This window comes from Nymphalis io, chromosome 11, assembly GCF_905147045.1.
Source record: "Nymphalis io chromosome 11, ilAglIoxx1.1, whole genome shotgun sequence".
Taxonomy (NCBI): Eukaryota; Metazoa; Arthropoda; class Insecta; order Lepidoptera; family Nymphalidae; genus Nymphalis; species Nymphalis io.
The window spans coordinates 5,988,114-6,060,202 of record NC_065898.1 but is presented as its reverse complement, the minus strand read 5'-3'; the positions used below and the strand labels follow the sequence as shown (position 1 = coordinate 6,060,202).

Below are 72,089 nucleotides of genomic sequence, written 5' to 3'. Positions count from 1 at the left end.
AATAGGCCATTTGATACCCATTGGATTTCGTACCTGATATCTATTGAGAATTTTTGAAACGCATCCGTGCGAGACTCGGAGCTGACGCGAGATGACGCAAGGCCGTACACCCGCCGCCGCCATCTCCACGATCTTCAGCCTGATGTGGTTTGGTAATGGACGACCGTTGATGAATAGCCCGCCAAGTTGATTTACACGACCTTGCCCTAGAACGAAAGAGGTAGAGCAAATATATGTGATAAATTTTGTTGTAAATTTTTTTTTCATATTTTCAACTGATAAATCAAAGTAATCGATGAGACTGAGGGTAGGTTTTGTGAAACTAAAATATATTAAAGATATATGTGTTAATGTATTAAGCATCATTTTGTTTTAAATAGAAGTGATAAATTAAACAATAGTTTCAAAAAAGTGTGACAGGAATGTTTATGTTTATTGTCAAGTTTTTTTTATACGAAATTGAAATTTTCTATGTACAAATATATATTGCTTGCATCGTTTACCACCTATCTTATAATATATATAAACGTCTGTATGTTATTAAAAAGGTCCACGACTTTGTTACTGAGATGGTCTGATGATGTCTGAGGCTAGAAATTTGACAATAATAAAAATAATACATATTGCTATATATATATAATTGCTACAATAATAAAAATAAGGATCTTGAACGAAAGTTGTTTTTACAAATTGATTATTTAAAAAAATCGTTTAATAGGTAATACAGTTTTATTGCAAGTTATGAAATTATTATCAAAAAATATTAAAGTGAATTTGTCAGCTAACAATCAATAATCAGACAATAGACCGATACAACGTATTAAAAATGATGTAATTTTTATTTATTATATTATATTAATTATAATTTTATTTAATTAATTAAGTGTATAATTACATTTTAAGATATCTCTTATTTTATACAAATTCTATATACAATTATACACTTATAACTAAAGTTAATAGTATCAAAGTAATTACTTATATACCCTTACCTACCCACACATCCATACCATTTTGGTGGCGTTCCATAATGGTATGATTTAAAGCAGTACTTTGACTTTTGTCAATAAAGACGGAAACATGAACTATAAAATCCACTTATTTGAATAACATTACCACACACCTCTACGAAAAATCTCAACTTCAATCATTTAAATTTATCACCTTATAAACGTCACAAGCTATGATAAATATGTTTACATTCAATCAAGAGAAGAATCGGCAAAAATTTAAATTCATTAACACTCGCCGTATTTACATAATTAAAACGACATTTTAAATTGATTACGTTGCCGTAAATATTTCAATTTGAATAATGTAGAGACACGTTCGTTTGTAAAGGTCAGTTTTATCCGACTATAGCCAAAATGTCCATCAGACGGCGGTGTCTTTTTATTAGGAAAAAGATCGATAGATCGCTTTATCTTTTTTTCTGCGCGTGAGTGCAGTTGAGGAGGTTGTATAGAACTGAGAGTACCACTGTGTTTGTACAGATAGAGCGGAGCGTGGTGGTGTGCGTGGTACTAGAGGCTCTGGCGTGAGGTCGGATTGTCTATGTGTGAGTGAGTGCACATGGAACACACCCACCTGTGCAAGTGTGAGACGTGTAGAAGAACCAAACAGTTTTAGGATATTGTTATATTATAACATCATAATGTTCTTAATATATAAACACAATGCCCTTTTATTACTTAATATAAAATTTGATCAGTTGAGCTTTTTAAATAGCGTTTGCTCTTTTTATTATTATTATATTATTTCTGTTTTATGTTGTTAGAAAAAGATGAATTAATGATTGTAACTAATTTGTTGCGTACTAAAATATCTTTTAAATTTCGTGAAGAAAATTTCCGATAATTTTTGTAAAATGTCATTAATTATAAGATGATACCATTTGTTTTACGAATACGAAATAAATTGCCTCTGGTATTTATAAAATAATATTAATGACATATTAAAAAATTGAAACTTAAAATTTTTGTCACCCGAGCGGTTTACCAAAACAGACTCTAGCGCAATGGAGGGGATTAGTTCTGCCCATTCATTGTGAAATGCACAGACGGAAATATAGTTGTCTCTTTTCAACTCGCTTAACACTCGCATTATCACATTAATCGCCGAATATAATAAAATTAATTGGAGACAAGAGGTATAAACAGAGGTTAAATAAACGTTTATGTATTTTTTGTTTGTGTTCGATCTTTTTTTAATAAGGAAATCTAATAACTTTGCTGCCAATTTATATTTAACCTTTTTTTTTAAAGTAAATAGATTTATCTTGAACGTATACAAAAATAAAACAAATGTAATATTAATTCAGCTGTACCAATCACTTTGTAAAAAAAATATAAACCTTTTGGTCAAACTCAATCATCATTAATTCAGATTTAAAAAAAAACATGCTCTAAATATTAAATATATTTTATATTTTAAGATGTACATAAACCATATCGAACAAACTTTAAGCTAATTTGTAATTTAATATACTCCGTTAGTGAAGTTTGCGAACTGTACAAACTCCTTACTCAGACGGAGCGAAAATAGGCATTTTCACTTGCAAGTTATATCAACTTTGCACGGCTTGAGCGACGTCAGTTAGGTATTTTATTAAACATTTCACATCCTGAATTAATTTTAAATTTAATAAATGAAAGTAATAGTATTTAAGTAACTATGATAATATTTATTTATATCATATAAGTTAATGGAATATGTACTTTAAATATTGAACATTTTTTAAATCTTTAGATTTTCAATATTCAACTCAATTCATAGTAATAATATTATATATTACAATCAAGTAAGATTTGTCCTATTTTAGTTAATGTACTTAGTGTTGATAAGTTTCATTCAAAATTCTTGAAACTATGAAATATATAGGTAACCATAATTTTACTTTTTAATTTTTTTTTAAAAAAACTTGTCCCTAACAAGTTTTTTTTTTAGAATTCCAAAAAAACCTACTACTAATATGCTTAGGATGGAATTTTCCAATTATGTTAACTTGTAGTTTCAAACTAGTCAACGTGTATTAGTGGTTTTATATTGCATATATTTTTTTAATTTATTATAACTATATAATTTTATATAATATAAATGTATTTAAAGAGATAATCTTTGGACCAGTCGATTTTCTTATGCTTTCCCATCAGGCAATCAACAACTATATGCACCAAATTTTATAGAGATTATTTTAAATATGGAATTCCATTGTTAAGTTCAGTATGTATTTGTTTCATAGACAAGATTAAGCAATTAATTTCAAATCAAAATTAATGAAATACTTTAGGTCGATTTTAATAACGCCCTATTTAAGTTTGTATATTCGAATTTTTTTTTTAAAAGGCAAAGGCTGTGGTAAGAACGCGTTAATCTTAACCGATAATCGTAGGTTCAAACCCGGGCAAGCACCACTGAATTTTCTTATTTTATTTTTATTTTTATTATAATTGGGAAACATACAGTACACACCACATACATTATACAACAATTAACTCACACACCAATCAAGTTTCCACTTAAAACTAATTCATGTATGACAGTAAGTAAGCAATTTAGTAAATTATAACAATAATATAGTAACAATTATGAAGATTCAAACAGTTAACAAACTGCAAAACAATAAAATATATATATAATAAAAAAAAAATAAAAAAAAATGACTAAATTAACAAATGCACAGAAACTCTTTTTTTGAATGTACTGAGCATAATTGGTTCGAGTGGAGGGTAAGTGGAATAAAGCACTATTGCATGTGTTCACTCTTTTACATCTAAAGTAAATTTTGCTTAAAAGATATGGACTATCATTTCATGTGCTTAATTTGTGATTATAATTCATCTCGTGCTCCATGGTGAAGGAAAACATCGTGAGAAAACCTGCATGTGTCTAATTTCACTCAAATTCTGCCACAGCAGCGTGGCGGAATAAGCTCCAAACCTTCTCCTCAAAAAGAGGAGAGGAGGCCTTTAGCCCAGCTGTGGGACAATCACAGGCTGTTACGGTACACGTACATAACCATATTTTAAGAACATAGAATCACTCGTTTGCCCTTATCACATTTATATTTATCTGGGCATAGCGGAGCGTTTGATAACATCGCATGGAAAAGGATTTGGATACTTACGATCAGTCATTTAGGCTTTGATTCACATTGTCTGTTTCAGCCCTTCTTGATAATGCATTTCCTGGTGGGTTGGTTCTATGCACTCATGACGCACTGGTCATGATTAAATTTTCAAAGATAAATGTGTCATCTCCTTCATTCAGAAGGACACCGGTGGGTAGATTATAATAAAACTTAACATATGATTATTCAGAGAATAATTTGTAGGGTACTTTTATACACCCACGTGTTTTTTTTTTTATAGAATAGGAAGGTGGACGGCATATGGGCCACCTGATGGTAAGTGGTCACCAAACGCCCTTAGACATTGGCATTGTAAGAAATGTCAACCATCGCTTATAGCCAATGCGCCACCAACCTTGGGAACTAAGATTTTATGTCCCTTGTGCCTGTAATTACACTGGCTCACTCACCCTTCAAACCGGAACACAACAATATCAAGTATTGCTGTTTTGCGGTAGAATATCTGATGAGTGGGTGGTACCTACCCAGACGAGATTGCACAAAGCCCTACCACCAGTATAATTTTGTTTAAATTAGTTTTGCACGCATAGATCTATAAAATGTATTAATTAAAACAAAATGAATTAATACCATTTGTTTTATTAATTATAAAATCTTTGTCATGTCATTATTGTAAGATGGTAATGTTCGTTTAAAAATTACGCCGGTTGAGTAGACAAAAGCAAATAAAAAGAAATTGTTAATATTTGATACAATGCTGGCCCGAACAAACTTTGGCGTCTCTTACCAAACAAAAATGTATCAGGTTATTTATTTGTTTTTAATAACTCAAAAAAATATAGCTAAATACAGTAATGTATTTGTTTAAGATGACGTAATTCCGAAAGCAATAAAATTCTATTTTTTATTCTTCTTCGTCATGATTTTAATGTAACTGACGTGAGTTTTCCCTTAATATTTGCTTGCCTTAAAACCTTAATAATCTTTAAAGGTATATTGTATAAAACAGTATTTATATCTATAATTTCAAATAAGTAAAGAAACTTGTTTTGTTGTAAGAAAGTGCCCCCGACGCTTTATCGCCTTAGGCAGTCGCTTAATTTGTCTGTTTGGACAGAACTCTGAATTGTGATAACAAAAAAATCTGGTCCAGATTTCAGAATACCACACACACACAAAAATTTACGCAACAATTTCATAATGATAATTTAAAAACAAATTTATAAATTTCTAATTATTAATCAATAGAAAAGTTTCGATTGTAATACTAAACGAAGTAAAAACATTTAAAAGAGATTAATCTTTAACATAATAACTTGAAAGAAAATCTTTAATAGCCTGATTATATCACAATGATATCAATTGTTATCACTAATAATACTTTCACAACCGTTTCTTATATTACTTTCGATTTGTTTTTTTTACACTATTCGTCTATAAATTAAGCTTTTGTAGTACAAGATTAACGTATCATTTATACGAATTTAATTGAACTAATTCTATTTGTATAAGTTGGCAATACAAGGTATATTTTTTTAAATAGATAACCGTCGAAGTACAAAATTGAAATTTGGACGCCCTCTATTGCGAGTGAAGATGGAAAATCGTCTTTAATCGCCTTAATTAATTTATTCCAAACAAAATCGGCCTCACAGAGTGTTTTCGGACCATTCAATTTTGCATTAAATTGGTAATTTCCACGGCACAATAATTTGTAACTGTACGTCAACAGTTTACTGTTTTTTACCTCTAGTTGCTAAGTACTCAACGCCAGCCACTCTATCGTGATGAAAAACTTTTCTCACGGTTTCGAAAAGCAAATAGTCTAGCTTTCTATTTTGATACTGAAAATAATCTTTACAGTGTCAAAGTGACAAAGATTGCCTAGATTTTAATTTGCGATAATTTACACTCGAACGACTTTTGCATTATACTCATCTTTTTTATTTAGATACGGCAGTTATGAGAATTTTTATATCTTGAAAATTGTACTTTAATATTGATTCCAGTACGAATCAAACGAAGGATACCAGTCTATAAAGCATTTTACTATAGAAGCGTAAAGTAATAAGCGTATACCAGATAGCTTGACAAAGCGAAGTTAAGCTTCTATACGTTATTAAAGTTTCCAACAGGCAATATGTGTATACAACAAAGACGACATGAGCCTTTTGCCGTTTTATTTGGGTAAAATATTAGAAGAATTACATACATTGACACTTTGCCTTGATACTTTATATATATAACTGATGTGAAACAAGAATGAAATACCTGAGAACGGAGAAAAAAAGCCATTGAATGAATATTTTTCTTATTAAAAGGACGAAGCCTTGATACAATTTTGAATTAACTTTCATTTTCTTCTGGAATTTCACCTTATATTCGGAAGTAATTGACTTTCTCAACGGTCGTGAGAGCAGCTTCTTGTAACACTGGTAGCATCAAACTTATCAATGGATTCCACGGAATGAAACGCTATTGTAAGAGATCTTTCATTCCAAAACGAACAATTGATGAGTAAAAAATCGTAGTCTTTACACCTTTGCAACAAGAGTTATGATCGCGTGGCAGATTGTTTGATGGTGTTTTTATGCAGTCGAACCTACGTCAGTGGCTATCAATGAAGTCCACTATAGTATTTGTGTTAAGTCATCGTATTTTAATGAACCGTCGATGACATGCTGTACGTGTAATAGACTCACGGTGTATTCTTTTTAGCGCCGATTTTTTTTCATCTCGTGGTCTAATCTCCAAGGTGAGGAGTCAGAAATAAGGAATGACCGACTTTTTTATTATCATTTTTAACGCATTCTTTAATGTCCTTTTTAATTTATGAATTGCCTTTAAGTATCTTTTGAGATATTTTCAAACGTTTCAAATTAATTTAGTTAAAAATTAAACTCGACATGAAAAATAAGATCGAACATGGTCTTATTTTTCATGTCGAGTTTATTAAAATGTAATAAAAAGATTCCACGAAGAGTATGCCGTAATCAAATTTGCTCTATTATTATGCTTGATATTATAGATAGTCGAATAGAAAGAATTTAATATTAATCTTTCATATGAATAATAAATATTTTTATATGTATTAAAATTATTATGATAAGAATTCAGTCACCTTTTTAGATAAAATAAATTATTTGCTTTATTAGGTTAATATAAGATAAACATTACTGGAAAATATTCCGAACAAATTTGATTTATTTATTAATAACATTTATGAATTACCATTATAGGATAAAGCCTTAAAGTTCAGATACAATAATCCCGTATTCTATACAATGAGGGCAAACATATTTCTTCACATGGCTGACTCGTCAGACTAGAGGAATCCAATTTACTTCTTGGGACATTTGTAATATTATATATTGTTTTTTTTTATAATTTTTCTTACATGACTCTATTTTTATTATTGTTTTTATTAGTTGTGAAATATAGAATGTGTTTTGATCGCAAGCTAGACAGTTATCACAAGACAAGATATGGTCCACGATGGAGTAAACTTACTTAATAAATGCTAATTCACATCAGGTTTAAAGGCTTTAGGGTTGTAAATGCCTGAAAATATAGACAGTCAACTTAAGGTACACATTAAACCGCTCCGCCAGAGGTTAAAAAACTATTTAGTGCAGGAGATTGCTCTGTGGCTGTACCATTTATGATAGACCACTTGATATAGTGACATTTATATGAAGCATGAAATTTGTCAAAGAACACTTGAGGAGCACCTTCAATGACTATTCGAAAAGACTCAGAATACAGTACTTTTTTTTCAATAGAATTGAATACCAGACCCGGTCAAACGCATTCAGCTTCGCTCAAGTAATGCGTAAACTGTACAAGAAGATGATCGTTTTTTGGCAACTATTTTTTTAATGAAGGTACGGTAAGGTAAGTTTGGTTTTAAAGGTCGGTTATATGTGGCAGGAAACAAAAGCTGGCATGGGACTGGTATTTGCACAGGGGGTATAAGTTGCGATTTATCATTTTTATAAGTAGGTATAAAATGAGTTATTAAATCTTCATATAATGTTACAGTCAAAAGTAATAAAAGTGGTTCCAAATACTTAGATGGCCTTTACAAATCTCATCAACAGGTGACGTTCATTATCACTGTAAGTGTCCACCGGAAATGCCATGAGCGCTGAAGCGTCAAAATCTCGTTACGACCCCCCGTTCCTGTCTCATTTCCTTCGTGTTTTTATGACCTTTCTAAACACTTCCAAAGTATTTCTCACAGATCTATCATTTAGTGATGACTTGCTTTACTAAATGTTTATCTGAAAATCACCTCCGGTGTTGTTCGTTTTTAAATATAAATGAATTATTAACAAAAGTCTTAAAGATATAACTTTTAACTATTCGGGTTTCGACAAAATGCATTGAATATTAGTTAAAATGAAAACGAACTATGAAATCGCTTGTGGTTATTTGTCTAGGATTATTTCGATAAACAAGTCAAAGGATCCTTGAGAAACTATGTCGTACATATTGATGATATTGATTGTTTGCTTATAAACAACTGTCTACGACATATTTTATTTGTCAACCGTTGATAATGTGCCATATCGAATATCATATCAACACATTTTGGTGTTTTCTATGTTAAAACTTATCAGTCTGTATGCAGCATTGCCTAGACTGATTGACAAATTATCTTGCGGCTATATCTAATTGGATTACTGAAATACGTTTTGAATTAAAAATAAAGAGGATAGGGCAAGCGAAGGCAGCTGGTAAGCCTGATAAGAAATTGTATAGAAGTTGGGTCTGTTATGACATATTCAAAAGCGATCCATTATATCTTGGATCTCACATATTAAGCTACATATTTTATTAAAGTATTTAAATTTTTACGCTTAAAATGTAAAAAAGTCCTATGTATATTTTTTTAAATTACTTCATAAAACTTATTTATACAAACATGAAAATTCGTTTCATGCAATAATTAACTACAGGTTTTGATAAAGGATCACATAAAATGATATTTTTTTTTCTATATTTTAATCGGCACCTTGTTTTGTTGTGTGATGTGTGAGGGAAGTTACACTAATTTATTTTAACATGTTAATGTTTTATGCATGTAATACAAGACCACAAAATGGAAAAGTATAGTAGGAGATAACAAATTTAAGCAAATAAAACAGTTACGTGATGGAGTTAAAAAAATTGTCATAAACGTTTCGTAGGTATAACGTTCTTGAACTCGAACGTTATACATAAGTTGCACTCAAAGCTTTGAAATTTTTCTATAGTCTCGGGCAAAGCAGCTTCACTTACGAACCGGCCTCACAGGAGGCGCCCTTAGGACACACGTATTCTGAGCCCTTGAGTACCATGCCCGGTGACGCTGTCGAGGTCATTTGGGCCAACAGCAGCAAGTCATTTCGAAAAAAAATATTATTCACTTAAAAATCATCATTGTAAAAGTATGAAATATAACATTAATGCTTTTAATGTACGAATATTATTTTATTCAAAAATAAGCTGTAAATTGATACTAAGGTTTAATGAAATTAAATCAAAAAATATATAAAGCTACCATTTAATTTCGGACTACCATTTGCATTTTTTCTGTCCTTGAGCTTTACTTGGTACTGCCAAAACGATATCAGCCGCCGTCTAGGTATTTCTAATTTCCGGTTTCTCAGAAAAAGACACACTTATTACCAAAATAAAAATAATAATAATAATACAATCATTTTTGGTCAAAAGATTGTTGTTCTATTCTTTTCTACAGTAATACGTAACGACGCTGGAGTTTTTCAATTTATTTTGTGTTAGTTGATTTTTTAATTAAAGAACTCTGAATAAATATATTCAATGTACAAATATTATTCATTAAATAAAAATGTCAATCTAATTTGTGTTTTTTAATAGCGATTGCAAAATATTGTAATAATATTAAAAACCACTTTCAAACTCATTTCTTTCAACTTTAGCTTGAATTACATAAATGTATTTAACTTAAATACAAACGTACATAACATTTATTATAATAAGCAAATATATTATTAAATTGTTATGTTTTACCATTAATCCATGATTGGCGATATATTGGCACGGAATGCCAACGTTCATAGGGAAAAGATTATTGACTGTTTGACGGCTGATTTTATATATCCTTTGCAATTGTCAAAACTGTCAATGTCAAAAATGTCATTTACTCTTGTTCTTACCTTATTCGTTTATAGTATTAAATATATTAGTATGACAACTAAATACATATTACGATTGTATGAGGTGGTTATGAGTGGCAATGTAGTAACATTGCAATATATTGCTTTAATTTTCCTTAACACATTCATATTTGAGTGATGTATGAAGACAAAGATTACAAAACAACTATCCCCATTATACTCAACAAAGTTATACAATAAATATATTTATACCTTCATTATTGGTTTTAATTTAATATCGAAGACCAGTTTTTGAATGGGAAAGGTTTGAGGTGAGGTAACAAATTAAGAATATCTGTAATTACATGTAGCGAGAGGCGTATTATGTTTGTATATGCATAAAAAGTGTTCTATCGGTCGGCCGGTCCTTTGTTAAATAAATTAGTTTCGGTGTCTACCAAATTACGCTTCGGACCTATCTATACGTACAACAGTCAAATCTTGGCAGGAAAATATGCTCTACCTATTATTTCTCTTGAATAAATTAACATATCTTATGATTTCTTAACAAAACGGGAGCTGAAACAAAAGTAGATTATACATCATTTAAAAAATGCTTTTAGGAACACTGGTAGCCAAATACTATTTGTTTTCATTGATTTATTCATGGTCACACTAAAGATACAAGGTGCCGACAAAGACGCTCCTTTTGAAACATATCTTGTTCGAATTCGTAATGAGAATCTGTATGTAACGTTACAAAATAACGAGGCACGTACCGCTTTAGTGAAACAGAATACCTAATTGTTTAAGGTTTAGGAATTTAGAAAACAAATACAATGGATTTACCTATTTAGTTACCAAAGTGCTCAATACGAATTTATGTCAAGTTTGAAGTCACATATATTAGCTATTGTTTAAATAAGTTTCTTCATATAAAATTTATCAGTTTCGTGATAAGGCCACATGTGATAAATTGCCTGTTTCATAAGGCGTTCATTAGAAGCGTGTAAAATGCACTCCGTTGCGCGGCGATAACTTTACCGATAACGGTTTTATTGCTTCAAATATTACCTATTTGCGTATCCGTGGCTGGTATTCGCTAGCAAAGATAATAAAATACTCAAGTTTTATTATATAATATAATATAGATCTAATATACTTTATTTACTTAAATATCATATATTTTTATAAAATTATTAAATCGTATGTGTTTTAATACAGAAGATTAATATGCTTAGTATCCCGATCCAATGGTAATAAAGAAATAAAAGTTAATAGAAATGATATACTAGTAATATGGTACTTGTTATTTGGTAATGTGATATACGTTTACAAAACATTAAACATTATCTGTCCATGGAATAGTTTTCTTCCAACTGAATTAACATTTTCACAGTTGAAAACTACAAATGATTATTACAGCCCTATATGGTCTAAATAGGAATGCTTTGTTATGTAGAGCAAATTTCTCTCAAGCGTTAGTAGCTTAGTGAAGAATAATAGAAGAATCATCTCGAGTGAATTAATTCAGTTGGTGGCCTAAATAATATTGCTCACCGCACTAAATATTTAACCTTAACATACACACAATTTTATAGAATTCTTTACAATTGTATTGAAATACTTTACAATTCTTTACAATTGTATTGAAGAAATTATTCTTCAACTAGTTAATTACGGCTTATATAATTCTTATTTACTTATACTTCGACAATTTGAAATTTGTCTTTATGAATTGTTCGGAAATATAAATAAATAGGTAATCATCTGTCTTATTAACTCTTCTGACAAAAATAAAAGTCCGTTCAACTATTCAACCGTTGAAAATCCAACAAACATTTAGCCGCGGATTTATTATATGAGTATGTTTAGGCGAGGTAGTTTAAAGTTAGTAACATATTTTAGGAAATTAAAATTAGAAAAGTAAATTAAAAAAAAAACAATGATTTAGGAATCATTCATAGTCGCCTATCGTTAATATGTTTATAACATTATTTAGAAACAGAATTGTCCAAATTAGATTACTGTAGTAATCACATGACATTTGTTATGAGATGATTCAAATACTACTATTTAAATATAGTTCTTTTTAATTTCACATTAATGGTTAAAACTGGTTTTGAAAGTAATCCCTGGCTGTCCATCAATTTATTTATCACATTAAAACTGCTTGGTTTGAATGACATTCGGCATACGATTTAACTATATGTTATTTAATACAAGCTGAGATGGTCTACTGAAAAGAGTAAGTGGACTTTAACCGAATGATTGAGGGTTCAAATACGGACAAGCTCTCCGAGTTTGTATGAGAGTGTAATTATATTCATGTGGTCTGCAATGAACAAAATCGTCGCAAGTAAATATGCATGTTTCGTATAAAATTCTGTTACAAGTATGCTTACCAACCCGCAGCAGCATGGCGGAACGAGTTCCAATCCTTCTCATAAATAGGAAAGCCCATCAGTAAGACATTTACGAACTTATATATAATATATTGTAACTTATATATAATTTAACCCAAGACATTAAAGAGTTTCGCAAAAGATATACAATTCACAAGCAATTCATATCAAAAGGAGCAATTATTGTATATAATATATTATTATTGATATATTTTGTATTTGGATAAGGTTTTGCTTTTTAAGTTTATCCATTTGTCTTTTCTCCTTAAAAAGCAAATTTCCACGCAATGAATAATTATGATTAAATTAGAGCCGAGCGAAGCTTGGTCGGCCAGGTACTAGATTACTGCGATACATTTGTGTTCACTTAATTTGATAGAGATTCCATATCGTTACTGTTTTTTCTTTATATATTTATATTAATATAATACCAGAAACACATGTGTAGTAGTTATAATGGAAGCAGCGTAGAGAAAAAAATATTCATAAAATATGGGGAAATAATCAGTTTGCATGCTCTGTGGTCAAGTAAATATAATTGTACTTACAACCTTTTACATTGATGATATTTTTTGTTTTAATAAAAACATTTTAAAATAAAAGTAAATATAATTTTACACACGATATTTTATACTAACGATATTTGAACAGAGTATTAAGGTATGTTCATGATTTGATTTTAAAATAATATTGACATTAATGTCAGTGTCATTCGATGAACACATGTATACAATACATAAAATACAAATAATTGTACATACAAAAGTTTGTATTAAGAGTAACGATGTGTCCTACAAATTCGACGTTGATATTACAGCTGGAATTGCACTCCAGGGCAATGTTATTCAGTTCTTTAATTAAACATCGCACCGGAGCCTTTAGATTACAGCGGCTACCGGCTTTGTGAATACCTGAATTGGATGATACACTTGTCGTAATGACTGGATTATTAAATATTTACTTTTCTTTGCAACTTCATCCGTGTCTGACTTTTTTTTCTCTATAGATTCCATATTTTTTCGTAAATCCTACCATTTATATACCTATTTTCACATTCTGGGGCTACGTTATCAAAGTAATTTGAAATCGGTTCGATGAGCAGTCGAAATGCAAATATAGTCAAAGTCAATCAATGTCTTTAGAAGTTATTTACTCATATTATCTTTTTAAATGTTCTAAGAATATAAAATAAATATAGTTCTACCTTTGAATGCCAATGTATGGATAATCATAATACGGATTTTGTTACATGTATATTTCGTTAAATAGAATAAATAAATAAAATCACTTCAGGGGCTCGGGATTATGTAACAAACACACAGAAATACTTTCGCGTTTATAACATTAATCTGATGTGACAAAATAAAAAAAAGTTATTACCTATACTGTGTTAGGTAAAATAATAAATATATATTATTATTTCTCGATTTTATCAACTACATAGATTGGATATATTTTACATAGACATACTTATTTTATTTAAATATTTAATTAAATTTACTTTTCGGTTAGTAACGTAAAAGTAATAAATTAGAAAAAAATTAAAACATGTATTTACATTTTAAAGAACGACAGTTATTTTAGAGTACAATGATTAACATAAAATAACTTCGTATGTACAATAATGTGTGCTGTAAAAGCGGAGCATAAAAACTGATTACATTCTTACAATTTATTAATATTCTCTCTGCTGTTTCCAGAACTAATACGCACACTTCTAAATCATAAAATATATTCACACGAGATTTTTTTAGATATTTAAATATGACTTCATTTTAAGAAAGATTTTCTTCACAAAATGAAAAGAACACAAAGAAAAGGCAAATGCACTAAGCATTTGTTTATTCAAAATGCTTAGCAAAAATATCTTTTAGCTTTTAGAACTTGAAGTTGTCGAGAATTCCGGTTTGTATGAAATACCTTTCCAGCTACTATACAAAAAACTAATAACGAAGAAAATTGTACCTAATTGCTATGAAATAAGAGCTTATTTCGTACAATTTATTTTAGCCGGCGACTAGCTGTCTCGTCTTTGATAACGTCCTTCGAAAATTAATCGTGTTTGTGTGCTATATAAACTTATAACGTTGAAGAATCTCTTTAGCATTTAAAGTTGAATTTGATTTGAGATTCGATTTTACAAAGCCTTGTTTTTAATGACCTGCCTTATAGACCTAGATATTAGTACAATTATTGTTCGTAGATATATATATATAAAAGTAAAAGCAACCTATTAATTTTTTGACATTCAATGTATGATATTTTTGAATCCTATTTTATATTACTTGTTGTTGCTCATATTTGTTTCTATTCAAACTCATAATGATTAAATTAAAATAACACCGTCGGAGTCGTGTCTCTTCGGTTATAAAATGAAAATGGAGTCGAAGACTCAAAAGCAATGTAATCAAGTTCTCCAGTCCATCCATAATAACATATTACAGATAATAACAAAAAGGATTCATATATCAAAGGTGACAAATCAAAATAAACAAGTCACGCATTCTCGTAGCCGCAGCAAGAAAGCTGAAATCAAAGATCGAAGTCTGAGCCTAATGTATATTAAATATGAGCGGAGGCCTCACCATATGGCATTCAAGTGAAAAACAGTGCAAAAACAAGATGGAATTGCCATTATAGCTTATAACTCAATCAGTCGCTCCCGTCGGTGGCAAGGCACGATAGGCATTTTACACTTTTTTCATTCACACAAGCGTTCCTACCTAACAAAAATGTCAACTTCTATTACAGAGCGAGCAAGCGTCAAATGCCATAAAATTATGAGAGGGAAGATGTAACATAATGGGAAAAATTCCGCGCATTTCCACCGATGGAACGATTCTATAGGTAATAATTTATTTTATAACAAAGTTATAAATTACAACCATTACTATCGAAAAGACATTTCGTTTTGTGATTAATGTTTATGTGAATTATGGATTTTTTTTATCATTATTGTTTTTATTTTCAAAGGAACATAGTTTTGCCTTTTCATTATGTACATTATTTAAATGAAGAGGAATGAAGAAAGAACGATCTGAGTAATTAATCACGTGATGTGTGATTTTTACCTTTGATTACGATTTACGAAGAAAGCTGGACAGCCGCTCTCGATTTAATATACGCCTTGATTATTTTTATAATTGAATGATTGATTTGATTGAAAGCAAGCTATATTGCATATATTTAACATTCCAACACTACTAAATGACAAATCTTATTTACTTTTACATTTAAAATATATCAATAAATTAAATATATATTTTTAAAATTTTATAATAATAATGTTATCAGTATTATTAAAAAAATATATTAAAATAGCCATGATTTAAGATAACCGAAGTTTTTGATTTTAAATTTATGGATCTATAAATTACTAAACGAGTATTTTAATTACGGTATTTATAAGTCAAGTGTTCTCGTTGCTTGAGTAAAATTTTTCATTTGCACAAAACGTTTTCAGAGTTTATGAGGCTCAGAATTCTGTTAAATTAGGAATTTTAGAACTTAAATGGATTTCGTGTATCTCAAGCCGTCATCTTCATAAAACTTTGCCTGTTTTTGAACTTTAGGACCCTCAAGTGACATTTTTGTTAATTAAACCCACAATTGTCGAAATAAAAATACAATTTACCAATATATACGAACATATACATTATAACTTTATTATAAACGAGCTCTATGTGTAAGATTTAATTAAATTTGTTATAATGTCCTTATATTAGCTTCAAACCTTCTTCTTACTTGTAAAGAAACGTTTGTTATGCAGTAGAACACTTACGGGCGTTTACTTTCGTTTTTCTTCTTTATATATATATATATATAAGAAGAAGGTTTGAAGCTAATATAAGGACATTATAACAAACTTAATTAAATCTTACACATAGAGCTCGTTTATAATAAAGTTATAATGTATATGTTCGTTCTGTAATCGCATTAGGTATATGAAATTGGATGTAACGAAAGACTCAATGAAGAGGAAAAATATAATACGATTTTGGAAAGATAGCTGGTTTGATTGAGTTTATCGCTTCATATAATAAGAAGGGAGGTTTCTCTTTGTGTTTTTCATACATCAGTGCGAAATTTATCAGATCCAGCAAAAAGTTAGACGTTAACAGCTTTACGAACGCCATACTTTAAGGGATGACAACGTGTTTATATTTTAAAAGTAATTTAATATAAAAATAAATGTAAAAACTAAAATACGTGCTGACATATGGATAAGTGATGTGTTATTTATAAAATGGTCTCTCTAAGCTGTGTCTATTTAAGCTGTGTGACCAATACAAATACTATTTGGCATATTCCGTTAAGTAATTAAAAAAAACATTTAAATGTATTAACATTTCATATAAATAAAAAATATATAATAATACATTTCATTGCACAATTGCAGAATAAAATAAATAAATAATAAATTATGTTAGAAAAGGCGGCCTTATCGCTAAAGAGCGATATATTTTAGACGATCTTAGGGCAGAGGAACTGGTCTATTGACGTATGTACATTACACACGTATATATATAATATTATATAAATGAATACTCGTAGATAATACAAATTATACACAAAAATATATATTATAAAATATATATGTAAAGTACAGGTGTTGTTCTTATGACGTCATTGTTCAAGATAAAAATAGCGTTTGAATATATATAATCGTAACTTAATTTAAAACTATTATGGATATATATAAGAGATTTCCAAATTTAGGAACTATTAACACAATCTTGATGAAACAGGGAACCAAAAGTCAAGTCAAGTCACCAGAAAAAAAAATAGCATGTAAACCAGCTTAAATTTTATCATTTTTTTTAAGTAATATTATGTTTTAAAAAGTGTTGTGTAGTATATTTATATATAATGACTATGCAGAATATAGTTATGTATTGAGATATTACAGAGAATGATCACAACAAAATTGAATATTCAAAAACCTAAATCTTTAAGTTTCATAGGTTAATTGATATTGATTTTTAATAATTTTAATATCAATAACAATTTCCGTTAAGTAATTAAGAAATAATACGCTGTCTGTTATCCTTTAAGAAGTTTTATTGGCTAGTTTGCCAACCCTGGCAGATACGGTGAGACACTTTTGACGGCTTGAAATGATGGACAGTCATTACGATGTCATTGACATCATTTGTTTCATCCGCCTTCATTTACTTTGTGTTACGACTTGAAAAGCCGCAGCGATTGTTGTGGTTGGCTACTGAATGTTTTGAATCAAGATGTTGATATTCATTTACAATACGAAATGCGACGACTAAATTAATATCCACTCCTTGAAAATACCACCTTTAATATCTATTACTTATATTATTTTACAAAATACGATAATATAATAATAGTGTAGCATCCGTTACATAACATTAACACAAAACACGATCAGTAATTATTGTTATCAGACTCTTGAGGTTGTGTTCGTCCAATTTTTGGATCAGTTACCAGCTTTGCTGCATCATCGGTCATCTAATCATGTATCAGGCGAGATTAAACCAGCCCAAGCGGAGCGCATCAAAGGCGGTATCACACTGTTATTTTGACTGATTGATCTCTTCCAACAAAAAAAGGTTGCATCGCTACCGAGATCGACAGTAGCTGAGAAAAAACAAATTAGTTGGCTAAACCTTTTCATAAAGCATTGTTATTATCACCACCTACACCGACTTATATGCCTTCCAAAATGCATTTTGTCGTACCCGAACGGGACTTTTTTGTTCCGTCTGTAATATACGGTTCAGAATATTGTCTCGCTCGTTCGTTCGTTTCGTATCGTATATGGGTGTATTGTTGCCTCGTAATCGCTGTAGTCGGAAGGCGAAAATCATGCTGCGCTTGTGACCTTGCGTTCGTTATAAAAAACGCGATTTATTTTTTTGGAAGAAATGTTCCTCGGTGTCAGATGTAGCGGCTCGAGCTTTGATTATCGAAATTCTCATATTTAGTTTTAATTGGTGGCTTTATCGAGTTTACATTTTACGGTCGGATTCGATGAGAGGTTAATAAGCGGCTTTTTGAAAGGTATCTTCGTTTTTTAGAGGTCCGCGGCAATAATAGGAATATGAGTAGTTTGTAAGATCAGATTGTTGTGATCGTTATATCATTGTAAATATCTATTTCGTTTTTAGTTAATTAAGATTTATTGGAAAAGTTCAATTCTTGTTTTTGTTTTGTGAATTACTTGTAGACTTTAAAGGTTTGCTCTGAGAACATACCTTTGAAGGCGTTAATGGCGTTATATTACGTACTTTTAGTCAATTTGCGTTGCTAAGTTACAGCAATTCTTTACGGAACCGTTCATGGAATGTAATTGTAATGTGCTGTGCCCAATTTTTTATTGTTAAGGCAATAGTCGATATTGATTTCGGGTCTTTGATTCCGACGTATTATTGCTTGTTTTATTGGTACCTGGGAACATTGTAATTAACCATATCCAACCTTTTTTTCTCATCTCTCTTGATCCATTCGTGTCTAAAGACTATAATAATTTGTGACTCACCTTGAAAAGCGTATGCTCCAAAGATTGGTCTCATATTGTTCATAGAAGACGTTCCTGTTGAATAATCCATTTTGTGAGTTTAATTGCGATCAATTTTTATCATCTTTCACAACACAGTATTATTCACTTATTCACGGTTGGTCGATTATTAGATACGAAAAACACGTCATTTTAAAATTTAAAATGTTTTTACAATGGTTTTTATTGTTTTAAAGTCGATACGAATCGAAGTCGATTCGAATGTGTTACGTTAGTTTCACACAGCGTGGTATAACTATGATATAAGCGAATCAATTACAAAGTCGCTGGCGGCACTATTATTTTCGGACCCTACTCATAGCCTATTAAAATAGCATTTCGCTCCACCTCTTTGCTCCCCTACCACTTTTTATTTACTGGTAATAATAGTAAATCACAGGGAAGTCCTATATGTTATAAGTGACGCTCCCGTTATAAAAGGGTGTAAAATGTATGTAGCGTTAGTCCTACAAAAAATTATGCTTGTATTTAAAATGTTTAAATAAAAAATATGAACAAATGGTAACATTAATCTTCGCTAGTTACCGGGGGATTGCATTCAACAAAGTTGTTTGAATTTAGAAATCCCTATTTTTAATTAAATCTTATATTACTAGCTAATTTATAAATAAGTAATGATATGAGAAAATATGGAAGAAATACAAATAAAACAAAGCAGCATTTTAATTGATTTACGCTAATCAATTTTATTAACAAAATTTATTAGTAAATGAGTGTATTTTTAAATCCAGTTTTATAATTATTAAGGTAAGACTGTAATTCTAAAAGCAGCTGCCAGTGACGTGACAATAGTAGGTATCGATAAAAAACCGTCATGCAAATTATCGACTATTGTATCGATGTATTGTCGATCGGAACGTATGCGAGTGTCCTGCGATACAGCGCGATTCGTTTCGCGATTGATCTTTTTGGTAATCTTTGTAAATTCCCTCTAACAGCTGTTTAGACTAACGTCCGAATATCTATTTAGTATTTACAAATTTTCACTGAATAAATACGAAATTATTTTTGAAGCGAAGTTATTTCAAATTGTATTCTAATTGAAAATAAATTATTAAGCTTTTAAAGTTATGTTTTATAGTTTACATTAGCAGCATTTTGAATTTGATTTAGCTTTATTAATAATAAATCAAATTCAAAATGCTGACTCATGTTTTGTTATGACTTTTCATTCACGGTTTTGAATAAAAAAAGGAATGAATGATACTCTTCGATGATGTCCGTGAGGAATGTGACATTCGTCAGTAGCAATGCCAATCTGACAAGATGGCGTGTGTCAAAACAAAATGGAGTGGCGTCTTGGGATTAGTTGTAACGTGAAAATCACCAACAGAGTACAATACTTTCGAGTGATCCACTTGAACTATTTGTATTCGATACATTCATTAGTTTTGATCGATCTTGTATATTCACCAATATATTTAACAAGATTCTATTATAGTAAGTTACAACAAAAAAATGTACACTCATAACGCTACGTTATTGATAGTCTATTAAAATTTGGTAAAACTTATAATGAAGTTTCGGCAGTTCGAGCAGTAGAATGCTCTAAGAGAAATGCACTATAAAAAGTAAAACCTTGAAAAATCGTGCAGCCGCACTTGAATCATGATTCTTAAAATAGTCAGAGGCTAGATTTCGTAACGAAATAATATTTATCTTACCACGTTTAAGTGTTTGCGAAATATTGATCGCAATCAAATAACCTTAAAAAAATAATTAAAAATATAATTTTTTGTAAATGTAGAATTAAAATACTTTAAGCATCTCCTTATATAAATTATATGATCTGTAGATAAGTTATGTTCGAAAATGCTTGCTATGCTTCTAGAATTATGTTACAACGTCTGTAAAGTGGATATTTGATATTTCATGCTTGAGTTCTTGTCATATTTGAAATCTGTTACAACGGTTATAAAGTCATTTGTTGTTATGTACACCGTTCCAATAAGGGCAGATGATGCGTGAACGAGCTTATGAAATGTGATTTGTATATTTTTAGTTCAGACACTGATATATAATATAAGAAATACTGGTTACGTATGTTTAGACATTGTAAGATACGTTTAGGTGATAAGCAATTAGATAACAAGACGTACTAAAAATTACAATAATATTTAAGAAATTTCTTTCATAAATAATAGTTCTTTTTTAAATGGAAAATATTATACAGATACAAAAGGCTGTTCCCAGGCTATAAAGTGTGATATGAGTACCCACGCACTATTGCTGTGCTAGTGTCTATGGTCGAAAGCGACATATAATCATATAATCAGATAGCCTACTTATATTTAAATATTTTTTTTTAAAATATTTACTCCGGTCAGTCATTGAGAATTACATGGCAACACTCAATTACTTCTCATTGGCCCGGCCCGGGATTTGAACCCAGGATTCATGATCTGCAGCCTCGTATTCTAACTGCTGGACCAAAGAAGCAGTTGTATTTCATAGCAGCTATTGAAAAGTATTTCATTGTTTCACTCTCAAAATCTTTATTTAAGAAAATTTAGTACATTTTAAGATTACTATAAAGCGTTGATTGTAATAATAATATTTACGTTATACGTAGTTCGTACGAAGAATACTTATTAGGATTATTTACAAATAAGTTAATAAATGGTTTTATATTATGACTTTAAATAGATCTTTTAAAAAAAAATATGACATTGAAAATAACTTTTATTATTTGTAGTTTTTTACCTCATAAAGGAAGTTAATTATGCAATGCAAGTTTAAAATAAGTTTCACATGACAATAGTAAGAGAGCTATTGTAACTAGAGAGTAAAATGTTTTGTAAACACATTAGTCTTACCTAACTCGTTACAATATGCACATATGGAACATATGAGTCGCCATTGTTCTGCACTAGGTGGTGGTAAACGCTGGCCACTTTCACCGGCTCACGATTATCGGGTAGGAGCCCGTTACCGACACACCGACCGATTGCACTCACTCTGAGTACTAAGCTGTACTTACATAAGTCGTACCAGTTTCAAATGTAGACTTCGAAGTGAGAAAATGTTTTTGACAATCTATACACGAGCTATATTCTTTTGAGAAAATATTTTTAATTGCAATGTATGTATTATATTAGTCATTTATTCGAAAAAAAGAAAACAATTGATGAATTTCATTTGTTTTTTTTTTTCCTTTAAGTGCCATTATAAGTATTATGAATTGACAAAATTCGTACTTAAATGATATATTTCCTATTAGCGAATTAGATCGATCTATCTATTATTTTACAGATTTCATTATTGGATTAATATTATCATTAAAAAACATTTATTATTGAAGTTGGAGTTATTATATTGATAAAAATAAAAATGCTCGCTCGATATGAAAATTATAAAATAATATTATGACTCTGGCAGTAATGAGGTTATGCGGGGAAGATTTTATAAAGAAAAATAACTTCTAGTATACTTTTAGTTCCTTATACGAGAATATTAACATATGCGGGAGTTATTAAACCTAAGATAAACTAAGGAAAGTACCTAGATTATAAATAAAAACTGAATGCTTACTAAAAAAATATTAGACAGATAAGTGAAATTAAAATATATAAAAGTATCAATTCCGCAATTTAGCATTACGTTGTATATTATTATAGCAATTTTACAATAGAACGACAATTCATCCAATTATAGAAGAACAATTACAAAGTAAAAAACAAAATCTCTATTCAAATTTACTAACAATGGGATCACAATTGCCAAGTTACAAAAGTTTAATGTATTCTTAAATAAAGCGCTTCTATTTTCTATAGCATCGGAAAAAAAAAAAACATTCAACCGTTGTTTCGACTGCACAATTTATCGATGTCACAACCGTGGCCACGACGACCTTCCTCAAGCTTGAGTTATGTGGAAAATTTCATAAAATATGATAATGTTAATTTAAGTCATTAGAGAAAAGACAAGAAGATATGTTGTTGAAAAAAATAGGATGTAAAAAATATGTGTGATCGCGCCGCCGCGAGCGATGTTTGTAGAAACAAGTTAAATGTGTTAAATGTAGACCGCCATACATTGAGGTTCATTTAGCTGGAAGAGATAGGTTGGCAATGTTTGAATATTGAATCTATTTAAGTAAGAACTTTGTCAACATTGTTTCTGTTACGACGATTTTTATATTGTATTAAATTTTAATAATAACCAACCAATCAAATGATTTTAGACATGTCTAATACTTAATATCTTTTGTTTTTGTATTAATATCTTGATATTATAGTTAGTACCAGGGAGAACGTCCTTCGCACGAACTTAATTATGAGATTGTTTTTTGTGATTAATTGTGGTTTTTTTTGGAAGAAATAATAAGTCTATATAGATAGACTTAAAAAGCAAAACCTTATCTAAATACAAAATTTTTCGTTTATATGTATATACATTATAATATTAAATTGTTCATTAAATATTATAAGATAAGATTATGTTCCTACTATTTACATAAATTGAAAGCGCATAAATTAAATAAATACTCCAAAGTAGATTGATTATAGGCCTGCCTGTGCTTTAGTCCTGGGTTCACTCCGGTTGTTTTGGATTGGCGTTCCATCGGTTTTGTATAAAGCTCTAAACCTATTTGCCCTAATCGAGAAATAAAAGTTACACTCTCCCAGACTTCTATATAAAGTCTCATCAATAGTATATATATCAATGTATTGCCCATTAAGTTATTCAATTCTCGGCGAGTGAATAGGATTTTCTTCACTATAATGGACTCTAATCCAACGTCACACATGTCTCGGTAATGCCGCGCTTGCATGAGCCACATTATAATTTTTCGTAACGGATCATTACAATATCTCATCGTGACACAGAAAAATTTTACATGTCATTTGGACGAATTTTTACGAGTATTTGTTTTTCCGCACTGGGCGGGCCCTTTTATACACCGTTAAATTGGTTAGAATGTTTCAGGGCGGCTATTTTGTTTCAAGTTTTTTGTTTTAGCTTTGTTTTTATTACCTATTTATTGGTTTCATTTTAAATCATTGGTTTTATTGAAAACTATGAAAATAGTTTTTGTTGTGCGGTTTAAAATGTATAAAATAAGGTATAAAAAGTAAACGTGCAAACTGTACAAAACTGTTTAAATTGACCTAAGATAATATTGAAATAAAATTAACTAACATTGTGATATAAATTTGTCGAATTAGAAACCGTATTTATGTACTTCCAATTTCAAAAGCAAAATCTTAATACGCATAGTCCATCTGTTCTTCATTTACACGACTCGATGAACCAAAAGTCAGTTAAAATTAACTTCATTAATCGACATATCCCATAAATGATCCCCGGAACACACAAAGCATATCAAATTAGACTAATTGCGTTCCCCGGACCTGCCGCGACATGTGGCTTCAACTTGACGAACCTTAATAACAAAATATAACATTACACAAAATAGACAATTTGTTTCTCAGTTTTTTTAATAGAATTAACGGGTGACTTGTCACATTTAATGTATACTTATATTTTAAAGTAATGTGCTGCTAATTAGAATTCATTTTTTAAATGTCAATATTAGTGAAAGTCGTAATAAATTCTGTTGTTAATAGTCGGAACTAGCTAGGTATGTTTAATTTAATCATTTTCGTTGTCACCTATCTTGTTTCGTATTTCTAATTTGATTAAAAATTATTTATATTTTGTACGTAATTATAACAACCCTATAAATAATACAGTCAAGAATAAAACATTCTACAATACAATGTTATTTTGAACAGTAAATATTAAAATTAATGAATTGTTTCTACTTATTTATGCGACAAAATATAAAGCAACAGAAAGTCGCGTGGCCGTCAACGCTTGGATGTTTGTGATTTATCGGTTGCGCCTGCGCCGTCCTCATTAGCGGCTTTAGATATAAAAACTCGCCAATTTTACATTCGCGCTATGACTCACGCCCGATCTCGATTTATTTGATACTCGATTCGATCCAACGCTTAACTAGATATGCATACATAATTCAGAAACAAGATAATGATTGGCAAATTTGTAACTATACGATAGCAAAAAAAGTTGTATAGAGGAAACAGTATTGGAGATTTTTGAGATCGATTCTCTAGATCATTGATATCTCAGAAGTATTGTTATTAACAATACTTCTGATTTGTATTCTTCTAAAAAATAAATTGATACTTAGAGACGATATAAAAAAACAATGGAACTATTTCACTAATAAAATATCACAGTTCTATAATACATCACGGAAATGAAGAAACGATTTGTTGTGGTTATAAGACAATATTATGTTGATGGCGGTTGTTTTGTCGTCGTGTGCGGCCCATCAGTGCATAATTTCAGCGGCGTCTTTGGTATGAAATGGAGCCTGAAGTGTGTACACCGATTTCAGCGCGAGTTTCACGCCTTTTTTTGTGCCTTCAGCGATGCTTGTATGAAGATTGTTACAGACCGTGAAGTGACAGCCACGGAGTTATTTGTTAATATTCATTTAGTATATTTTTAACATCTTTTATCTTGATTGGCAAACATTTGATTTTAATACTTATACTTTCGGTAATATTTGTATTGAAATATACCTACTAATTTATTAGAGATTACATTAAAATGAGATTTTCTTTTCTTACATCAAACTAGAAACGTTATGTTCGTGCTTAGAATAAGAATAAATCAGAATCGGACCTATAGTTTTGGACGCAATCGAATTGAAATAGGAAAATGCTTACAATAAAACAATTTTTACAATAAATTAGGGACAAGGCTCAAGCTAAGATGACGTTAGATAAAAATTAGTTTTTGAACAAATTAAAGGTTTTGTAAGCGGCGGGATCGTTGAAGCGTTCTGTGGTTTTTAATTAAAATGTTACAAACATCTCAAGGTTACCAGTAATGAGTTGACGATTTCTGTTTTACTTCGATACCTCATTGTTTCTAATACAGTTTTCTTTTTATTTCACGTCATTTTCTTTTACGTCGATAATTGTTTTGGCAGTATCGGTGGTTTAGTAGAGACCTTAACGAAATAATTTTAAGCCAGAAATCTAAGATATTATGACGTGTATACTATAGAGAAAAAATGTCTTGTGTTAATATTTTATTAAAATATTTCTATTCTGAATGTAAATACGATAAGACTGATGAGATTTTAACATCTCGAGAGTATGAAATGAATAAGCGTTTATTCTATTTAGGTAACAACAGCATAAAAATATAGGTACAACAAGAAAAACACTATTGTTTTACATGCTATCAATATAATGATTAGTGATTAAAAAATAAATAATTGTAGTAAGATTCTCATTGCGAAATTGATACACTATTTTAAAATTAATTTAAATATCGAAGGAGGTTGCAATTGTTTTAATTTTCTAATTTAATTTTACTGATTGTTCTTGCCTTAATTAAAACCTGGATAATAATCAAGGTAGCCTACTCATAAATTGTATTTTGGTTAAATTTCGAAGGTTTCACGTAATAATTAATTAGGTTTAGATTTTCGTTAATTAAATATTTTGAAACAATGCTGCGATGGCCTTGCAACAGCTTATGTACACTCGGAGACATATTCCCTTAATATTAATGAGGTACAATCACTTACAGTTATTTAATATATTTTTTGTATTTTGTATAAAACATGCATACACATATGTTCGGTTGTAGAGTTTTCTGATGGTAAGGCTAGAAGCTAGTCTATGTGAAGGGTGGTACCTCAACTCACTCATCAGTTTTGTGTTCTACCGTTAAACAGCAATAGGTACTTTGTACAATCGTTTAGCCAGTTTGGTGGATCATTGAACGAAAGTAACTCCAGGCACAAGTGAAATCAAATCTTAGTTTTAATGCCTTTCCGCGTGTTGACGTTGTAACTATAAACATTTCTCATAGTGCCAATGTATGTAATCAAAGGTGACTAGGTGATAAATTAAAAAAGAAATAAAAAATATGTCGGTATGTTGTTGCCTGTACCCTTTAAAAAACTAAAATATTCATTTATAGCCCTAACAAAATACATAGACTTAATAAAATGTAAATAATACGTAATATCTGTTTCTTTTTTTATATTGATTAATTGTTTGTTGTAATAAGAACTTATTGTAAGCAAGTTAGTGCTAATTCAGTATTATTTATGATGTTGGTTACTTTTAGTGTTTATTAAATAAACTCATATTTATAAGGAGGTGGTACTTAGTAGGTATCTGTGATAAATTGACATAATTTATGACCTTTGTTTTGCTTTGTAAAATCACATATTATGAGTCTTCATTGACATAAGTCTTGATGCAATTATTTCCTAGCATCATTGAGTAGCTTACAAAAAACAAAATGTTTCTTCCTTACTGTAAATAAATATTTTATTGTATTTTATTATTAAAATGTTACTAAACTGGACAAAAAACGTAGAACAATTTGATGTTGCTTAAAGAATAAATACGTAATAAAATGTTGCTGAAAAATTATAAATTGTAACGTACACGAACAACGAACGACAATGCAATTAACTCACACAAACAAACTATAACAATTTTCATAGTGTGCATACAAACTCCGCCCTAAACAAATTTTGACCAATCACCGATCGTTGTAGGCATAGATCGTTGTGGCCGCACGCCTCATGTTTTTCGTCACGGAGCACCGACTCAGGCGCGACTCACACATTGTTAAATGTAAGCGCTTCACTTTGAAGATACCGGATCATACTCTTCATGCTGTCCCTTTTTCGCATTGTCTTACCTGTAGTATATTGTCGAAGCTACCACATGAAATATTCTCCAAACCATAAAGGGTAGATACAACAAATGCTTATTTCGGATAAAGAAATTACTAATTTGCCAATTAATGAGTTGTTTCAAGCAAAATTTAATGTTAAAATAGAGATTTTTGGGACCGGTAATAAGTTAAACACAGTTTCTGGTCGGGCAACAGAAAGAGACAAACAATCAGGTGGAGTGGTGTCGAAGGCTGTGGAGGCGGTTTGACCATTTTTTGTTGCACCGCTGATTGTGAAAGATTACACTTGAGAGTCGAAATACATCTTTACATCACACGTCAGTGGCCACCGAGCTGTCTTCAAAGTAACACGGATTAGACACACGCCGTTTCCTTTTACATAATCATGCCTCCGTGCAGCCTGTGATTGTAGTGTAAGACTGATATTGTGATTTTCCGGGATATTTGCGTGCGCTAGGACTGATTTGATGCTTGGAGTAGCGTTCTCTACGTGAAGTTCTGCTTCCGTGTCAATGGCTGTATCAACGTTGAACATGACTCCGTACTTTACAGGATATTCATTCCAAGGTTAGTGACTGTGTAATCCTTTCAGTTTAACGTTTAATTTAATTTTTATATTACTCATTAATTTATTTAAAGGAATGATAGGTATATGAACTTAATTTAAATATAGAGTTCAAATTATAACGAAAACCTTGTAAGGAGTTTTTTCTAACATAATAAAAATTATTACATCTGTTTGATGCTTTATGATATTCTGAAATGATACAATTATTTTGTTATGAAATTTACATATACATTTCAATTTGTGTATGTTAATCCTATATATGGATAATTATCCTTTACCATGCAGTATCATCATAAACCACTAATCGATCAATAAACCGAACCGCCTATTATACGATCTAAGCTTAACAGCTGATTAGTGGCCAATTACAAGCATCGAAATCATCTAAAAAAACATAATTAGTCTTACAAATAATTTTATCGCTACGAAAGGTTCGAAACAAACCATAAAACGATAAAATCGTGAAGAAATTATAAAGCTAAAAGTGACTTTTACTGCCGTTCATATAACAATATATCATCCTGACGCCTTAGGATGGGAGATTGTTAGAAAAAAAAAAGTTACTATTGATAAGAGGACCTTGTTGCGTTGGAGTTTCTGGAATGGTCAAGGACTCAAGTATAGAAAGCGATTTGTCTACTCTTTGCTTGTTCAATAAAGAGATTCTGTCACGACTCAACTATTATTTGTTTCTTCAAATGATCTTGATCTTAATTTAAACGTAACAATATTGTTAAAAGGAGTTTAAAGTATTTTTTAATGTTCTTTCTCTATTAAAAGTACATTATTAATATCTCTAGAAATTATTCGGATATTCGTCAATTTATTATTGATTTATGACATACCTTTTGTTTCACATATGTAAAGTTGGTTGCATTTTACATATGGTAGGTATTTTATATATGCAAATTTAGTTTCAAATATGCAAAATTAGTAAGCTTTTGATGAAAGCCTTGGCGTGTGCATGGAAATTAATTTCTCAATTTTAATGTCACATGGAGTAAGAAATATTCTATAATCGAATGAAACTCTAGGCAAGCGCGCTCCATCTTAGACTATCTCACTTTCCATCAGGTGTGATAACAGTCAAGCGCTAGCCTATACATGTAAAAAAAAAAGCTTTTATAATCGACAAGTTTTTTTTTGTGGAATTGTTAAGATTTGTCGTACGAGTCACAGATATTACAGCCCGTCGTAAAATCAATGAATAATCTTTGTTTTAAACTGTTCGTATTTGATATTTATTGCTGGAGACAGTCCCTTTGGTGACACCAACATTTTACGAACAACTGTCAATACGTTTTCTTTGTTTACTTTATAATGAAACCCTGTTTGGAAGTCATCTGAAAATAAGTAACTGTTATTGATTTTGTCATGAATATTTCTATTTTATTTTTTATTTTAATTAGAATTTTTTTATTTTAATTAGAAGAAGCTAAACAGCCTGAGCGATTCTTCAAGACAAGTAGGTCTCGGGATGAACATTGAAAAGACCAAAATTATGGCAAACCGACATGTATCCCCGAGACCTGTGGTCGTAAATGGCTCTCCACTCGAAGTTGTGCAGGAATATATCTACCTGGGCCAAACTATACAACTTGGCCGGCACAACTTTGAGAAGGAGGCTAAAAGAAGAATACGTTTGGGCTGGGCGGCATTCGGGAGGTTACGTCATATTTTTGAATCGTCGATCCCACAGTCGCTTAAGACTAGGGTCTTCAATCAGTGCGTCCTACCTGTAATGACTTACGGTGCCGAAACGTGGACACTTATCATAGGACTGGTCCACAAATTTAGGGTCGCTCAGTGAGCAATGGAACGCGCGATGTCATGATGATGGAGGTTTCTCTGGCAGATAGAATCCGAAATGAGGACATTCGCCAGAGAACTAAAGTCACCGACATCGCGCGTAGAATTAGCTCGCTGAAGTGGAAGTGGGCTGGTCATGTCTCCAGGCGCATTGATGGCCGATGGAGCCGACACGTGTTAGAGTGGAGACCACGCTTAGGCAAACGTAGTGTAGGACGCATCATAATAATTGAAAATTGAAAGATTAATTGCATACTTGTTATGCCTATTTTATTTAGCTTTTAGCTTCATGTTTTAAAATATGGATGTTTTATGTTTCATAGGTTACATTAAATCCGTACTTATGACGTTAAGCTCTTGAAAAAAAAAATGTTTTAAACTTTAGTTGCTCTTAAAGTTCTGGCAATGCGTTTAAGCATAAATCATTACCATACGAAAACATTTCGACCGCATTGTTAAAAACGTCGCCACGACTTATGACCTGTTTCTAAGTTAAATTAAAACGAGAAAGAAATACATAAAATGTTTCGAGCAAGAGAGATGAATGACACTAAAGGAAGCCGACAAAAGTCAGGTTCCTTTAATTTTAAAATATTTATCTACGAAACTAATCAATCATAATTTTTATTAATATAAAAGATATAAATTATCTATTGCGAATTCATATTCCATACAAAAAGTCGTTATGAGATTTTTAATGACGCATAATGCATTATGCGCTTGCGCTGAGAAACGCGGTTCCTTTTCAGCGTATTATATTTTCTTAATCCCTAATTCGACACAAAATTATATAACTTAAATTATAAATCGGGCTTAGTGTCAAATATCGATATGCTCTCTGCCACAAAACATTTCTGTAATTCCAAAAGCTGAAAGAGTTTTATTTTAAATTTATTTAAAGTTTTGTGTAATTGTGATGATTTCGTTTAGTTCATGCAAAGAGTTTCTAACAAACACAAATATTAATTTTAATAGCAATACACATTTACATTATAAGGGTTTATTTTTTTATTAATATATATTTGTATAAGATATTAGAAATTCGTTTTATGTTATAGAACAAGGTAAAGCCCACGACTCAGCTAGTAAGTATTTATTGAACTGTATATATATCATTACATTTTAAATGTAAGATATCTTTTGTGTCCCTTTTTGGACACAAAATATTTATTATATTACAATGTGACTTCATTATAATGTCAATAAAATACAGTACTTAATTAGATTTTGATCATAATATGGAAATATTAATCAATTTCCAAGCTCTTCTTTCCTTTATTTATTTATATGTAACTGCCTTTAAACATTTAATATTTTTATTATGTTATATTAAACTTGCGGATGTAAAGAAGTGACAATAATATACCTACATATTATTATTTGGGTATGTATGGCAAAGACAATTTTTTTCCAAATATCTGAATATCGGTATTAGTTCGCATAATGTAAGCGATGACGGTCGTATGACGGTCGATGTCCGCGATACGCCGCGGGCTAGGTGACGAGCCCGTGAAGCGATACCGATCGACACACACCTTGTAATTTCCACGCGAATCAGCGAACCTCTTCAACGAGAACATCTCGATAAACTTGTTATTTGTTTCGAATATCATCGAAGTTTTTAACAAAAATGTGTCTGGTGACCTCTATAAAAAGTTCAGTACCATAATCAAGGTTTAGTCACATTCATATCAAGACGGACAGCGGTGCACTTCGTACGCACACATCCTCGCTGGGATCAAAGGCACCGACAGGCTCTTTTAGCCGCATAATATGACGCGCCTCGTCCCTTTGCCCGCGAAATGCCTCGACCGAACCTCGAGGGCGCTTACTTGCCATTATTTATGTCGATCTATTAATAAACAAATTGATATAACGGACTCTTAATTTATTTTAATATCGTTTGAAAATATTGCTTTTAGTTCGAATCAAACATATTGTGTTAACTCGAGTGGTCGAATGAAGAAAAACCATTTTTTTCCGCTTGTCTTGATTGTATTGTTGTATTGCTTGATACAGAATCAGATGACGTTTATTAGGTACTAATAGAGATTAAAATCAACATCGCTTCGGGCAGCGCATACGCCTGCTTTTTGCCAGCCTTTCTCTAGTTCTCCACGTCTACTCATTACGTGTTTAATTGCGGTGTAGACTATCTAATTGATATAATCGTGGTAATAATCTTGAAAATGTAATACATTGTTTGTTTTTTATCTCACTAACAGTGTGTTATTTGATTACAAATAGTCTCACAATCAGTCACAGTTTTAAATTATTGTCAACTATATAACTTAACCTACATTATAGTTTTCTATATAAAATTATAGAATATTTATGTTTCCACAAGCGAGCCTTAGCGGCAAGTGGATGGATCAAAGAGTCCATTTCTTATAATAAAAGAAAAGACCCGTCAAATTAGTATATAACGCGTCATGAATACGAAATGAGGTCAAACAGGGCACTTTCAAACACACTATTATAATGAAATAAAATATTCAGTTCCATTCATTGCTAGTACATACATTATGTTCGGTGTTGACGAGCCGAAAGGCGTTGCCTCGTTTGAACAGTTGGCATTCGGCTCAATGGAGGGAAATTTCGTTATAGTTCATAGGTACTCATATTTCATTATTGCATTTGAATTTAATGAAATTTGAATCTATATAAAAATTAATAAAATAAAATTTTGTTAATTTTTTCTCATATGATATGTAAATAACAAAATAGTGTTAACTTTTGTTTTCAATTTATATATATATTTTAATATTAGGTCCTTACATATGAAATTAGCGTTTTGTATGGGAGGAATATAAAGTCAATTTTTTTTTTGTAAAATATATTTAATTAATCAAAGTATGCACCGTTACTATCGATGCACTTTTGCCATCTCATAAGTAGTTCATTGATCCCTTTACTAAAAAACTCTTTGAAGGCGGTTTGGACTGCCGCACCGGAGTTGAATTTTTTTCCTTGTAAGAAGTTGTCCAAATTCCAGAAAAAACGGTAATCTGTTGGAGCAAGGTCCGGTGAGTACGGTGGATGTCGCAGACATTTCAATTGAAGCTCATCTAACTTAGTGGTTGCTTGTTGTGCAGTGTGTGGTCTTGCGTTGTCATGAAGCAGCAGTGTCCTAGAGCGATTGACCAATCTCGGTTGTTTAGCAGCTAGTTCTTCCTTCATGGTTTGCAGTTGCTGACAATAGATATCTGCCGTAATCGTTTGGCCAGATTTTAGAAAGTTGTAGTAAACGACACTGGCGCTACTCCACCAAATACTCACAAGTAACTTTTTCTAAGTCAATTTTCGCTTAGGGCAGGATTTGGCTGGGTTTACAGGGTTCAGTCATTGCGACGAGCGCTTCCGATTATCCTACTTCATCCATTTTTCGTAATAATACAGTAATGATTCGATTCGATTTGAGCAAAGTAATACAGCAGTCGACGCGTGTTTGCAAGTTCGATTCACTTAATTCATGAGGTACCCATCGTTCAAGTTTGTTTACTTTCCCGATTTACTTCAAGTGGATTAATACAGTTTTATCACTTACCCCGAAGCCTGCAGCTATCTCTGAAGTGCTTTGTGATGGATTCGCTTCCACAATAGCCTTTAATTCTTCATTTTCCACTTTGGTCTCCGGCCGTCCACGGGGTTAGTTATGAAGGTCGAAATTTCCAGAACGAAAACGTTAAACCAAAAAACGTACAGTGCTTTCTTATGCGACACCAGCGCCGTATATATCATTAATCCCTTGAGCTGTTTTTGCAGCACTGGTACCACGGTAGAGCTCGTAATCGTAAAAATACCGATATTTCATGTTTTCCATTGTGCCGTAATAAGCGACGCCAAGAAAAAAAATAATGAGGAAAAAACAAATGAATGACTGTTTTCAAAACTGAAATGTATCAGCTAAATGAATTTATAAACTTGAATTTGGAATTCTTAAACAAAAAGGAGATATTTTAGATCAAAGTGGTCAGTACGACAAAACGCTAATTTCATATGTAAGGAGCTAATATATAAGCTAGCGCTTGACTGTTATCACACCTGATGGAAAGTGATGATACAGTCTAAGATGGAGCGCGCTTGCCTAGAAGATGCCTATTCACTCTAGACTTGAAGGTACTCATATAAAAGGTGGTAGGGAAAACCGAGGTCGGGAGGGTATTCCAGATCTTAGCGGTGCGTATCAGAAACAAGGATGCAAATCGTTTCGTACGTGTCTTAGATAAGTCAACTACGTACTAGGGCAGATCTTTACGATGCCTCGCAGTTCTCGGAGGAACCAAATTAAATAGTTACTGGGCACATTCTCCGAAATATATTCTGTAGAAAACCGACGGACGAATCCAAAGCTTCAAGCTGGTACTTAGCAGAGCCGTCTCATAAATGACTGCAGTACTCCATGCACGATCTGACTTGGGCTTGATATAAGATCAGAAGCTGTTCTGGTGTGAAGTACTGTTTGACCTTATTGAGGATACCAAGTGTTTTGCCAGTAGTTTTAGCCTTGGATTTAATGCATTGCTCAAAGTTGAGTTTAGATGTTAAACTAACTCCTAGAAGCTCAATACTGTCAGTGATGGGTACAGATATGCTTCGGAAAGTCGGAGTCAGGAGGAATGGACTCCTCTTGGCGGTTAACAAACACGCTTGAGTCTTGGTAGGAATAAATTTGACTTGGTTATCGTCACCCCAATCCGAGACCTTTTCTAATGTCAAATTGATGCGTTCTACCAAGGCCTCCCTGTGCTTAAGACTTTCTGTTGCATTAGCTCGGGGATCGGATATGTATCTCTCCGTTACTGTGCTGTCGTCTGCGTACCCAAAGATAGAGGCTTTCAGCAGATCGTTTATATGTAGCAGGAAGAGTGTAGCGGAGAGAATTGATCCCTTAGGAACACCGGCATTAATCGCCATTAGATCAGACGAGAAACCATCTAGGACAACTCGAAATGATCGTCCTCTCAGGAAATCTGATATCCAGTTGCAAATGCCAACAGGTATCTTGTAGCTAGGAAATTTCCTCAGAAGGCCCTTATGCCAGACCCGGTTGAAAGACTTGACACGTCAAGTGAAACGACTAACGCTTCACCGTACTTGTCCATGGCTTCGCCCCAGATGTACACTATAAGATCTCCAGTTGACCGATTCCGACGAAAGCCGTACTGCTGGTCCGATAGGAAATCGTTTTATTCGAGGTATGCCAGGAGCTTGTTATTCATTAAACACTCCAAACCTTTGCAAAGTATGGAGGTGATTGTTATGGGTCTGTAATTGGCTGGGTCGGCACGACTATTCTTCTTGGGTACAGGTTGTACGTTGGCAATCTTCCAATCCAATCCAAAGTAAAAAAAGTTCCAATTAGGAACTTGAACGGGTTTAAGAGAGAGGCGGTACAAGCGTGTTCGAATTGAGACAACTCAGGTGCACAAATCCTTAAGACTATTGCTGGAATCCCGTCAAGGCCACTGGCTTTATTCACGTTCAAGGTGCTGAGAATTTTTAGAACCTCTCTTTGGCGAATTTGTATCTCTAGCAAAATTGCGTCGCAAGTTGTTTGGTGGTGAGGCACTTCTCGCATCGAGAAGTGGATTTTCGGCAAACAGAGCCGCTAGTAAGTTAGCCTTTTCTGTTGCCGTGAAGGCCAGGGATCCATCGGGCTTCAGCAGCGTAGGCAGCGATGGACGACAGAAATTCGTTTCAACCGACTTGGACAGGGAACAAAATGCCCACCTACCACGGGGATAGAAAGCTTATCTAGTCCCAAGCCGTCTAGTTCAGTTGAAACGAACCTTCTTGAGAACCTTCTTGTAGGACTTTGCAGTAGAGTTAAAGGCTCTCTTCTTGGATGTTATGTCCGGAGCTTTGGTGGTGCTACAAACGCTGAGTTTTTACGGGCCTCAGCCTTTGCGCACTCAGCGTTGTACCACCTAGGAATCTTGCCATCTAGTGATACGTCAGCGTATGGAATAAAGAACTCCATAGCCTGGCATATCACTTCAGATATGGCTTGTTCTTTTTTTTTTTTTTTATATCGCCGGGAGGGCAAATGACTCTACTCCACCTGATGGTAAGTGGTAGTAGAGTCCAAACGCGACGACGGCCAGTACAGACGGGAAAAACGTTCTGCACTAGCCGGAGAGAAGAGAGAATAATTCCTCAGAGCACTCGCCGTGATACAGTCGATAGAAAGCGCTCAGTGCTGCTATCTCACGACGCAATTGTAAAGGTTCAAGGGTGTTTGTGACCTTTACGTCGCCAATAATGCGTACGGCACGTCGCTGCAACCGGTCCAAGGCCTCAAGTAGGTACTTAGCGGAGCCATCCCAAAGGTGCGAGCAATATTCCACGCAAGACCGTACCTGTGTTTTGTACAGCAGGCACAGTTGTTGTGGCGTGAAAAAGCGCCGCACCTTGTTCAGAACTCCGAGTTTCCGTGAAGCTGTTTTTATAACAGCCTCGATGTAATCCCTTGGACTAAGGTCGCAGCGAACGTCAATCCCCAGCATGGCGATTTTGCTTTGCATCACCAGCGGAGTACCACAGAGGGAGGGAAGAGGGGAAAATGTTGACTTTTTCGCCGTGAGAGCGCATACCTGTGTTTTCTTGGCATTAAACTCAACAAGATTATCAGAGCCCCATTTGGCGATGAGATCTAACGTCCTATCGAGTTCAATGACAAGATTCTCCCGCCTCTCCTCAGTTTCCGCCCGCCCAGCCACTGCGCGTCCGTGGTATCCACCATGCACTGTACTATCATCTGCATAGCAATGTATGTTCCCAAGGGAGAGCATATCATTGATATGCAAAAGAAAGAGTGTGGGAGATAGCACAGATCCCAGATGTTCGCAGCTCGGCGGATCATTGGAAGAGAAGCATACCGGCCACCATCAGTAGGATGCAAAAAAGTGTCGTACCTCGTCCCAATCTGCTAACTAAATAATATGAATATACATATAAGTGTATGTTTACACCAAGACAAATACTTTCGTACTTATATTATACTATGATATTTTGAATTTATATAAAAAAAAAATTATTTGAATTTTATGTTTATATTTTTAAAAATACGAAAGATGACATAAAAATATTATTACTCATAGCAAACATGTTACGGAAATTGAACTCTATACCGTACGGATTCCACACCGACGAGATGTCGGGTCAATTCGGGTCAAAGGAGAGCTAGTGAGTGCAAATCGCATCTCTGTTTCTGACATATTACAAGGAATACCAATAAAGTGTTCATAATCATCTACCATTTCCGACAATGTAATTTAAAAGTAACAAAATAAAGTTCGCATATAATGTATACAATTATAGATAAAAAGTAATAATATAGTTGAAATAAAAAAAATATTTAAAAAAGGCATACTTTATACTTACAAATTTAAATGAAAGGCTTTGGTATTTCATAGTAGATATCAAAGTTGTGTTTTAAAATATTGAAACCGAAAAGAATAATTTATATATTTATCTCACACACACTTAAAACACTAACATAGCTGAAGAACAAATTCCCATAAAGCACGATATTGTATCGGCGTTACAATATATTCTATGAAAGTATAATAGGACTGATTTGATAACCGATTGCTGCACCTCGAGCCACGCGACCAAAAGGCCACACAGAGATCTCCGAAAGTTTGAAGAAGGCTTAATGGAATGACATAGCCTTTGTAAGTGCCGCCCAATTCTAATGCCTATTCAAATGGCATTTCTTCGCTTTGTTACTTGATTTTGGACAGCAATAGCTTATTTTATTAGTGTATAAATGATTTTAACAGGTTACGAATAGAAATCTATGCGCATCAGAATAAAAGATAATCATTTTAAGATCCGATTGAAATTTACCTGTAAGATTAAAACTTATTGACTAAAGGTTTTTATTGAATATCGTTTATAGTCGACATTTGATAACCGATAAAATTCAATGTTTTCTTTAAACTAAACATGTTCTGTGATCATGGGTGAAGTGAAAAGGCGTGAATGAATTTAAAACTAAATAGGTACAAAGGTTTTTATTTTTTATATATTTTATAAAGTGACGCAGGAACATTCACAACCTTTCAAAGAATTTTGCAAATGTGTACCAATTAAAATAGTCGTTGGTCAGTTTCAAAATCTATATAAAATGAAGAAATAATATGAATAAATAATTTTCTCCGTCAAGTACTGTATGATAACTGTTAAATTAATTATAAATCATGAAGCAAGCATATCTCTGTATATTATGTATAAGTTATCGCTGCACACAATTCTTGTGAAGAAAAGCGGTGTGTGACGTAAAACCTCATATAAATTTTAGTATAGGCACATTAATGTCGCTACGTGAAATTGATTTGCAAGCAGAAACATATTATGATTGTGAAAACGGGGTTTACGATTTATTTACACAATACGATATCGACTTTAAACATTATAAACTATCACTTGTAAGTGGATATCTGAATAAAAATTCTTAACAAATTAATTTTCAACCAAAGTATCATAAAATATTAAAGTAGTAAATAAAGTTGTTAGCATTCATAAACGAGCGTTTTTAGTTATAATTGTTAATCGATATATTTTTGCATTAAATAATAACAAAGAAAATAAATATTTTGGAAAGTTACTTCTACACCATTAGTAAAAAATATTTAATTATACGAACTGCGTGTAAGAGAAACTAGTGTAAGAGAAACTAAACTCCTTGGATAAAACTTTATGTTATTAAAATTCTAATCCAGAAATCGGTTTGTTTCTTATAGTTATCAAAGTGTGTTTGTAATAATTTAATAGGGCATGCCTTGTAACAAATATGCGAACGGGATATCTTTACGCCTATTGACTTCGTAACTTTTATTGGTCGTTTCACCGTAGTATGCCGCTGGCGGTACAGACGCAATAACCTATGACATTAAATGTCACAGTAAATATTAGAGAAAACCTTATAACGTGCAATAAAAGAACTCAATTAATGTTACGTACCCGAAAAAACGAACTCAAAGAAACATTGGAGTGTTCAAATATTTATTCAAAAGATGGCATATTTTGTCATGATATTGCCGAGGAAATATTGAAATTGATCAGTTTCCAAATATCAGATGGGTATCAATTTTAACGTTTCCGACCGTGATGGAGATGAGCCCTGGATTAAGAATTCTGATTCGGCTTGAAATTGAAAAAAAAATATTTTAAAGTAAAAATGTGCTTCAGAAATCCAATCACTGAATCACAATGTCTATGACGAGTCGATGGTGCTGAGAAGTTTGATGAAAATGTGATTGCTAATTAAAGTTGACACAGAAATGCGAATAGTGAATAGAAAATCTTCATTTATTTGGTCACGCTTTGCGTCTTACGTTAAGCATTAAATGACTGACTCTGTTTCAATTTCGTCTTACACGAACGTAACGGTTGAACGAATCAGAACAAGATTATATTATTGTGAGAATTTTTTATACCTTCAAAAGGACTATTTATCCAAGTTCAGTATGTGATTCTCCCTCATTGAAGTCACTCGAACTAGCTATGAATAAGACGCGTAAGTAAAAACTTACTGGCTTCCGAAAACCCACTGACTTATATTTTTTATATTCTTAACTTACTTTCGAATAGATTTGTATACCACCCTGGTAGCAGCTATTGTAACGATAAAATGGTGCATGATCAAATTGTGCTTCCGGACGATTAGATATTACGAATAAATGTTGAAATTTGTTGTTAACTTCGCCTCCTTTTGCGTTAATAGCTTAACAATGTTTGCCAATTCTATTACGCTTTGTATATTTGTAGTTCCTTTATATCTTTTGTGCCATTTTATCAATTGTACGTATGATTGATCCTGTTTCAAAATTGAAGCGTTTTAATGTATATTTATTGGTTGATCAATTTTATTATTGGCTTAAAATGGTGAGCCAGCGTTGATCTATCTTTCTTTAAATCCTTCGAATGTATGCGCTTAAATAGATATTTATTAAAGGTAAAATAAGATACTTGCGTACTTTCTATGCCTGTGCCTTCTCAAAGGCTTATATTTTTTTAATATAAATTTAAATTAGAAAACAACAAAATGTATAATTTTTTTTTAAATACAAATTTATAATTTTATGATATTACTAACTAATAAAACTGAAAATTTTAAATGAAGTGATATATTATTATAAAACCACCCACATTTGTATAGAGAAGGATATTAAGGACACGTTATGTGTCATAAATATTTCGGGAACGTTAAATTAACACTAAGGAACATGGGATTTTGAGGCACCACGATGTCTACGGGGTTCCAAACAAAAAAAAAATATGAGGATCGCTCGCAGAAACTGAGATCAGCCGATTGTAAAATATACGTCATGTTAGATCTTATTTTGTAGGGAAGAAAGTTGATTATGTCATGATTAATATAATTCTCTATACGATTCTTTGTTTTTGTAAGTGCAATTCTTAGCCATATTTTGTTTATATTACGGTTTATTTTACAACGGCTTATCTCTGGCTTCTCGCCTTATTTAAGGACACACTTGTTGACATGTTGTTTAATTGATCGGTGCTTCTCGGCAGGGGTCTAGGGTCCTACGTGTGGCGGTATCTTTGAGGAATTATTTGAAATTGATAAACTATAAATGCCTCCACAAGTGGAAGATGCCACTGTTATTTTTTTTCTTTACAAATGAGAGATGTCTGTCAAATTTGGATAAGAATTAGGAATTCATTTTGGAATGCGATCATAGACATATTAAGGGTATTTTTTGTTCCAAGAAAATCACTAGCTTATAATTTGTTTTTTCGAACAATTAAAAATATATAAGACCTTTAATTCCTGGCTTAAAACTTGTGTTTTTGATATTAATTTCTCGTTGGCTTAAATATTATACAAGCCTCAATAGGAGCTAACGTGAATACAAAGGCGTTGCAAAAATCGTTGATCGGCGGCTTTCTTTGACGATAGGTGGTCCCAACCACTGCCCATGATGTGATTATAATAGCCATTTTACTCACACATGTATTAATAGTCCCAGAAATATTTTATACCTTGAGAAGTTTATTTGCAATTACCGTCGAACGAACTTCATTATCGCTCCCGATAGCCATCACGATAAAGATTAATTTTTTTTTTTTGATAACTTTCTCCGTAGGAACTTAAGAATGATTCGACATAATAAAATTCTAGCTAAAATGAATAAAATGCTTTTCTGAATACATTTTAATATTACAAGTAATACTATTTTTTACCAATTGAGTTTTGATAAGATAAGTTAAATTAGATATTTTCCTTAAGTTATACTGTGATTGAACTTTTATTTCGATTATTTATATATTAAATGTATTAATAATTTATAATTGTTATAGGACAAGGTCGTATGAACCAGTTGGGTGGAGTTTTCATCAACGGTCGTCCATTACCAAACCACATCAGACTGAAGATCGTGGAGATGGCGGCTGCGGGCGTGAGGCCTTGCGTCATCTCGCGTCAACTACGCGTCTCGCACGGCTGCGTCTCCAAGATCCTTAACAGATACCAGGTAAGTGTGGGCGTGTGAAGAATGCTAAAGTTGTTAAGTAATGTATATGCTACCACTGTAAATGGCGAAGGTGATGCTGACATTAGAACGCCAATTTCGAATATTTAAATGATAATAATTTAAATTGTTCGATTATTTTCAATTTGTTTTTTCTTACCAGGAAACCGGCTCAATACGTCCTGGTGTTATCGGAGGATCGAAACCGAGGGTAGCAACGCCCGAAGTTGAGAACAGGATCGAAGAGCTCAAGAGACAAAACCCAGGTATATTCTCCTGGGAAATTAGAGATAAATTAATAAAAGAAGGCATTTGTGATAAAAACACTGCCCCATCGGTCAGTTCAATTTCTCGACTTATAAGAGGAGGCAAAAGGGATGAATCAGATCCTAGAAGAAACCACAGTATTGATGGTATTCTAGGTAAGTCATACTTACCTTGGATATTTTTATACAAATGCTTTTTAAAATTACAAAATATATACGTTTTTATCTGTTACACGATATATGGGCAGTGTAAAATAAATATTTTATATATCTATATATAAATGTAAATTAAAATAAAAAAAAACAACAAATGAGTTTGATTTGTTCATGTGATGTGGTTTGAAATGTTTGTTAGTTCACTTAAATACTTTTGCGCGGTATTGTGTTGAGCATTTGTTTGAAACAGTATATTACTAAAGTTCGCTTTGGCTATTTTTATATGCGATTCATCATAAAGTACTCTATTATTCATAACGTACAAGGTTAATTCTATGTGTAAATTTATATTAAATTTAGCCAAAATTACGAAATCATTCCAAAAATATTTTTATATAGTATTGGATGAAACCTTCGTCATAATGATGCGTAAATAAGTGCCATGTCATCGTAGTCTTTAACGCTGATTCAAGACCATAATCACTTAATTCACTTTAAAGCGCATTATTATTATGAATTTATTCCTATAATGAGACTGTTGGAAACGTTTGCAAACTTAGTAAAATGGCGTATAAAGTTAATAATCCACGTAAAAGTGAAGCGGGCCAGGCGCGCGCGCACGCCACGGCAGCGCCCCTTGTGTCGGCTTCGGAAATTGTAGGTTATAAAAATGAAATTAGTACTCAAAGCTGTTATTATCCCATCGCGTTTGGCCGCGAGGCTTGCATTACGACAATCTGTCCGTACTGCACGTCTTGTGCCGTATAGCTATCCAATATAAAATGGCGCTCCTAATATCCCGGTGCAGCGACGGCGCGGTTTTGCCTGAGAGATTCTGCGCCGCGATAAGATTATGCATATTAAGTTGTGTGCGGCTAAAGTAATGTCTACACTGGAAAAGCGGGTCCCTTTGCGCTCGTGCTCGCGTACTCAAAATTTGCGTTTCGTGCCTGTCTATGACGGCGGATAACTGTAAATGAAGTGAAACTTAAAGTGCACTTCCAAGAAACGCTTTATAAGACCGTCGCAATTTTGTAACATGTAATGATCAATTAGGTGCAATTTACGTCATGAATATTTTAAGAGACTCATCATTAAAACAAAATTTGAATAAGATATTGATAAAAATGTTGATATACTTATATCGAATACATTTTGAATCACACACGTGAAACAAGTCCGGTAGCTACACATTCATTATAAAACAAATCATCGAACCAAATGTTGTAATATTTATTAAGACCCAAGAAACTCATTAGAGACTTCTTTGAGCTTAACATACAATGTGGTTACATTTAATTTAATCGAGTCCGCGTGTGGTCCGAGCGGTAGCAAATAATAATAGAAGTAATGAAACAAAATGATAGGAAACTAGAAAGTCACGTTGCAGTGACAAATTTTACATATGTAACAGATTTAGCTACATCATTATCACTATACGTATTTGATAATGTACGGACGGGCGTGCAAGCTTATTTTCTCTATTAACTTAATAACGTAGGTGCAATTTAGTTATAAAGATGGAAAGTAAATTTCTTTAACTGGCGTTTTCCTTGGATAATTTAAGTGACATTATTGATCCGTTATGTTATGTCTAATTCGAGCGCTATGTACGTTATTTCGTAGAATTAATCAAATTGTTGTCTTTAAAAGGTCCATCATCTTGTGAAGACTCCGATACAGAGTCGGAGCCCGGCATTACGCTGAAGCGGAAACAACGAAGGTCTAGAACCACCTTTTCTGGAGATCAACTCGAAGCTTTGGAGCGAGCTTTTACCAGAACACAATATCCTGACGTGTATACGCGAGAAGAATTGGCCCAGAAGACGAAACTGACAGAGGCTAGAGTTCAGGTATGTAACTAAGTATAACTTACATTTTTAGCTGAAGTATTTAAGCAGTGTGTTATTAAGCAGTTTAAATAAAATATGAATATAAATCTCTTTTGTTTAATATCCTTTATCTCCTCCCATTTGAGAGGAGAAATGTAGTCATTAAATTATAATTAATTTCAACTCGAAACTGGCTACCATATGGTGTAGCTTACTACTGGACTAACTCCTTAAATTGAAATTATTATAATTATAGTAATAAAACAAAATAGTTGCATTTATTTCAGCTATAATTCTGTTCATCAATTTTAGAATTACATAAGTTGTTGGAACAAGTTTTTTTCTTATATTTTTAAACGAAGAAATAAATGTTAGAAACAATTATTATTAAGTATTAATTGTAATTATTTTATATAATTTACAATATATCGCGACATTACGTCACGTTATAAAAGCAGAGGGGGAAGCACGAAGAAGTGTACAGCAGGGCTGGACAGCGTATAGAAAACTTGGTCAAGTCTTTTCGTCACGGATACCGCAATGCTTGAAGACAAAAGTCTTCAACGAGTGCCTCTTACCGGTTATGACCTACGGAACCGAGACGTGGACACTGACAGTGCGTTTGGTCCACCATTTTAAGGTCGCTCAGCGAGCTATGGAGAGGGCTATGCTCGGAGTTTCCCTGAAGTATTGAATCCCAAATGTGGTGATCCGACAGAGAACCAAGGTTATCGACATAGCCCAAAGGATTAGTAAATTGAAGTGGCAGTGGGCTGGACACATATGTCGCAGCATCGACGACCGTTGGAGTAGACGTGTTCTTGAGTGGAGACCACGCCTTGGTAAACGTAGCGTAGGACGCCCTCCAGCTAAGTGGAGTGACGATATACGCAAGGTGGCTGGCAGCGGTTGGAGATTAAGAGCTGAAAATCGAGCTCAGTGGTTTGCCATTGGAGAGACCTATGTCCAGCAGTGGACGCGAAAAGGGTGATGATGATGATGATGATTATGATAAAAATATATAAATTTCAGTTTAATATTTCTACATCATATTTTTTTTTTATTTTTGTCATTAGGTTTGGTTCTCGAACCGAAGAGCTCGTTTACGGAAGCAATTAAATTCACAACAATTAAGTGCCTTTAATACAATGTCCTTGCAATCTGCCTTCCCATCAGTACATCAACAGTACGAACCACCGTCTTCTTTCAATGCCCAATGTGCTTCATGGCAGCAATCATATTCTTCTGCGTTAGGTTCTAGCTCTGTTCTAAATTCTGCATTAGCACCTTCTCTGCACCAATCAGCGTTAGCTACTCCTGTATGTCAGTCAGCTCTTGCTGCTTCATCCTTGCATCCACCTACTTCAAGCTCATTCACATCTGGGAACTTGACTCCGTTATCTCATTCATCTGAACTACCAACGCCTTTGCAAGCATCGTCCGATGCTACGCCTAGTACGAGCCCAACAGCAGCGAGTCCAACTGCAAACCAGAGTAGTGGAATTGCTTACCAACATCCAACGTATGCAAATGGCACCGAAACGGTCTCCCACCCGTACGGATATAGTGACTATGCAAAACAAGAGCACATGGCAGCTCACAATCACTGGACATCGAGACAGCTCAGTGGTCATCATCAAAATAAATTAGCCGAAGTCAGCGCCTGGCCAGAAAATTATAGGTGAGTTTACTTTAAACTTATTCAGATACGAGTAATGATGATGAATCTATAAATAAATATTAACTGCCTTTAATATCTCAATAAGCCCTGGCGGCGACCAATTGCCTTTATGAATTATTGATGTTTAGCTACTTATATTCAGTTTTGGTTTCAAGAAATGAACGCAATTATATTAAAATAACTTATGAATTCATATTTTATAATATAATGTACTACGTGTATGTGTATAAAACGCGTATTACGTATTCTACGTTTAATAGCATAAATGCATGGTTAGCTTATTTGACTATTAGTTACTTAGTTTTCTGACAATAGTGTTTATGTAGTTAATCCTCTGTACAGTGGCTGTTCGCTGCAAGTATTATCCAGACGTAGATCTCGCGAATTGAGATTCGTTTTATTTCTTTTACCTTCCTTTATCATTAGCCGAAGCGGCCGCTAATCAATTAAGAGTGTAAGAAGTCAGCCATTATACGCCGCGCGGGTAGTTATTACAGGCCTCTCTTCGTAATACGCCGATGCGATCGTGAAGGCAATAGGGCTGTGAATTTTATGTATATTTTTGATCGATTACTAATTGGTTTTGAAGTTACGTTCTACGTTGATTTATAATTTAGTGTAGAGGAAAAGTTAATATCGTCGAGTTATTGCTATTTAGGTAAATGATTTTCACGTGTGTGAGTGATGTGAATTTGACTAAAATGAATGTCACAAATTCATTGTGCCATTGTATGTCAATGAGGACGTCGTTTATCTGTGTTATCGAGACAAAGCACGACTATAAACTTCACATTGGACCACACACAATATATTTTGTAGCACAATGAGACACATTCTAGTAATATATGAGCTGGCCATGTCTATGGTGATCACTTCATCTCGTTCCTTAGGCAATCTCGATTGACGTAACATTCAAAAAGTACGAATGAACACGAAATCACAATTTCAATAGAAAAAAAATCGTGACTAGTGATACATTTAAATATGTTTTTTCCTTGCACGTAAGTTATTGGTTGTCTAGATAATTATACTATTAAATAGGTATCTCAGAAGATTTTACTATTAATTAAATGAAAATTTTATAAAATTGATAAAACAGGAAATAATAATACGATGGAGTTTCAGAAAACACATGACCTCTCATAACTTTGTTAACAATCGTTCAATTTAGTTTTTTATCATCACAAACGGTCACAAATCGAAGCATTGTAAATTAAAACTTATATATATGCAATAAGGGTATTTGTTGAATGCATGAAAATATGCATAGAAGGTATTATCGTCGCCTTACATTGCGGAAAACAGATAAACATACGTTGCTTTGTAGCGAGCGCTTGGCAATTAATGGGAGGCCGAACGTGACATTAGTACGATGAACCCGTGCATTAAACCTAACTCGAACCTGGTATTAAAACTTATCTGCAGCTATTTGCATTCAACTTCCTAAACAGCGTGGTTCTGTACTCTTTATTGGACAATATAGCGGACGAACCGTTTGTTCACTCAAAATGTACGCGTGATTGATGGATGCAGGTGAACGAAAATTGCTTTTCAATTGCTCCTCGATTGAAATACTAGGCTTTCGGTAATGCATACGGCGTACGGTATTCGACTCAGCGAGAAACCGATATTAACCTTCGTAGTTTGTTTGAATCTTCACCTTCTTCATATAATAATAATAAAAAAACTTGATAAATATTATTAGTAATAATTGCATGCAATACGAAATGTATATACTATGAAGCGATTTATATATCGCACTTTAATGCGATGTAAAGTTTTTTTAATTAAATCTATTAACAAGAAATTATTTATGTTGTAAATTTTAAAATGTTTCAGTTATAAATGAATGTCTAATTCGTCAATTAGTTCTGTAAAACAAATTAGGGATTTCACCGGGTTGCGTGCGCTCGCGCCGTTCCACTTACTAGCTGCAGCTTTCCGAAATGATATCTTGTGTATGTTAATTACGATAACTGATTAAATTTCTCTTTCACCTGTTATTTAAACACCGTCATCTCGTAACCATAAAATTGTGGACACGGCTGTTTCAGTAGCACTTATAAAGGAATTATTATTTGATTGGCTGATAACTGAACTTCCTAATGTACATGCTTATTATTTTTTATAAAGATACTTTTTTTTTAAATCACCGTAGTTGAAAGGTATTATAGAGGTTTTAATTATTTATTTAATGACGTATATATATATATGTCCCTCAAAATCTAACTCCACGTCCGGCATGACCATCTTTGCCACGTGAGGGACGGACATTGGTAACTTTTAAGTTCACTAACCAATGGCCAACAGAGCTCTAGTAACCCAAAAAGGAGATATGGAAGGTCATTTAAGAAATACAAATAAAAATAAATACACGTATAGAGTCGCTTCCTGGGGGCGATCACCAGGGCACGTCTGTAGCTGGTGTCAGACGTGACAGAATGCTAGCCAGTGACTCCCGGCTTGCCGGTTGGACGTAAGTTGAAAGGTATTATAGAGGTTTTAATTATTTATTTAATGACGTATATATATTAAATATATAATATAATAATTATTATTATTAATATATGTATATATATTTATATATGTCCCTCAAAATCTAACTCCACGTCCGGCATGACCATCTTTGCCACGTGAGGGACGGACATTGGTAACTTTTAAGTTCACTAACCAATGGCCAATAGAGCTCTAGTAACCCAAAAAGGAGATATGGAAGGCCATTTAAGAAATACACGTATAGAGTCGCTTCCTGGGGGCGATCGCCAGGGCACGTCTGTAGCTGGTGTCAGACATGACAGAATGCTAGCCAGTGACTCCCGGCTTGCCGGTTGGAGTCGGGGATAAGGGGGTTAGGGAAAGATCCTCAAGGACTACAACCGATGAACAAGGCGATATGGGTGATACTTTGCAGAGCAGGGACTTGGCTCCCGCAAGCTCAGCCAGTACATCTGAAACGACCACTGACTCAAAATATGAATATGCAAGAAAGAAGTGGTCACCAGTAGAGTTAGAAGAACTTATGTTTTGTTATTTTAAAGCCAGAGCTGGTTATCTTAAACGATTAGAGACATTTTTCAAGGAAAGAAATCCGGAAAACCCTAAATCAATTAAATTTACTGGTAACGGGTTATCAAATCGGGCACGTAGAATCATTAAACAACATGTATTACCTAAAGACACACTAGATATATAGAATACACACTAGATAGATAGAATACAAAAAACCGCAGAAAATATAATACAACATACACCAAATAGTGTACCATTAAACACACAAAATTCTGACGATCTAACAACAATCACTCCATCTCCATCATCCACCTGTTAACCCAGTCAAATAATGAACCAGAACAAAGTAGAAGCTTAGTATCTCAACATTCTTTAAATATAAATAAAATAAACTGCAATGATGATAGAAGAAGAAAATGGACACAACAAGAACAAGAAGAGCTAATGTTTTCCTACTTTGTAGCGAAACGTGAAGGTGTGGCATATATCAGTAAATTGGAAGAAATTTTTAAAGGCAGAAACCCAGATGATCCTAAAATTCACAGATTTAATGGAAATACACTGTCTAATCAAGCACGCAGAATTCTGAAACAAAATCTTTTTTCTCAAGAATTACTGAACCGAATCAAGCAGCGAGCTGATGCCGAGATGCAATATTCTCACCATACTGATAATCAATCAATGCAGTATCGGCATCTGTTACGGGTGGTATGGTGGAGGCCCTCGAAGAAGACATGGTGGATGTTGAGAGTGGAGGTGAAAAGGAATCTCCAACTGGCCAACTTCCTGAAACATCTCAAGTTGAGGATGAGGATCCCATCGAACTTCAATTCCTCAAAATTTTTGCAGAAGTAAAAGAAATACCTATCGAAGAGCGCACTTACTTGCCAAAAGCTAAAATCTTTAAACAATTCTTACACAATCTTTCAATAATTAACAACTACTTACCCAATTTATTGGCAAGTAGTTGTACTTTCCGAGACACAAATGATTTGATTTATGCAGCAGCTAAAACACTAATAGTTAATAATAAGCAATCTCCTTACTTACTAAGAGAATTAATAAAACCCTATACAGACCCTCCATGGAAAAAGAGGATAAAAATTAATATTGAACATCTGAGGAAAGAATTAGGTCAAATGGTAGAGATCTCGAGAGGAGTTAACTCACGAAAAATGATAAAAATCAAAGGCAAACTTTACAAAAAATATAATATACAGAACGAAACAGAACATAAATGTACAGAAGAAACATTAAAACAAAAAATAAAAGCACTAGCAGGCAGGATAAAAAGATATGAAGATATAAACAATAAGAAACAACAGAATAAAATGTTCATTGAAAACGAGCATAAACTATACAAAAGTTTAGATAGTAAAAAAGAACGTGCAGATATTAAAATACCAAACAAAAGCTGTACCGAGGAATTTTGGAATAACATTTTATCGCAACCGGTCGCATACAACCAAGACGCAAAATGGATATCTGAAATAGAACAAATCAATAGTAACTTAAACATGAGCACTTTTGAAGAAATAACTGTAGAACATATTAAAAAATCTGTTAGTAAATTAATTGTAAAGCTTAATTGGAAAGCACCAGGCCACGATAAAATTCAAAATTATTACCTAAAATATCTCACTAATATACATAACCACCTAGCACTGTTATTTACCAAGCTTTTGAAAAACGAAGAACCTCTAGAAGACTGGCTCACAACTGGAAAGGTCATTTTAATACCGAAAAATAACGACACCGAAGACCCAAAAAATTGGCGTCCTATCGCATGTCTGCCTAGCATGTATAAGCTTTTCACATCGATACTATCCGATCAACTGTACACTCATTGTCAAGTAAACAATATTATGGCCCCAGAACAAAAGGGATGTCGACGCGGATGCAAAGACCATTTGATGGTAAATAAAGCTATCCTAGAAAATGCACATAAGGGACAAAAAAATTTAAGCATGAGCTGGATCGACTATAGTAAAGCGTTCGATAGTATATCCCACGAGTGGCTGTTGCATGTAATTGACATTTATATATGCCCACATCTAATAAAATCTTTTCTTGAAAGAGCAATGCTTAAATGGAAAGTTATAATGACGGTTAGGGGCTCTAGTGAGTCTTGTACTACTGAACCGATTTACATACGACGGGGCATCTTTCAGGGAGATTCCTTGTCTCCATTGTTGTTCTGCCTAGCTCTTAACCCAATTTCTACATTACTAAGTAAATATGAAACGAAAGGATATAAACTACAGGATAAAGTGTGGATTAATCACCTAATATACATGGACGATATTAAAGTTTATGCAAACAATAGAAATAACTTAAAAATTTTACTAAATAGTGTTGAAATATTTACGGATGATATAGGCATGACTTTTGGTTTAGATAAATGTAACACGCTTCACTTAATAGCTGGACACAGAAACTACACTGATGGTAACGAGTATGTGCTACTGAACGGAGATACTTTTAAGCAGTTAAAATTAGATCAAAATTATAAGTATTTAGGTGTTAATGAATCCGGAAAAATTATTCATAGTGACGTTAGAGATCAATTAACTAAAGAGTATTTCAGGAGAATCAAAAAACTAACAAACTCTTTCTTAAATGGGCGCAACCTAATAAAGGGGATAAATACATACGCCATTCCAGTTTTGTTGTATTCTTTTGGTGTAATCAACTACAACATAAGCCATCTTAAGCGGATTGATATTAGAACACGAAAACTGTTAGCAATTAAAAAGGCCCACCACCAAAAAGCAGACGTTGATAGATTGTACTTACCGCTGATTAAAGGGGGTAGAGGACTAATTAATGTAGAATACTTGTATAAAGCCCATATTCTAAAACTTAAACAATATTTAGAACAAAAAAATGACTACCTAATTGAAGCAATAGTTCAGCAAGACCAAAGAAGAGAAAAATATTCCATATTTACAGAAGCAAAAGAGATAGAGAAAGATTTGAAGTTACCAAACGGCAAATACACAATCACAGAAATAAAAAAGAACATAATTAAAAAGCAAAATGAATCCTGGAGAAACAAGAACCTACATGGCCAATTTCCCAAAAAGGTCCTTGACCAAGGCAATGTGGACACAGAATTGACGTTTAAGTGGCTGAAGAAACGACCTATTTCAGCTTTATTGGAATCATCTTTATTTGCAATACAAGACCAAGCGGTACTTACACGTCAGCACGAACGCGACATATTGAAACGAAGCGTCAACGGAAAATGCCGCTTGTGCGTATCTAAAGATGAAACTGTTCAACACCTTCTCACAGGATGCGAAAAACTAGCTGAAACATATTATGTTAAAAGACATAACAATTTGGTACAGTATATATTCTGGTGTTTAGCAAGAAAAAGCAAAATAGAAGTTAATAAATTATGGTGGAAAGAAGAACTTAAACAACTTTAATAAAGTAAAGGAAAATAATATAGCCAAATTAATGTGGGAAATTCCCATACAAACCGATGTCACAAACACTCACAATAGACCGGTCCTTATATACATAGATAAAATCAACAATAAAACTTACCTTATTGATGTTTCGGTACCATCTGACTATAATATTGGAGCAAAGGAAATAGAAAAAATCAGCAAATACCATCCGCTGAAAGTCGAACTCTCTAGACTGTGGAAAAGCACAGTCACAACGATTCCGATAGTAGTGGGCGCCACAGAAGTAGTGACAAAGAATCTAAAGCGGTACTGCGACAAACTAGAGACACACGTTAATATCAACATCCTCCAAACACAAGCATTACTCCAATCAGCAAAGTTCTTGGAGACACAATATTTGTAACAAGCACACAGATTAGTAACAGTGAGAACAAAAGTCTTACATCTAACAGCATTCAAGAACCACACTGAAGCTGCTAATAGATTTTGTATAATTTACTCTAATACACTCACCTACAGACAATAATCATATCATACGTCCAAACTCAAGTTATTGTACATAATTTTTACTCAGGCAGACCTGTTTAATTATACATTATTGAAAACATAAAAAAAATGCACATTTAAAAATAATAATAATATAAATAGTTTGGTAAGTTTCATGTTAATGTACATATATTACTTTTTTGTCATTATTATAGTAGTAAGTAGATAATAGGGGAAAAAAAGAATACTTTATTTTTTAAACATTAAAAAACATTGTTTTATGTATTTATTAAGTGGTGTCTTTACCTTAATACATTTGTATTTCAAAGCTCATATTAGTGTTTGGAAGGTTTTTTTTTATAGAATAGGAAGGCGGACGAGCATATGGGCCACCTGATGGTAAGTGGTCACCAAACGCCCTTAGATGACTAAGGTATTAATGCTAATGTTAGCATTGTAAGAAATGTTAACCATCGCTTACATCACCAATACGCCACCAACCTTGTGAACTAAGATGTTATGTCCCTTGTGCCTGTAATTACACTGGCTCACTCGCCCTTTAAACCGGAACACAACAATACCAAGTACTGCTTTTTTGCGGTAGAATATCTGATGAGTGGGTGGTATCTACCCAGACGAGCTTGCGCAAAGCCCTACCACCAAGTTTTAATCTTTAAGCCTATCCACCTACACGTTACAATAATCTATTATTGTTTATGCGTTACTACGAACATGAATAAGCCTTAATAACGTATTAGCCACTGAATTCAATTGAATATATAATTTTATTGTAAGCTTAGTCACGATTTATTTCCATAAAGCGTCATTTATATGTGTTTTCTTTCATTTCATTCCGACCACCTAAATTACGCATTCCGGTAGACCAAAAATAGGTAACAATTACAACCGGCATTAGTGACTGCTCTATGATTATAAACTTTTAATATTATACCGATAGATACAGTCCAACATCAATGTAGATCAATTACTCGTATTTCATACAGCATTCAGTCATTCGTTCCCACGCTTTAAGATCTTGTACTTGAAGTTGATATTAAAGTTGTTTTTCGACGGAATCGTTATTAATTACATTAAATTAGCAAATTCATTAGCAAGAATGTTATTATATAATTTTGTATATGACTGCCTCGTTGGTTTAGTGGCTTGATGTTTGAAGGCCGCAGACCCGGAGGCGTGGTTTCGATTCCCAGGTCGGGTAAATGTAAAAGTCTTTGGGTTTTCCTGTCAGAAAATTCTCAGTAGCAGCCCGGAGTCTGGAAGCTGGAAGTGTGTCCCCTGCCTCGAAAAGCACGTAAAGCCGTTGGTCCTGCGCCTGAACTCTTACCGGTCGAGTCGGTTATATATATATGTTATATATATATAATAATCTTATTTATATATTTATTATATCTATTTTTTTAAAACTACTCCTTGATTAATTGACATGTTAAATTTTTATATTCACTAATGTTTAATTATATCGGTTGTAGGTTTTAAGCTGTTATCAAGATGATCATAAAGTTTTAAGTTAGTCTTTAAGCCAAAGAAGCTTTAATTATATCATTAAACGGTCTTTTTGGCGTAGTGGTGGCTAGCGGTGGCTAGCTTATACAGTTGCAGACATCGAGATCCCGGGTTCGAGGCCCAGGTCAGTCAATTAAATTTGTTAGGTTGTTGGATAAGAAGTACTTAGTAAAATTCTACAGTCCGTGGCTCATCAAGGACTAAGCTGTTGATCCTGATCTCTCTCTGTACATATCGAATTGCCGCTCATTATACTATGAGCACCTAAGTTATCGCGTTTACGCAGTTTTTGAGATTGGGCACCGTGACCGAATTTTTGGCATTTTTTAGTTTGTGTTTCAATAATTAATTTTCATTGTTACAGTTCCTTCTTCGGTACAAACCACACACATTACGGGTCTCATGCACATTCTCCCACCGAAGCGAAATCGGGATACCCTTATATCGGACAACTTGGTGGCATGGACATGGGGAGAGTTCATTAAATAAATAAGTTTATATATATATATATATATATATATATATATATATACACAGTTTACTAAACACAATTTATATATGTTTGGCGAATAATATCTAAATATTTTTAACCATTTTTGAACTAAACGTAACGTCAGTGCCTTCATCGTAATAATAATAAAATATCAAATATTTTTTAATCATTTTTGAAATCTACAAAAATTAACAGGTCGATTAATTTTTTGAAGACAGCAAAATATTATTATATATTAAAAAGTTTATTTACATAGAACATAAGTGAAGTAAATTGTTCCTAATAATTACTATACTTCTTACTGATTTAGATATAATTTATCATATATTTAGCATAATTATAGTATTAAGTTTTATTATAATTTATATAAATTTATTTTAAGATAATATGTTTTATATTTTAAAGAATAACTACTGAAGTAGATAATACTTATACACTGTTTAACGAATGCCTTGATGCAATTGTGATTTAACAATAAAATTTGTATTTATTTAATAGTTTTATTTAGAATAGTTTAATGTAAAGCACTTTTCAAAAATGTTTATCCATCCAATAAATTTTCAATATAATAAAAATAATACGTTTTGTTTCATTGAAATGATAAAAATTAAATGATATTTTAGATGTTATTAGATTTGCTTTCACGGTCAACTTAGCATTGAATACTTTTAAGTAAAGTACTCAAATATCGATTTCAATTATATCAAAATATTTTAATCAAATAGATTGTTATAAGTACTTTCTATTTTAGATATGTTTACTTTTCTCTAAGAAAATAAAATAATAAGAACGTAAACAGAAACGCTTAGTTACAACATAAACTGTGAAAAATATGCATAATATGTATATAAAAATATGCATAATATAATACATCTCATACAAGTCGTCTTTTAAAAACAAAACAAATGAACGCTGAAGACGTAAAAACGCGACGATTTGCCATGATGTGTACTCCCAATACCTGATCAATCAATTCACCTGAATTTCCACGCGGGAATATAATTAAATTCATACATTTATACTGATAACTTGAATCTACATGATATATAAAAGGCAAGACATGATCTATACAACATTGCGACGCCCGATAGGCTGTTGTTTTATATTTTTAAGAAGCATCAATATTTCTTTTTTTCTTGTCTCGAGTGTATCTTGTGAAAAAAAACCAGTTTTGTTATTTTAGCTTCCAACAACGCTGTTATTATTTTAAATATTGTTATCACATAACATTACTTGTATATACAACTTACTTATATATGATAATACTTTAAAACACCAAGAAGTATTATTCATTTATACCAACTTGATGGCTATCCTAATAACAAACAAAGGCATTCGGATTTTAAAGCAACGTAAAATATGTAAGATTTGAGTGAAACGTTTATGACGTCAATGGGCTTCCTCCTATCACGTGAACTAAGTTACACGTGCTTTCAATATTTTTCTTTTTCTTTTAACTTCGGATAAAACTATTTCAGTGATTATATTTATATCAATACATATGTCATTGTTGTTTATCTATTATGAGAAGACCAATGTACAAAAAGTAAAAATTAATGCATTTAATAAAATTATTAAAAATCTTATGATATGAAATACCGAGTTTTTTGAATAAATAAAAAGTTTTTTTTTAAATATATAAGCTAGCGCTTGACTGTTACACACCTGATGGAAAGTATAAAAAGTGATTAAAGTATAAAAACGGATGTATTTTTTTTTGGAGTTGATGATTCTAGATATTTCTCTCCGTTATTTGAATGGCTTGATATTAATTGAAATTTTAAAACGAATTTCCTGGAACCAAATGAAAAATCTGGATTACACTCCGATTAAAATTTATGTTCGTATAATTTCCTCGTATTTTGATATTAAAGAGATATTTTAAAATTAAAATTATCTTTATTATTATTATTATATAATAATAAAGATATTTTTATTTAAAAAAATAATACACTATTTTCACTTAACAGTATATTTACTTAATCACTTTCTTAAAGTTAAAGATCATCATCATTTGAGCATTGATAATAAAAGACAAATAATTTTTCGTTATTATATCACAGACGCTTTAACAAGAATAATGGTGTTACCCTTCACATTTCGACAATAGCATTGAATGTCTCTTCACAGTATGGGGTGTAATTAGATAGTCAAAGCAGTCAAATACATGCCCATTGCCTGCTATATGCTACAATACAACTCGCATCTGTTTTCGACGAAATCTAGCGTTGAAACTGCAAATGTATTGAAATAAGTGTGTTTGTTGCGATTAAAGCTGTATATTGTAATACTATAGAGCTGGAGAGTTTAAATTTTAAATTCACAACATTTCACTAATAACCTGTTTGGTTTTGAAAATATTTCTTTTTTTGCATTAGATTATTTGTTCATGGAAGAAAATTCATATATATCTTAACTATCGTAGCAGTATCTACAATAGGTATACACTTGGTTATGAAAATGTTATTTTAACGCGGTTGCAATCACTAGCACAGCTAAACAAAATATCTTCTTTTGTGTAAAGTTCTTAGGAACTAAGATATAATAAAAGCAATGTCGATCTCCTTACTTTATTTGCTTTTGCTTTTCTAGTTATTACAATTCTATTCAATAACTTTTCTTTTATTATTCCATATTGTATGTTCATTTGTAAGTTTGGATGTATGTTATTTATACATCCAAACACTATATTTAAGACATAGCGTAGGCGTAGTATGACATATTATTTTTTATAAAAAGTATTAAGGCATTATTCACGCCGAGCGACCTGGTATCAGCTAGTATAGCCTGGTAGCGCATATACTGAATTATTGATATTCCTATTCATTAATAACTATTTTACAACGCTATTATCTATGTAAGTACATGTGAATTATATATATATAATTAAATGTAAAATATGGTAATATTGATTTATATATTGAATCTATTTATTTTTATATATAAGCTTTAGATATATAGGCAATATACTATAAATAGAACAAGCCTGTTTTTTCGTTTATTGTATTAGAATCACGGAAGGTGTTGAATGAAAAACGTGATTGAATTCAGTTTTTTATTGAAAAAACTGATGTTTGAGCACAAAAAGTATCCAGTAAGGCACACGCGTGGGAATCAGAGATCACCGCTCGATTCCGGCTCGCTGTAAAAGAAATAAAATAACAAAATTATCAAGAATTCAAAAATATTGAAAAAAAAAACTAAATGTTCACGTCTATTCGCAGAAGATTATTTTCAAAGGATTTACATTATTTTACAAGAAAAAGCACGAATTATTTTACGTTTAACTAGCAAAAACCACGTTAGACTTTAATAGAAATCTGCGTGGTAGTAGTTTAGCTTATTAATCTCAATATCAAAAAGGATTTTTTTAAAATATTAAAGTGATCGAGTGGGTGTGCAACCACATGGGCTATTCTTATTTCCGAGTTTTATAAACTGATGGAATAGCATTATGACGCGACGGAGTAAGGTCAGTTGTAGGTGGACTTTACGAGGCACGGGATTATTTAGACTGTCATCTTTCAAATTTTGGGTTGCACTGAGAATTTCGTGACAGAAAAAAAAGATTAACATTTAATTGCTTGACTCCAGGGCTATACTAGGGATACAACCTAGGGAAGGGATACGTGCAATCGTCATCGTCATTTGCGTAGTTAACACCAACTCATCAGTAATTGTATGGTTTATAAATACGGTGTTTTTCTACCCTTTGAAGCTACTGTAAATAATGCAAATTGGCATATCATCTGAGAGACCAGTGTTGGCATCCCATTGAAAATGTCTGGATTGGAGTACACTTGTTAAACATGAATTACCATCGACCACTTTATTTGTCCGTCTTTTTGCTATATATTGAAAAATATGCAAAGTTTGCATTTAATGTGATTTTTTTGAAGTAAGTAAGATATTTCAAGTTATTGAAGGTAATTTATTAGTCATTCTTGATATCTCGAGTTGTTAATTTAAATAAAACATCGGTTTCAATAAAGTGATCTGATTCTTGAGATGTTTATCAATGATGATTCACGTGAAACAATAATTATAAATAATTACTTACTCTAAGCCGTTATTATGGGATAAACTAAAGTACAGTCTTAATAGTCGATGATGTGTGTAGTGATGTCATTTTGCAGCTTCGCTTCGAGACGCAGCACGTTCAAAGGCGATCGACGAAGCTAGTTATGTTTGGTTACCTTATCGATACGTTTTTTCTATGTAATGATTGCACGAAACCAATGGTTGTTTGTGTGAAAAGTCGTGCGTCCATTTTAATTGGTCATGACGAATTGAATTTGTTGGAAAAACTGGGTGGAGACTAATCACGGAGGCGGATGTGAAGCTTAGACCTCTTTTTCTACATCTTGCTGTACTGTCGTCGCCCGACTAAGATGACATTTTGCCGACACGCGTAGGTTGAGCATTACTTACGTGTGTGGGTGACATTAGTATAATTAACTGGATGTTTGACGATCTCAGCTGTAACTTGTAATAATTCAATATTATGAAGTATTCAATAAATAAAATGTATATAAATCAATTTAATTGTATATTTATTATAATACAAAATTTAAGCAAGTCTCAGCTTATAACCTCGGATCTCGAAACTTAAGAATAAAATACCGAATGGAAAAATAAAAAAAGTATTGAGTTTTTCTGGAAAAAAATATCTTAGAAGCAGATAGTTTTTTTTTCGCTGGAAAAACGCATTTACGCGTTTCCTCCACTTGAGGTGGGGGGGGGGGGAGTTTGTGGGACTCGCCGGCACTGAAGCCGCCGGAATATGAACTTGCAAAAAGAGACCATCTCCATTCAACACCTCTCGCTGCCAAGCATAGCGTTAATCACGCTCGGCAGCGAGATGTCTCCGCCAACTATCGCCCCTAGGGTATGCCTCTGGGGCCCCCACGCAGCACACTCCGTCAAAGTGTGATGTACCGTGTCCAGTGGCGCACCACACTCATGGCAGGAGGGTGATATCTCCCGCCTCGCTATCCCGTGCAGGTACTTACCGAAGCAGCCGTGTCCGGTAAGCACCCGCGTCAGTCTAAACGTAAGTGTGCCGCTCCTTCTTGTTACCCAGCGATTCAAGTGGGGGCGGATCGCCTCCACTGTCGCCAGGCCTGATGATGGTGATCCCAGATCCTCCTCCAATCTGCGAATGAGAGCTTGTTGGGCTACAGACCTGATTCGCCCTACTTCCGCTGATCCTAGACGGTCGCCATTCGCCCTGGCTTCCACCCGAAACCGATGCACTTCCGCGAGTACCTCGGCCTGGAGTTCCCAGGGCGGATCACTCGCAAGAAGTGTCACCGCCGTCCACGACACCGTACGGTAGCCTCGTACCGTTTTCACCGCTATAACTCTCTGCGGTCTCCTCAGAAGAGCTCTATTACGAGCGGTGAGAGCGTCTACCCATATGGGTGCACCATATAGCGCCATGGAGGGCAGTACACCGGCGTATAATCGCCGGCATGGTGATTCCGGCCCTTCCACATTAGGTAGGAGGCGGTCTAAGGCAGCGGCGGCATTATTGAGTTTCGAGCTCAATTGGACAAAGTGCTGCCTGAAGCTCCATCTTCCGTCCAGGATCAGACCCAGATACCTCATCTGGGCCTTCACCTTTATCACTGTCCCTTGGACTGTGATACACGCTCCACGATGGGACCCCGACGTGGACCGTGGAATAAGAGTGCCTCCGTTTTAGAGATGGAGACCTTCAAGCCCAACATTTCTATCCGGTCCATCGTGAGCGACGTTCCAACTTCGGCCAGGATGGCCGCCTCATAGAATTTTCGCCCCGTCGCCGTGAGTAGAGTGTCGTCCGCGTAGCACAACAGCCCCATCCCGGGAAGGACAGGTGCCCGCAGGGGCCAGTCAAAGCCGACGTTCCACAGGATTGGGCCGAGAACGGACCCCTGTGGAACGCCACAGCCTACCTGACGTCGAACAATTCGCCCATCGCTCCCCTCCCAGAGGACCATCCGATCCTGGAGATATGCCCCCAGGAGCCTCCTAAGATAGGAAGGCACCCCATGATATTGAAGCGCCTCTCTTATTGTCTCGAAAGGAAAACTGTTGAAGGCGTTCGCCACGTCCAGCGATACAAGTAGTTAGAGTTAGGAAATAAAGTGATTGTTAAGTATTTACAAAAGCGAGCAAAATTTTAGGCCATGTGTTCTGTGGCCGAACTCTTGGGAAGTGTGAGATTGCCGTGCCATCGGATTATGAGAATGGAATAGACAATGTATCTGTGCTTATGCACACACTTGTGCACTATAATATCTTGCCCAGTGAACTAGTCTCCATCGAAAATGGCCGCCGTGGTTTAAATCGGTCAAGAGTTCATCATAACTTATCTTGCGACTAGTAAAATTTTCAATCTTTGTTAATTAAATTATGAATACAAAACGTAGATGATCTAAATAGATTTTGCATAAACTTTATAAATTAAGTATTATAAAAATATATCCATATAAACTTTAAGAAATCAATTTTTCATAACTTTGATTAAGTTATTTTCTCTTATACATAAATGCTTACAAAATTCTTATTTTGAACGTGGCTAACGACTAAAATAATCGATGAAACTAATCTCTCGTTTAAATAAACAAAACTAAACGCTTATCATTGGAGGTACGCGTTTATGAATGAAAAACATTTTTATAAAAGTCAAATTATTCTATTTCCGTAACGGACAATGGCTCGCTAACGATTAGCGACTATCACTTAAATATCGTGTTCTCACACATCTCATCGTGAGAAAGAAAATCACAACAAATCGAATTACAACTAACTGTTCGGCAATTAATATTCGAATATCAGCGACAGTTATAGCGGGTTGTATCTATCGCAGGTGGTATCGTGGGTTTCGGATGATATTTCGGGGCGTCGAAAATTTGTTAATCGGTCATCGACTCTTAGTTTTTCCAAAAAATCGAGTTGTTTGATCGATTTTCACAGCGCATAGTGCACGCACGTGTCTCTCTAATGCTATGCCGCTTGGTCACACTATCGATATCGATAGTTTCTGCCTTCAGATCCATGACATGTTGTTTACTAATAAACTGTCTTTCGTTCAATTGATTTTATGATATATAAGGATTTTTTTGTGCTTATTTATTATATTTTCACATTTATACATAATTATATTAAAAATGGTAAAGTAACTCTGTCTGTTTGTTCCCACATCACAGATACTCCACTGAATCGATTATAGGGGATGTAATTTTACATAATGGTAGCTAGGATAAACCTATAGAATAGCCGGTAACATTGAATCCTTACTTCCTTAATAATATTATAAATGCGAAAGTAAGTTCTTTTTTGTTTCTTAAGCTTTCACCTCTTAACTACTCAACCGATCATCATGAAATTTTGAAAATACGTTATCAGGTGTAAAGAAAATGACATAGGTTATCTAACATCCAGCCTCTTCTCCTTAGTATTGTTGTATTCCGGTTGGAAGGGTAAGATAGCCCATGTAACCACAGACACAAGGGATATAGCAACATGTGCCCAAGGTTGGTGCCACATTGGCGATGTAAGGCATGGTTAATATTTCTTACAGCTCTGATGTCTATTAGGTGGTTTTTGCCCATCAGGTGGAATTTCCCTGACTAATTATTTAATATAAAAAAGTAGTAAGTATTTTATCCAATTGATTATATGAATCGCATATATGAAACATCAAAGCGACCTATATTGGCTGTCTGTAAGTCTTTATTTTCTTCTTATGATTGTTACCTCTATTTATTACAAACGAGAAAAACAAAAAAAAAATACAAATGAATTTGTTTATTTATTTGGTGCATTGGCGATGTAAGGATGAAACATCAAAGCCACCTACCTATATTGGCCAATAACGCCTAAAATATTACTCGCATGAGTATTCAGCTTAAAATCGTTTGCTCGTCAAACGTTTGGGTGAGTGTGTATGGATTAAATTGACACGAACGAACTGAAATATGCAATCTGGTTTAATCTTCCTAAATGGTTGGTTTTCCACGTGTATGCTTTAGTGGATTTACAGAGTGAAACTGAAATTCACAAATATATTAAATGTTTGAGTAATATGTAAAATACATTCAATCGGTATATTTCATAAGTAAAATGTATTTCGGTGGAGTCGAAATAAATTGACAAGGTGTATAAGAGGGATATTTATATATGGAAGGTAGTTGTATTTATAATTCATCTCTTGCTCTGCGGTTAAAGCCATTTGTTAGGAAACCTATACTCGATAGGTATAAATTGGGTATAATTGTAAACAATAAGCTATAAAAAAATCCTGCTGATTTTCTTTCACCGGTTCTTCTCAGGGCTGAGGTGCTTATTTCCGAAACTGTGGTAGATTTATGATAATCAATAAATAAGTGTAATACTTCTATATTGAATAAAGACTGTTGTACGTGACATTGGCAGAATATTTTGCGCTCAAGTAGCGTAGATACACGCCAGAAAAGAGAGAAAAAAGTAAAACGGTTTTTGACTTTGACTTTTGACTATATGTCTTGTGAACCTAGTTAGAATAAGCTCCAAGCCCTGCAGTAGGACTTTTACACGCTTCTACAAGGAGAAATTATTTGCAGCTTTGTCATGGATAGGGGCTGAGTTACATGCACTCTTTTTTTAAATATATAGCAACGATGATAATTTTGTTTATTATAACTTTTGCTTTTTATATATTCGAGAGATAAGTAATTGTAATAATCTCGCTTTCAATAATGTTGTCATTCAGGCACATTCGAACCAAACGTAAAATACATGCTAACTTATTTAATTGGAATTAGAAAGTTTGATAACCTAACCTAACCTTCTAATTCTATTTATATCTAGAAGATTATTTACATCTGTACAAACTGTTTAAACACGTGGAGATGTTTTATTGTATTGAAAACACGTTTCCGAGTATAAAATTACGTGTCTCTTCTTAAATCGGACTGGAGGCATTTAACAAACGCTCAATTGTAAACGTCACTATTCCATACTTTTTTTAAATTACTAAATGCATATAATCAAAGTAAAATTCCAATGACTGAGTTTAGCGTATCGAACTAACTAACGATTACTCGATAGGTATAAAATATTGCAATTACGGAAACAAATATTGACATAGTTCTCAGGATTTGGAAACTTTCATGTGGATGTTTCACGGAAGATTTTTATGTTCAAAATTGCTTCCGAAAGTCGGCGGCGTAACGAAAGAATTTGCTTGGCGAAAATTAACAATCGTCTAACGATATTTGACTAAAGCACTTGTTGGCATCACGTCAGCTATCATCGGTTCTCACGAGAAATGATTCAGCGGCATTCCGTCTGAATGTCCACAGATTCTTCACAAAATGCGAAAGTCGTGCATGTCCGTTGGCCAGTCGACCAAAAAAGTGTTAACTTAACACTCGATCGGCTTTAGGCTTTTTTTTGATTCACTAAACAGCATATTTAAGTATTATTTCATCGGATAGGAAATACTGAAACAAATTACAGCTCATAGAAATTAATATTGAATCTATAATATGGAAAAAAATTGTAAAAGCTTATGTCTGTAAGAGCCATTTTTTTCTTCTTATTTGTTTGTTAACGAGAAAAACAAAAAAATACAAATGAATTTATTATTGCCTTTAAATTTCTTACTAAAAGCCGTTATAATAAGTAAGTATTAAGAGTAAGAAAACGAAATATTGCAAATACAATTTCAATAGTCTGAACCTATAATGTATATAACAGATAATTAAGACTAAAATTCTGATACATACCATACAAATGAAACTAATATGAGGTGGTACTTGGATATTTTAATATACATATGTAAATACGTGTGTGTATGTATGAGTGTGCAGGAGAGTGAAAGTGACCTGACAAATATTTATCCCGAGAAATGAAGCCCTAGAACTTTAAATAGGTAATGTAAATTTCCACATTCAATCTCGACTCGAACGAAGTCTATAGTTGATAGTCGATAGTATATATATACATATATATATAGCCGAATATGTATACCATAAGTAATTCTTGGTTTAATAAATTTGCAAATTCAGCGATGCGTGAATGATTATGTTTTTTTTTATTATTAAAATTATTCTTTTCATATCATCGATAAGTTAATCTTTGTTGTATTCATTTTGAAATGTTGCCAAGTCAGAGTTAACTAGAACGATTGTTATTAGTTCTAGATAATTTATAAAGCATACGTTTCATGGGCTAAGCTTTCTGTGAACAGAATATTAATAATATTCCGTACAAAACTAACCTAAGTACCATGGATAAAATTGAAATGTCCTACTTCTGCACAAATGCTCTTTCCCCGATAACGAAAATATTTGGAATTTAATAAAATTAGTTAAAAAATTATTACAAAGTCGTGATCGACTATCCACCCTTACCCTCAACTATAAAAATATCGTTATCATTATTTAGCCAATCTTAGCCATAGACTTCTCTCATGGGCCTAAGCTCCCAGTTTTCTGCCTTCCGTATCCGTAACCTTCAGGTCATACGCTCACTTGCATTAAGGGCGCCCTGCGATATGTTTGCCCATTCGCTCTCACCTTTGAAAGACTCGTCTGCTCTGCTATAATAATTCAATTTTGAGTAGACCTTTCTTTTTTTTTTTTATATTTGCCGGGAGGGCAATTACTACTCCACCTGATGGTAAGTGGTAGTAGAATCCAAACGCGATGACGACCAGTACAGTCGGGAAAAATGCTCTGTACTAGCCGCCCCCGCCTTGCGGGCCTTTTTTTTCTACCGTGATGCACCGACAGTTGGTCCGCTCAAGCGGCCTACATTCCTAGAGGGTTCCCGGGGTACGGAGTACCCCCCTAACCACAGCGGTGCTTGCAGTGGGGGAAGAAGGTGCGCATAGCGTCGGCGCCTACTCCTCGGTCTTCTTCAGCGGAGCGGGTCAGCAGCGGCTGACCTCGCCTCACGCTCTCGCTCCGCGACCTCCTTTTGCAACATGACACTCTCGCAAAAAGAGACCATCTCCATCCAACACCTCTCGCTGCCAAGCATAGCGTTAATCATACTCGGTAGTGGGAGATCTCCGCCAAATATCGCTGCCAGGGTATACCTCTGAGGCCCCCACGTAGCACACTCCGTCAAAGTGTGGTTTGCCGTGTCCAGTGGTGCACCACACTCGTGGCAGTAGGGCGATGTCTCCTACCTCGCTATCCCATGTAGGTACTTACCGAAACAGCCATGTTCGGCGATTCAAGTAGGGGCGGATCGCCTCCACTGTCGCCAGGCCTGGAAAGGTCAGGCCAGGTCCGCTGGAAAGACACTTGCCAAATAGTTCCCAAAGCCTTCTCACCTAGGTGTTCTGACCCTCAGACGATCAAGGGCCATCTCCATATCTCGCTCCGTGATTTTTGGTAGAGCCACAATTTCTTCTTCGATTACGGAGCGAGGAGCCATTCGTGGAGGGACATGCTCATCTGGAAGGAGGAAAAGCTCTCCAACCAGACGCAGGAGAGGCTCCGGCATCATTGTTTACGTCACGAGAGCGCCGTGGGTGTTAACTTTTCCTTGCACACTACGGTACGGGCGCCCCCATGGATCCCTATTCAGGTCAGCCTGCATCTCCTCCCTCGCTCGTTCCTTGGCCTGACATATCATCTGCAACTCTTTTTTCAGTTGGCAGTAAGCGGCCTGCAACTGTTCCTCTAATTTTCCTCTTCCGTGTCGAAGCCGTTTTGCCTGTGACAGCGGACGTACCCCTTCCGCACCCGGTTGAACGTCACTCGAAATTTAGCAATTTCGGGCGACCACCAGTACACCTGACGGCGCGGTGCCCTATTCGGGCTCTCGACATGGCCGCATCGCACACCTTCTTAAGAGCGTTGCGCATGCAGCTAGCCATCTCTTCTACACTGGCGCCCTCCCACCTTCCCACGGAACCCCATCGCTGCACGATAGCAGACTTCTTGACCAGCTCACGATCTAGCTGGCCAAAAGACTACCTCGGGAGCGTGGTTGGCACCCTTGGGGGTTCCATTGGCCTGTGGGAGGCAGAGATCTCATATCGGATGTATCTGTGATCCGACAGAGTCCCCACCTCTTCTTCCACTCTCCAATTCCTCACTCTACGTGCAGTGACAGGAGTGGCGAACGATAGGTCCACCACGGAACCTCCCTGATGTCTCACACAGGTTTGAACTTGCCCTCTGTTGAGTAGGGACAGGCAAGAAAGTAAAGCCCACACCTGCACGGCCCTACCTCGCGGATTCGTGGCTGGATTTCCACAGGCGCGAGACTTGGCAGTGAAGTCACCGAGTACCATAGTCGATATTGGTGACTATCTGATTATCGCAGGCCTGACAGAGTCGAGAAAAATATCGAACTCAGCCAGGCTGCGGTTAAGAGAGTAGTACGTACCTACAACTGAATACTCCCTCCATCCCGCTACTACTTATTCCGAGTCCCTCTCAATTAGTGAGAGGGGTGGGGGACTCGTTCCGCTCCAAGTGACGACTGCCACGGTGTCGTCCTAGGTCACCCAGTGAGGTAAGGGAGGGACGTAATAGGGCTCGCAGGCCGCAGCCAGTTCGATCTCCCACTCTACCATGGACTGCAATAGCAGGTCCTGAGCCCCAGCACAGTGGTTGATATTCGTCTGAAGGAATCTTAACATCTACCCTTTTTTTGGGGCGGACGACGCTGGCAACTTCATCCAGCATCGTGCGGAGCTGGTCACCCAGCTGATAGGCCTGGTTTGTCTGCACCCTTGGCAGCTCCAACACTCTGCCCCCTGTAACTTATTGTCGGAGTTTGAGTCCGCCAGTGATCCGGAGGAGGAAGACTTGGGCATACGTGACGCCCTTTTGCTCCGCTTTCGACCACCACTGTCCGGATTTCTGAGCGGTGACAGCGAAGGTTGGCAGAAATTGTTCTGCACAGACTTGGTCAGACGCCAGAAGCTACGGGAACCCCTGGGATGCGAAAAAAAGTCTTGATCAATCTGTACAATGCGCTGTGCATTCGCTCTTGTGTATGCCTTCCTACAGGACTTGCGAGTTTTTGTTGTAGTTTGCTTTCAGTGAGTTAATGTTAGATGCCCCGCTAATGTAGCCGTTATGCCGTAGTGCGATATGCCGCCTGCTTAGATGATACAGCATCAACCAACCAACGTTTACGCATACTGATGCGATCTGAGCTAGGAATGTAGTATTCCATTCCCAAATGATCTCACCAGCAACAGCAGCGGCACTAGCTGTCGGGTCATTCCCACTGAAGCAACGTTTCTTTCAAGGGGCTGACGTATAGTAATCGAGCATACCGTCTCAATCTGCCGACTTATAGTGCCAAACGCGAAGTTTGCATACCGCTGGTGGCGGTAGCTTGGCCTGTGGCACTTTGGTAGATATAAGGCTGTGATCCGAAGAACCAAGTGGAGCTTGAACCACAACCTGATATTCCACCGGGTGAGAAGTCAGCTGAAGGTCCAGTAGAAAAGGTGCTTGCCCATCAATGTCTGGGATCCTGGTGGTCAAGTCATGTGTAAGAGCAAAAGCATGAGCAGTCCTTCTATCATGGTCAGTTTTGAGGGAGGTCAACCATGATTCTTGCTTTTCTATCATTATTATATGTATATGTAAGACGTTATTACGAGTACAATGAATTACCACATGTTGTTAGACGGATGGAATCTACTGATACTTTAGCGTTGCATGCATAATTTATGCTGAACCCTAAAACAGAACAGAACAAAAACGTCTCATATCATTTACAATTTGAAGATAAATAGAACATTTAATTTAAAAATAACGGCCTTCATCATCGTTTGCAGTCGTCTTTCAATAGAACTAACATTCGTTCCGAGTTTTTGTCTCACATCGTCTATGAGGAATTGTAATTTTGTAGCAAATAAAAGAAACGAGGGTGTCGACACGCCGTTTTGTTATCTAATCAACAATGGTACAGACTTTCCTTGCTCAGATAGACCTCATGCCGTGACCCTTTAAAGCGGAACGCAGCCTCCCTTGTTTTGAACAAATTATTAGTCTGGTTTCACATAGAGGGACGGACAATCGCTAGTGATTCCTGAAAGTATCGTCTACGAAGTTCGATGGACACAATGATTTATTTATAGAATGTGACTCATCGGTAGCCATTAGTCGTGCATATTGTCTTTAGATATGTCTTTATCGCTCGCTGCATGTATACTACGTCCTCTCCGTTGGATGGCTTTGCTTGTTTACAAACAGTTTATTAAAGTGTTATGTTTAATGGCTTCTTTAGAAGGTAGGCTTCATTATGCTTTTTGACATTGATTTAGTCTTCACTGTTAAAGCAAGGTGTCTGTCTATTTATTTAAGACAACATTTATGTAAACAAATATAAGTATAATATATTATTGAATATAATTGCGATTTTATGTGGTGGTTGAGCTCTGTGCAAGCTCGTCTAGGTACATCTATAATGTTCTCCAGACCGATTTCGGCCACGGCGGCTAATCTTAGAAAGATTAGCCAACTACGCAGGAGATATTATAGTGCACAAGTGTGTGCGCAAACACAGTTGCTCTCTCTATTCCCTAACTCTCATAATCTGATGGGACGGGAATCCGACACGACCGGAAAGAGTTCAGGCGCAGGACAAACGGCTTTACGTGCTTTCCGAGGCACGGGAGTGAACGCACTTCCAACTTCCAGACTCCGGGCTGCTACTGAGAATTTTCTGACAGAAAACCCAATAACTTTTTATTGGCCCGACCTGGAAATCGAACCCAGGACCTCCAGGTCTGCGGTCTTACATCAAGCCACTAGACCAACGACGCAGTCAATATAATATTACTGTATAATATAAGTATTAATAAGCATTTTATTTGATAGGCAATGCTTGCTACGTTTTATTATTAGGCAAATAATATAAAGTAGTCTTTATTTCCTAAAAAAAATTAAAAGCAGATTGTTGTTGAACTGTAGAAAAGATAAGTGTCAATTGATGTGTCAAAGTGTGTGCTTTTTTACTAATTTTTTTTCTTATCTTTATTATGTTTGGTTACTAAGGTGTATGTACAAATATTTACATATTTTTAATAATGATAATTCCTGTTACGTTTATATATTCAATATAGTCAAGGTTAATATTTATTCAGAGCTTTTATAGTGTAAACAAATTTCACAGTACATTTAAAATAACAAATACGTGCAATTTATTCTTGTAGAAAATATTGTGTCAAATTAATATCACATGAAAATACAATTTCACGCACAAATATGTTACATATTATTTGCTTTCGTACTTTTATGAAATTCGTAATAAAAATTTATAAATGCGAAAACAACCGTTTGACTTGATTGTTTGTATACTGACCAGAAAAGTGCAAGTAGAAAGTAGTGATGTATCTACTATGTACATATTATGTACAAAAAAAAATTAAGTATTTTTTCAATTAGGAAGATATAAATTAAATTTTTTTTTGTACTTAAATAATCTTTATACGATTATAATAACGTGTGTGAAAAATTATGATTATATAATGTAAACTTATCTTTTTTATAAGCAAATCAATTTGGGCGCTCTCGTATAATTTCTGCTCCGTCCGAGTTTTGACTGTGACGTCACATCGCCGGTTCGTTATTGCGGGCGACTCTTTTGCGATACGCGTGTTGATAATTTTATATTTATTTTATCCTTTTTTGTGATTTGACGACTCACATATGTTCTTTTACTTATAACAATATTGGAACGATTATTAATATATTATTTTATGCTAAAATAAGAGCACTATTGCGGATTCTTCACGGATCAAAGCAAAGCAAAGACAGCAACATCGGAGTGCTTGCAGGTGCGTTGTGGGCCTAAAAGGAATGAGTAGTGTAGTTTATGCCAGTATTAATAAACTACCCTACAAGCTCATTAGTTTGTCTCCGTGACTATGCCAACGATAGTATATAAATACCGACCCGAGCAGAGAGGAGTCAGTCGTTGTTGGACCGTGGATGGAAGTACTACTACGTAACTATACAAGTACAAAGTATTATACATTGGCGACGAGGATTTAAACTTTTTTTTTCTACAAAACAAGGAATAAAGAACCTTTTAATTAAGAATAAAACCCAGTGAGTAAAGACAACATAAGCAGTAGTATAGCTACTGGTCATTAAATTGATAGTCATGCGAGAATGACAAAATTAATAGGCAGTGGTATATAGCCACTGGTCATTAAATTGACATATCATCAGACGACAAACATAGTTAACAATTATAGTTAAGTTACAATACATTTATTAGTTTTAGGTTCTAAATGATGAGCTCTCAATTAACATTGGATTATTAACATGGATATTTGATTGTGGAGGAGAACCTACTTCGGTAGGGGCGAGACGGGAGCGCTGGAAGAGGACACTGTTTATTTATCGCGATGCTGCTGGTATCGAGACGAATGAAAAGCAACGAGCATCCTTACTACACTTTGGTGGAATTGAGTTACGAGAAATATTTTATAACATACCAGGAGCAAATTTGTCAGTTTTTGAAGTGGCTATAGCTAAACTTGACATATTCTTTCTACCGAAACGAAGTAAGGTGTATGAACGTCATTTTTTCCGATTAATAAAGCAGGAAACAAATGATAAATTTGATTTTTTTACGGTACGACTAAGAAAACAAGCCGATAAGTGTCAGTTTAAAGATAAAGAAGACCAAATAACCAGAGAATGTTCCTCAAACGAGCTCAGGAAGAAAATACTACAAAATGGAGATACAATCTTATTAACTAACATAATAACCGAAGCGATTCTCTTGAGGCTTTTAACAGACAAATAGAAGAATTTGGGAAGAACAGCGCACACCACCACATCAAAAGAAAGGCAAAATAAGAACTGGAAAGTAAGATCAAGATGTAGCAGATGTGGAAATACAAGTCATACTTCTCAAGACAGCAATTGTCAATTGAAATATACAATATGTATTTAGAATCGATGATGACAGTGTATTAAATTGTTACATTGGTGGAGTGGGAGTTAAATTGCTTTTGGATTCAGGTAGTATTTTTTTTTTTTTTTTATATCGCCGGGAGTTCAAATGACTCTACTCCACCTGATGGTAAGTGGTAGTAGAGTCCAAACGCGACGACGGCCAGTACAGACGGGAAAAACGTTCTGCACTAGCCGCCTTCGCCTTGCCGGCCCGCAAGATGCCTCTTCACGCCTCGTTTGAAGGAACCCGGGTTGTAAGAGGAGGGGAATACGTGAGCTGGAAAGGAATTCCATTTTTTGGAAGTGCGACAAAGAAAGGAGTTGCCAAATTTCTTTGTCCGCGATGGAATTGATGTCACAGTTAGGCGGTGACATCGAGAACCAGCTCGCGTGGACTTAAGAAGGAAGGGGGAAGCAGGAATTAGAGAGAATAATTCCTCAGAGCACTCGCCGTGATACAGTCGATAGAAAGCGCTCAGTGCTGCTATCTCACGACGCAATTGTAAAGGTTCAAGGGTGTTTGAGACCTTTACGTCGCCAATAATGC

At 34.1% G+C, this 72,089-nt stretch overlaps 2 protein-coding genes across 9 annotated transcripts in view; one reads left to right on the top strand and one right to left on the bottom strand.

The window, feature by feature from the left end:
• LOC126771856 (protein gooseberry-neuro) overlaps positions 1 to 1,450 on the bottom strand; it is a 15,696-nt gene extending 14,246 nt beyond the window's left edge. Inside the window, exons 1-2 of one of the 4 annotated variants that reach the window (XM_050492000.1) lie at positions 993 to 1,450; positions 34 to 206 (exon numbers count right to left, since the gene is read on the bottom strand). In XM_050492000.1, the coding sequence (XP_050347957.1) occupies positions 34 to 206; positions 993 to 1,029 (210 nt within the window). In that variant the 5' untranslated portion in view covers positions 1,030 to 1,450. The remainder of the gene's footprint in view (positions 1 to 33; positions 207 to 992) is intronic. The other 3 variants (XM_050492001.1, XM_050492002.1, XM_050492003.1) reach the window with 3 other exon arrangements.
• Positions 1,451 to 28,204: 26,754 nt separating this feature from the next.
• On the top strand, positions 28,205 to 54,884 carry LOC126771855 (protein gooseberry). 5 transcript variants are annotated; one of them, XR_007669569.1, is made up of 7 exons: positions 28,205 to 28,437; positions 41,582 to 41,754; positions 41,915 to 42,173; positions 43,827 to 44,026; positions 45,082 to 45,686; positions 48,069 to 48,174; positions 54,489 to 54,627. XR_007669569.1 is itself a non-coding variant. In XM_050491998.1 (7 exons), the coding sequence occupies exons 1-6, from the start codon at positions 28,383 to 28,385 to the stop codon at positions 48,121 to 48,123; spliced, it is 1,347 nt and encodes a 448-aa protein (XP_050347955.1). In that variant the 5' UTR covers positions 28,205 to 28,382; the 3' UTR covers positions 48,124 to 48,162; positions 54,489 to 54,612. The 5 variants fall into 5 exon arrangements, 4 of the variants coding, with proteins under 4 accessions (XP_050347955.1, XP_050347953.1, XP_050347956.1 ...); XM_050491998.1 differs by having other exon boundaries at positions 48,069 to 48,162; positions 54,489 to 54,612; XM_050491996.1 differs by lacking the exon at positions 48,069 to 48,174 and having other exon boundaries at positions 54,489 to 54,884.
• The last annotated feature ends 17,205 nt before the right edge of the window (positions 54,885 to 72,089 follow it).

Bases quoted from the DNA above. Each gene is read 5' to 3' on its own strand.
- LOC126771855 (XM_050491996.1), top strand. From the start codon at position 28,383: ATGGCTGTATCAACGTTGAACATGACTCCGTACTTTACAGGATATTCA. The intron at 41,755-41,914 runs GTAAGTGTGGGC...TTTTCTTACCAG, and splicing joins AGATCCTTAACAGATACCAG to GAAACCGGCTCAATACGTCC. The intron at 42,174-43,826 runs GTAAGTCATACT...TGTCTTTAAAAG, and splicing joins CAGTATTGATGGTATTCTAG to GTCCATCATCTTGTGAAGAC.